General features: G+C 38.0%; 1 protein-coding gene across 2 annotated transcripts; it reads right to left on the bottom strand.

Annotated features, from left to right (window-relative positions):
• Window positions 1–26,162: 26,162 nt before the first annotated feature.
• On the bottom strand, window positions 26,163–37,775 carry LOC149154220 (P-loop NTPase domain-containing protein LPA1 homolog 2-like). 2 transcript variants are annotated; one of them, XM_089439227.1, is made up of 8 exons: window positions 37,396–37,775; window positions 36,456–36,649; window positions 33,795–34,129; window positions 32,235–32,316; window positions 29,922–30,404; window positions 29,060–29,791; window positions 26,931–27,041; window positions 26,163–26,733 (listed from the first exon to the last, which is right to left on the bottom strand). In XM_089439227.1, exons 2-8 carry the CDS (start codon window positions 36,612–36,614, stop codon window positions 26,320–26,322), a joined length of 2,316 nt encoding a protein of 771 aa, XP_089295353.1. In that variant the 5' UTR covers window positions 36,615–36,649; window positions 37,396–37,775; the 3' UTR covers window positions 26,163–26,319. The 2 variants fall into 2 exon arrangements, with proteins under 2 accessions (XP_089295353.1, XP_089295352.1); XM_089439226.1 differs by having other exon boundaries at window positions 37,240–37,774.
• Window positions 37,776–56,036: the final 18,261 nt, after the last annotated feature.

The raw sequence follows: 56,036 nt of genomic DNA, 5'->3' as shown, positions 1-56,036 counted from the left end.
TCATTAGGAGACAGATTTTCGCAATCCGAGACAGCAGTGACAGTTGCGGCGAAAAACCCAACTGAGAGGTAGAACTACGCAATTTATGGGAGGAAGGCCAAGCAGGGTGTCGAGGAGTTGTTGGGCCAATCTGCGAAATTTTCCAAGGGAGCACTAGGCAGGTCATCCAGCTAGAATCTGCGCAATTTCTATGGGGAAGACAGTGCGGACCGCAGGAAGCACTGGCAGAAAAATTTGTGCAGTTTTCTAGAGGAGCACAAGGTCGGGTTGCGAGAGATGCTAATCAAAACTGCACAATCCTTAGAGATAGTCCATGCCCGGACAGTTCTGCATAGCTTCTGCGTTGTTTGCAGAGCGAGGAAGAAGGGCTAGGTAGGACAACTCTGCGCAATTCTTGCGCTGGTTGCAAAGCGGGGAAGAAGGGCTGGTAGGACAAGACAGCTCTGCGCAATTCTTGGGATGGTTGCAAAGCGGGAAAGGAGGGCTGGTAGGACAGCTCTGCACAATTTCTGAGCTGGTTACAGAGCGGGGAAGAAGGGCTGGCAGGGCAAGACAGCTCTGCGCAATTCCTAGGCAGCTTGCAGAGTGGGCAAGAAGGGCAGGACAAGACAGCTCTACGCAATTATTGCACTCGTTGCAAAGCAGGGAAGAAGGGCTAGTAGGACATCTCTATGCAATTTTGGAGATCAGTGTAGCCCTGGGTCACAGCGCAAGTCATTTCTTTCGATTGACCAGCGGGAGGCTTGATGGGAGGTCTTGCAGGATGCTCAGACTGGATCACTTACTGGGACAACTTCTGTGCAATTTTGGGAGTCAGTCAGCTGGCTCATTTCCAGAATTGCACAGAGCAGGTTGCTTGGAGGACAGCCTCAACCTCTACGCAGTTCTGGGAAGCAGTGCAAGGTCACTGAGATCAGTTCCTGTTGACGGATGGTTGTCCAATCGACAGATTTTCAAGAAAATTGACTAAGTGCAAAAGCAAGTGTACTCGTGCAGACATGGCAATGTGATCACACACTTAGCACGACTCGATGACAAGACACCTTAAACCAACAAGACAACATGTACTCAATGACACTAACTCAAAGGTTGAGAGCAACAAGTGCGACAGTTGAAATATGTCTTCGAACGACCGTGACGACACTTGTGTGACCGTGTTACAACTTTGTGTGTGAGTGTGACCAATGTTGACAGAGTGAAAACAAGCTCATACACACAAAGACAAACCTTCAAAATTGCCAAAAAAAACTTGCAAGCATGACATAGCGATCAACATGCCAAAAGACGACCAGTGATCAATCAAGCGAAGAGGGTGTGAAAACTCGACAAGAGCTCATGGGATAAGCTCGAGTGTTTGTGACCATCAAGGGGGAAAAAACCAAGGAAGGCTTCGAAATTTGGATGCAAGCCAAAATTTTGGAGAGTGTTGCAGCCGCTACAACAAGCCATTAACACTTCACAATGTTTTTCCTTTGTTGTCAAGGAACTAAATCCCAAGTGTGATTCTTCAAAAGAGAATCCATCTCAACCTACATAGCATGTTCACATTCAAGTTGTCCTTGTGCATCAGTATAAGAATCTAGATCACGAGTCTCACGAACAAGAGCCATCAAGGTAATACTAGCACGTTGCTTTTGACTGGGAGATTATTAGCCTGAGGAAACATCACCAACAACAAGGCTAGTAGCTTCAATTGTTTTAGCAACCCAGAGAAGCAAAGAAGTCAATGAACAAATATTTACTTCAAAAATTCAATTAGGAGAAGTTATGGTTTCAATCAAAGTTATTCAACATTCAGTTGACTCAGGAACAACATTCTACTGAGCAATCGAAATACTGAAAAAAAGAGGACATTCGGTTCATTGTTTGCAACAATATCAAAGGGACCACTATTCAATAAGCTAAAAGAAGAATTTAATATTCACCACATCACATCAAAAATTTCATTTCTCCTAGTAATGATTTGTTTTTTGATTGGATCAAACAATCAATACGCCTTCAACTCTTCCGAGTAGCCCAAGACTCTTTGCATCCAATTTCTTTCTGCAAACATTGGAAATATGCACTCAGACAATAGATTTGAAAATTCTAAGGTGGCCAATCAAGGGATTCTTACCACACCATCTCTTGGTTGAAGTCACAAAACTAACAGCTCTGGTTGGAACAAAATTTGGGAGATAGTTGGCAGAGTAGACAACTTCAACCCAAAAAGTAGTTAGCAAACCTTTGGCTTGTAACAAACATCAAGCAATCTCAACTAGGATTCAATTCTCATGTTTTGCCACACCATTCCGTTGAGGAGTATGAGGGAAAAACCTTTGCCAAGAGATCCTCAATTGAACAAGGTATATCTTCAAACTATCGATTTACATACAGTCCATTATCATATCTCAAGTATTTAATAGGTTGACTGCATTGCTTTTGACCCAACGCCCTAAATTCCTTAAAATCTTTCAAAGATGACTCTTATTTTTCTAGAAATAAACCTAAGTAAATCATGATAAATCATCAATAAAGGTTAAAATATACTTGGCACCCACCAATGAAGGATTATTAATGCAACAACAATCATTGTGAACAAGTTCCAATGGTTTATGTGCACGTTATTCTTTGTGAGAGTCAAAAGGTGTCAGACGATGGTTGCCTAGTGTTACCACAAAATCTAGCAAGCCTAGTGCAAAGCCTCATTGGGCAACCTATGTCTTATGGCAAGAAAGAGATCAACCACCACTATCAACTCAACAACCTTTCTCCTATTGTTCACTGGTTGGATGTTAGATGATTAATGTTCCATGCCAAATGGCTCTCTAAGGAGCTTGCAAAGAAATCACCTAAAAAGGTCTTCAATAAAGGAAGGTTCAAAGGTGATAAGAGTCTAATGGTTATGGGAGATAATACCCTTGAAGGCCACGATACGAGTTACAAATGTTCAAGTACAATTTCCACCAACCCCAATAAACTAGAGGAAAGATGTTATAAGCTAGGATTTCTATGATATGTAGATTTACAACATGCAAAAGCATATAACAACAAAAAAATAGCATGTAAATGATTAGATCAATAAATGAGCAAAGGCTATCAAAGAGGTAAGCAAGGTATAGGTCAACTTTAGATTTTTAGTGGTAATGCATAGAACAAAACATAAACCATAAATGTCAACCTTAAATTTGGGGTGAAAACGTACGATAAATGCTAGATTTTGCTTTTCAAATATGACTAAATGCACTTTATTCCTAAAGGAAAATAACATATAAGAACACATGCTATAAAATGCAAATTTAAACAGAACCCTAACCTTAGTTACCAAGAAATAAAGAAAAGAGAGAAATTTAAAAGGTGATCCCACAACTAAACTCGTGTCTCTATTCAATTGGCCTATGGTGTCAAAGAGGGTTAGGTTAATAATAGGACCTGGATGAAGAGGGTGGAAGACTAAATAGCTTTTCTTCAAAACCTTATCAACTTATTTTAGTAAGAGATTTAAGGTCAACGGAGGTCAAAGGATGCATGCAACAAGTTCCTTTGATGGATTCTTAAATAACAAATCTTGCATAACATGTAGAAACAATATTACATGAAAGATTTTGCACTTCTTAATATGGCACAATAGAAACACTTATTTCAAAAAACAACATGAAAACTGGAAGAAAAATGGCACTAAACTGACACCATTCAATCAAGAATCACTTCATCAATCCAAAGATAGTAGTCTCTCCACACAAAAATATCACTCCCAAGACAATTCGTTCCATTCATCCATACCATCGAAAGAAAAAGACAAAAATGTGCTAATGCACACTCACTCAAGCGAGAAGAGATGAGTGTGTGTGATGATGAATAAGTGAAAATGATTTCCCATTATTTATATGAGGGAAACCAAATGATTTTTCACTTATTTCCTAAGTTGCACTGAAACAGATACAGATACGGGGTTTGAAACAGATACAACAAATTTTCAAAAAATATGGATACGATATGGCAAGGAAATGACACATATATATATGTAAAATATATATATATATATATATATATATATATATATATATATTTCATATTACCATTCATCTTTTAGAATCTAGATTCTATATCTAAAAATACATAATCAATTATCATCTATCATCATCATCAATTCAGCATAAACATTGTCATCATCATTAATGATTATTATAACATTCATGATTCAACATATCATCAAGTTTTTGTTTCAAATTTCAATCATCAACATGACAAGTTACAACATCATCACCAAAATTAATAATGCACACTACATAGTACAAAGTACAAAATGAATTATGATTGGCAGTCTACTATCATTATTCATAATTCATATGGCATATTATGGTATTCAATATTCATTGTTCAAAAGTTTAAAACACCATCATAAATTACATTTACATATCGCCAAATATCTCTGCATTCATGTCACTAAGAACCACATCCTCTTCAGAAGTGGGAGCATTGTTGCCATGTCCACTTGAAGATCCAACTATTAATGCCTCCTCATCAAACAAAGTCATATGAGACCTGGCATTCAACGTCATATCCAAGTCATGCAACTCTGGTTCCACATCCCATAGTTTGGTGGGCCCAAATTTGTATTCGTCTCTCTAGTGTGACAGAAGGCGAAGGTTTGAATGAACGTACATTAGTTTCTCAAACCTTCTTAGAGCCCAATCCATTTGACTTCACTGAATGGATGAAACCATATGTACTCTAGTTCATTTATGTTGAAGAGGAACTAGCAACCTGTGACAAGATTTTGATGGCCAATTTTTTTATATGTGGAAGTTCCCCACCATAGTAGTTCCACCAATCAATTGGACTTAAGCTGTTCTTGTCCCACATACAATCAACATTAGCGCCCCAATCTTCTGATCCCACAAAATGAGCAAACTTTGAACAAATCTGAATCCCAATTTCAGGATCTACAAAAAGCTTTCTAAAAGCTATTTTAAATCCTTGTGAGACTTCTGGGTCTTTGTTTAGTGTGGTTCTTTCTGGATCACTTAGCAACTCTGCGGCATAATATTTTGAATTCACTGCATAAGCCAAAATGTGCAATGGGGCAGTCATCTTATTCCACCTTTTGGTCAATATATATTTTACTTCTCTGTAAAAGAATTCACCTGGGTCTTTCCCCTTGGCATTTATAATTGCCCTTGTCTTCTATATCATGGAATCAATGCCCTCGTACGCTTCTCCTAAATTAGGCATATCTATGTCAAACAAGCGGAGAAAATACACAGTTGGCTTAGAAATTCCAAGAGGTACTCCACCCTATCCCACCATTCATCATCAACAACCAACATTTTACTGCTTGTGCTCTATCAGATTGGGATTGCCATTAATTGTAATGCCCCTTTCACCTACATAAGCCTTGTTAAGACTAGAAGCAGAACGAGTCTTGGCAACCTGCAACACTCTTGAGGTTGCTCAACATGAGGTTCAATGAATGTACAACACAAGGGGTCCAAAAGATGTGATGATATTTGCCTTCAATAATTAGGCATGCTACTCCACATTGTTGCATTGTCAGTTATTACCTGGACAACATTTTCTGGCCCCACCAATTCAATTGCTTCAATCAAGATGTCAGCAATGAATTGGGAATCTTTCATCTACCCCTCACAATCCATTGCCTTCAAAAACAATGCCCCTTTGGGCTCTGAGCAATCACATTGATCAAAGGCCTATTCCTTTGATCTTTCCATCCACCAGAAATGATGGACACCCCTAAAATGCGCCATGAATTACGAATGGGGCTTAATTTATCCTCCAAATCTAACTTCTCAGCTCTCAACATTATAGTGTGGGTCTTCTCATATCCACGACTCTTGTACCCTCTTGGGGTTTCATTCATTGCTTTTATCATCTTGACGCAGTAAGGAGATCGCACAAGGTTGAAGGGAAGGCCATTTTCATAAATGCATTGACCTATAGTTGCATTTGTCGTCTCTCGAGCATCATTATTAAAGATCATTTCAAGCAATCCCAAATTAGACCGCTTTGAACCAAGGTTGACAATTCCATGAGAAGGAAGTGGAGGCTTTGATGAAGATGCTCCCAACCTTGTTGGTTTTTTGAATTGAGACAGGATTTACCTCATTTGCTTTACCATCTGTCCCGTCTTGTTCTTTCTGATATTTTGCAAGTTTTGCCTTGCTTAAACCATTTCCATCTGTCCCATTCTCTTACGGTGGGCCAGTGCATATCCCAAACCCATTTCCTTTTAACCCAAGTAAATGTACTTTAACCCCAAAGTATGATCCCTTATAAGCCTTTTTACACTCACTGCAAACCCATGACAATGATCCCCCTCCTTGAATCTTCCCAACGACAATTACATGTTCCACTTCCTCCGCCTCACAAATGACTGAACTTGAAGTTGCCATGATGATGATGTAAATGAAACTGCAAAATACAATTGACAAACATGTATTTCAAAACAAGTTACAAGCCTTGAAAAAAAACAATCATTATCAAAACACATCAAAGAAAGCATTAAACAAACTTATAATATATAATATAAAGTAGTTGGATAATCAATCTACATAGAAGATTCAAATTTAGCACACAATAATTGTTGAGGAATTTGTGTCAAATTTAAATGGAGAATTTCAATCCACTGAGAAATAATACTCACATTGATCCCAAATTCTAATTTCTCACTTTGAAATATTGATCATATACGCTTATTTGAATGCATCTAAGGTTAACTTCAAAGTTCATATTACATACTACTCAACAACAAATCCACGACAAAGCAATGGTCTTCCAGCATTGCCCTAAGTCTTAAATGAGCAATTACTCTTCAACACATTACAATTTTACAATTTTACAAACTATAACTTAGTAACAAGACCAAAATACCACGAAAAACAATAATAATCAACAATGAAACAAAGACATATTTAAGGCTTAAGCCTTACTGTGACCTTTTACTGCACGTTAAATGATTAAAGTTAAACTCTAACTCAATGCCCACTACCATTCCAGAGTCCAAACCCCCAACAAAGACAAACCCTATTTCCCATTCTCTGCCCCACCTAATTCAAATACTCAAAACACAGTATTACGAAAATAACCACAAAGAATTACTAATACCAATGCAATGTATTAAAAAATAACATAAACATAAGCAAGAACTAATGGACAGTCTCAATAACATTAAAAGGGCTGATGGGCCAATTTGTGGAAAATAAGATAAGCATACTTCCCCATTTTGCCTGAATTAATGGACAATCTCAATAACATTAGAAGGGCTAGTGGGCCAATTAAATCCTGGCAAGATAAAATCTGAAATAAAGCTATGGTTGTAATTTGCATCTTGTTTCCACTATAGGTTATTTTTCTCTTCACGTTATCAGGTTTGAAATCTTGTATGGATTTATCTGCTCAGGTTTTAGCTTATATTGGTTCTCATGTATATCTTGGCCTCACGAGAAGTGATAAGCCTCCTTTGTAACTAAGGTCTCACACATTTACTTGCAAGTATTGCTTGAAAAGGTATTTTTTTAAATTAGTTAGGTTTATAGGTTGTAAATACATCTAGCCGCTAGTGTCAGTCTCCTCTCGATGCCCGAAGGGCCAACAATCCAACTCCAAGCGGTGAATCATGAACTAATGAACACAAATGCCCGACAGCAAAGTCTCCTCGAATTAGGATAGTAGACGGCCTCATCAGCTCCAATCTTCAGCTCTAGAGTAAACGTCGAACGATGGTGACACCAACAGCAGAGCTCATGTGGTGCTGACGGGTCCGACGAACAGTCGCTCGAGCCTCAAGCAATGGCACACTACGCAGTTGGCGGATCCTCCCAGTTAAAATTATAAAAGGTAAAAGGTAAGGTTAAAAGGTTAAGAACAATCAACGGCTTCCCATAAAATAATTAAGTGAAACCAAAAATTAAAATATGTTGCCGGCGGCCATTTCCAAGGAACCTGATTTCAAAAATCATGAAACGTATTTGTTTTTACCGGATCCGTATCATGAAATCATGGAACGTATTTTTTTCCCGGATCTGTTTCCCGAAATCGTGGTACGTATTTTCCAAAGGAAACGAATCATTTTTACCAAAAACTTCGTTGAAACGTTTCAAAATTTTGACCAGCCGTTTCCGAAAATTTGAAACAAGAATGATACGTATCAAATCCATTTTAACTCCATTTCATACCCATTTCAAGATCTGAAACATCGAGCGGCGTTTTTGGGAGATTGGCTACGTGCTTCCGGTAACTTATGTAATTTACAACAAAAAGCCCTAAAAGTTTGCTAGGAGTATTCAACTATACCTAAAGGTCACAAGACAAGATCAAGATAGCTTTACAAAATGATAAAGCATAAGAAATATGTCATAAATCCTCCACAAGTGTGGTAGGAAAGTCTCTCCAACATGATTTCATCCTCCAAAAGTATGTCATAAATCCTCCACAAGTGTGGTAGGAAAGTCTCTCCAACATGATTTCATCCTCCAAAAGTGGACATCTCCATCCAGCAAGCAACAAGTGGGTCCAAAAGTATTGCTCACTACATGAGACATCATCAAATACACAAGTACATCTCCAATTAACATCTCCTCCACTAAGACATAATCATCAAAATGGTTCACATCACCCTCTTAAAGCATGCATGGGTGACATGCAGTTGCCCTAGGATCAATTGTTGGCATCAAAATAGGGTGTCTCAACCCTTCCAAACCATCTCAAGTGGTGTTCGTCGTCATTTGGACTTTGGAGCAACGCAACTTCCATCAAACAAATACAAGGCCATCCTAGGGGCGTGGGCATATCATCAATTAAGCCAACACCTTGGCTTATTGACTTAACGTTTCAACAACTGGATGTGTAGCAAGGGCATACAACCATTTGGAGGCTCCTAAAAGCCCAACGCTCATCTCAGGAGGGAAACGTTGGGGTTGCATTGTTGTATGTGCTCTCAAACCTAGGCTAGACATCCTCTTCACTATCAAGCCATCCCTTGCGGAATCTCTACAACAAGTGTGATGAACCAAATAAAACAATCTCGATATCAAGTAATATCAACATCATTCGGAACAAACACCATTAAAGTATGTTAGGGACGATTATCCAATTATCCCTATTAGGTGCTCCCAACCCCTAAGGGAGAGGACAGTGGACCCATCAATCCATAGATGCATGTGACAACTATGGTCATGGAATGGGAAAGACTTCAAGGAAGATTGCCATAACCATGGCACCAATTGAAAGAGGTCCAACATCTTTGAGTATAATGATGAGAAGTGGGAGCAATCATGGAGGCATGGGTTACCACTTTCCTTGGTCTAATATTTCCACCTCTATGATGTGCCTTTTAATTTAATGATTTGTCTTTCTTTCTTGCTTACCTTAGTTGACCCAACTTGATTTACACTTTTTCAATACCCCTAAAAGATGTAGCAATTTATCACTCATCAGAGATGGGACATTTATAAGTTTCTTTATTTAGATAGAGCATGAAATGCATAAAGAACTAGGTGATGGCTAATGAGGGGGGTAAATCCCATGCTAGGCTTTTACCCACATGCTTATTACATGTCCTAACCATTTTTTGCATTTTTTATATTCTTTCATATGTGGCTTCGTATTCTTTCATCTTTCTTTCGATTGCATGAAACTTAGGAAAAATTTCCAGGCCCTAACTTAGAGCTAAGGATATAGGATGCCACTCTCATTACCAATGACAATCAACCCAAAGAATGGAAGTGAATATAAGGAAAACATGGAAGGTGGAAAGTATGGATTACCTTGGGCACGTTATATCAATCTATAACTGTTAGGTTTAGGTATGTTCTATGCTTAGAGCAATTTAATTCAATTTTCACAGTTAGCTCAATATCTTTTCTAGATTAGCAATCACATCAGCATTAAAGTAAATTGCAGATAGAACATAAACATAAATCACAAAAGACAAGCCAAGACAAGAGGACACAAGATGTGGCGGTAGCCAGGGACAAACCCCAATGTGGGGAAACCCTTGATCAATTATTCTTATATGTTCTTCAATAGTTCAGCCGAGAGAGAGAGAGAGGGATAGTACATTTACAACAGAAGTCAACACCTTGACTTATCTAGATAAAAGCATAAATCATCTCTAAGAAGATGATACATGAGATCACATAAAAGACAAGTTTCTTCAACTGAGTCTCCAAGGTGACTCCTTCACCTATCATCGTGCTGCATCTCGTCATCACGCTGCACCCATCATCACAGTGTTGGACCTAATGACCATGTTGTGCACTTCATGTTGCTGCCCCTGTCATTGTGCTGCTCCAATCTCTGAGCTTCTCTGTTAATTTTAGGTATGTTCTATGCTTAGAGCAAGTTATTTCCATTCTCACAGTTAGCTCAAAATCTTTTCCAGATTAGCAATCGCATCAACATTAAAGTAAATTGCAGATAGAACATAAACATAAATCGCAAAAGATGGACACCCATGTTCATTTACAACAGAAGTCAACACTTTGACTTATCTAGATAAGAGCAGAGATCATCTCTAGGAAGATGGTACACGAGATCAATTGAAGACATGTTGCTTCAATTGATTCTCCAAGGTGACTCCTTCACCTATCATCGTGTTGCATCTCGTCGTCATGCTGCATCTCACCGCGCTACACCATGTTGCACCCATCATCACAATGTTGGACCTCATGACTGCTGCACCTTATGCTGCACTGTTGTCCCATGTGCCATGGTTGAACCATGTATTCATACTGCATGTCTCATGTGCTTGCAGCACCATGCTTGCCACTGCTATCCATGTTGTCCATGCTCGTTGTTGTACCATGTGCCTTCTGCCATGTCACAGCTGTTGTCCCACTTTGCCTTGCCATACCTTGCAATTGTCCCATATGTCTTAGCATACTTGGCTGCTATCCATGTGTCTTAGCAGCACCATGTCACCTTGTTGTCCCATGCATGTTAGCAGCACTATGTCACCTTGTTGTCCCATGCATGTTAGCAACACTATGTCCTTGTTGTCCCATGCATGTTGGCAACACTATGTCACCTTGTTGTCCCATGCATGTTAGCAACACTATGTCCTTGTTGTCACATGCATGTTAGCAGCACTATGTCACCTTGTTGTCCTATTAGTACTGTTGTCCCAACATAGTTGTTATACCTTGCTACTGTCCTATGTGACTTTGCAACACTATGTAGCCTGTTGTCCATGCATCTTGCCAACACCATGTAGCTCAACTGTATATTTACTTTGCTGCACTAGTTTGCAGCACCATGTAACCTTGCTGCCATGTGTTGTTTCACCACGTTGCACTACTACACTGCATCACTGGATAGGGCATCACCCTACAACCCTTATCTTCCATACAAATCAACAAGGCAGCGTTCTAAAGACTGCAGTTCTCCAAGGGGATAACCCTCCATACCTACGCTATTTCTTTAGGCCTTGTTTGACTGCGGTTAAGGCCACGCTATCCCTTCAGCTCCTTCATATTGCGGCTAAGGTCACGCTATCCCTTCAGCCCCTTTACATTGTCTAGGGCAGCCTCCACGTTGTTCCTTTGACCCCTTATATTGCGGCTATGACTCTGCTGTCCACGTTGTTCCTTTAGCAGCACTATGTCACCTTGTTGTCCCATGCATGTTAGCAACACTATGTCCTTGTTGTGACATGCATGTTAGCAGCACTATGTCACCTTGTTGTCCTATTAGTACTGTTGTCCCAACATAGTTGTTAGACCTTGCTACTGCCCTATGTGACTTTGCAACACTATGTAGCCTGTTGTCCATGCATCTTGCCAACACCATGTAGCTCAACTGTATATTTACTTTGCTGCGCTAGTTTGCAGCACCATGTAACCTTGCTTCCATGTGTTGTTTCACCACGCTGCACTACTACACTACATCACTGGATAGGGCATCACCCTACAACCCTTATCTTTCATACAAATCAACAAGGCAACGTTCTAAAGACTGCAGTTCTCCAAGGGGATAACCCTCCATACCTATGCTATTTCTTTAGGCCTTGTTTGACTGCAGTTAAGGCCACGCTATCCCTTCAGCTCCTTCATATTGCGGCTAAGGTCACGCTATCCCTTCAGCCCCTTTACATTGTCTAGGGCAGCCTCCACGTTGTTCCTTTAACTCCTTACCTTGGGCACGTTATATCAATCTATAACTGTTAGGTTTAGGTATGTTCTATGCTTAGAGCAATTTAATTCAATTTTCACAGTTAGCTCAATATCTTTTCTAGATTAGCAATCACATCAGCATTAAAGTAAATTGCAGATAGAACATAAACATAAATCACAAAAGACAAGCCAAGACAAGAGGACACAAGATGTGGCGGTAGCCAGGGACAAACCCCAATGTGGGGAAACCCTTGATCAATTATTCTTATATGTTCTTCAATAGTTCAGCCGAGAGAGAGAGAGAGGGATAGTACATTTACAACAGAAGTCAACACCTTGACTTATCTAGATAAAAGCATAAATCATCTCTAAGAAGATGATACATGAGATCACATAAAAGACAAGTTGCTTCAACTGATTCTCCAAGGTGACTCCTTCACCTATCATCGTGCTGCATCTTGTCATCACGCTGCACCCATCATCACAGTGTTGGACCTAATGACCATGTTGTGCACTTCATGTTGCTGCCCCTGTCATTGTGTTGCTCCAATCTCTGAGCTTCTCTGTTAATTTTAGGTATGTTCTATGCTTAGAGCAAGTTATTTCCATTCTCACAGTTAGCTCAAAATCTTTTCCAGATTAGCAATCGCATCAACATTAAAGTAAATTGCAGATAGAACATAAACATAAATCGCAAAAGATGGACACCCATGTTCATTTACAACAGAAGTCAACACTTTGACTTATCTAGATAAGAGGAGAGATCATCTCTAGGAAGATGATACACGAGATCAATTGAAGACATGTTGCTTCAATTGATTCTCCAAGGTGACTCCTTCACCTATCATCGTGCTGCATCTCGTCGTCATGCTGCATCTCACCGCGCTACACCATGTTGCACCCATCATCACAATGTTGGACCTCATGACTGCTGCACCTTATGCTGCACTATTGTCCCATGTGCCATGGTTGAACCATGTTTTCATACTGCATGTCTCATGTGCTTGCAGCACCATGCTTGCCACTGCTATCCATGTTGTCCATGCTTGTTGTTGTACCATGTGCCTTCTGCCATGTCACAGCTGTTGTCCCACTTTGCCTTGCCATACCTTGCAATTGTCCCATATGTCTTAGCATACTTGGTTGTTGTCCATGTGTCTTAGCAGCACCATGTCACCTTGTTGTCCCATGCATGTTAGCAGCACTATGTCACCTTGTTGTCCCATGCATGTTAGCAGCACTATGTCCTTGTTGTCCCATGCATGTTGGCAACACTATGTCACCTTGTTGTCCCATGCATGTTAGCAACACTATGTCCTTGTTGTCCCATGCATGTTAGCAGCACTATGTCACCTTGTTGTCCTATTAGTACTGTTGTCCCAACATAGTTGTTATACCTTGCTACTGTCCTATGTGACTTTGCAACACTATGTAGCCTGTTGTCCATGCATCTTGCCAACACCATGTAGCTCAACTGTATATTTACTTTGCTGCGTTAGTTTGCAGCACCATGTAACCTTGCTTCCATGTGTTGTTTCACCACGCTGCACTACTACACTACATCACTGGATAGGGCATCACCCTACAACCCTTATCTTTCATACAAATCAACAAGGCAGCGTTCTAAAGACTGCAGTTCTCCAAGGGGATAACCCTCCATACCTACGCTATTTCTTTAGGCCTTGTTTGACTGCAGTTAAGGCCACGCTATCCCTTCAGCTCCTTCATATTGCGGCTAAGGTCACGCTATCCCTTCAGCCCCTTTACATTGTCTAGGGCAGCCTCCACGTTGTTCCTTTAACTCCTTATATTGCGGCTATGACTCTGCTGTCCACGTTGTTCCTTTAGCAGCACTATGTCACCTTGTTGTCCCATGCATGTTAGCAACACTATGTCCTTGTTGTGACATGCATGTTAGCAGCACTATGTCACCTTGTTGTCCTATTAGTACTGTTGTCCCAACATAGTTGTTAGACCTTGCTACTGCCCTATGTGACTTTGCAACACTATGTAGCCTGTTGTCCATGCATCTTGCCAACACCATGTAGCTCAACTGTATATTTACTTTGCTGCGCTAGTTTGCAGCACCATGTAACCTTGCTTCCATGTGTTGTTTCACCACGCTGCACTACTACACTACATCACTGGATAGGGCATCACCCTACAACCCTTATCTTTCATACAAATCAACAAGGCAACGTTCTAAAGACTGCAGTTCTCCAAGGGGATAACCCTCCATACCTATGCTATTTCTTTAGGCCTTGTTTGACTGCAGTTAAGGCCACGCTATCCCTTCAGCTCCTTCATATTGCGGCTAAGGTCACGCTATCCCTTCAGCCCCTTTACATTGTCTAGGGCAGCCTCCACTTTGTTCCTTTAACTCCTTACCTTGGGCACGTTATATCAATCTATAACTGTTAGGTTTAGGTATGTTCTATGCTTAGAGCAATTTAATTCAATTTTCACAGTTAGCTCAATATCTTTTCTAGATTAGCAATCACATCAGCATTAAAGTAAATTGCAGATAGAACATAAACATAAATCACAAAAGACAAGCCAAGACAAGAGGACACAAGATGTGGCGGTAGCCAGGGACAAACCCCAATGTGGGGAAACCCTTGATCAATTATTCTTATATGTTCTTCAATAGTTCAGCCGAGAGAGAGAGAGAGGGATAGTACATTTACAACAGAAGTCAACACCTTGACTTATCTAGATAAAAGCATAAATCATCTCTAAGAAGATGATACATGAGATCACATAAAAGACAAGTTGCTTCAACTGATTCTCCAAGGTGACTCCTTCACCTATCATCGTGCTGCATCTTGTCATCACGCTGCACCCATCATCACAGTGTTGGACCTAATGACCATGTTGTGCACTTCATGTTGCTGCCCCTGTCATTGTGTTGCTCCAATCTCTGAGCTTCTCTGTTAATTTTAGGTATGTTCTATGCTTAGAGCAAGTTATTTCCATTCTCACAGTTAGCTCAAAATCTTTTCCAGATTAACAATCGCATCAACATTAAAGTAAATTGCAGATAGAACATAAACATAAATCGCAAAAGATGGACACCCATGTTCATTTACAACAGAAGTCAACACTTTGACTTATCTAGATAAGAGCAGAGATCATCTCTAGGAAGATGATACACGAGATCAATTGAAGACATGTTGCTTCAATTGATTCTCCAAGGTGACTCCTTCACCTATCATCGTGCTGCATCTCGTCGTCATGCTGCATCTCACCGCGCTACACCATGTTGCACCCATCATCACAATGTTGGACCTCATGACTGTTGCACCTTATGCTGCACTATTGTCCCATGTGCCATGGTTGAACCATGTATTCATACTGCATGTCTCATGTGCTTGCAGCACCATGCTTGCCACTGCTATCCATGTTGTCCATGCTCGTTGTTGTACCATGTGCCTTCTGCCATGTCACAGCTGTTGTCCCACTTTGCCTTGCCATACCTTGCAATTGTCCCATATGTCTTAGCATACTTGGCTGCTATCCATGTGTCTTAGCAGCACCATGTCACCTTGTTGTCCCATGCATGTTAGCAGCACTATGTCACCTTGTTGTCCCATGCATGTTAGCAACACTATGTCCTTGTTGTCCCATGCATGTTGGCAACACTATGTCACCTTGTTGTCCCATGCATGTTAGCAACACTATGTCCTTGTTGTGACATGCATGTTAGCAGCACTATGTCACCTTGTTGTCCTATTAGTACTGTTGTCCCAACATAGTTGTTAGACCTTGCTACTGCCCTATGTGACTTTGCAACACTATGTAGCCTGTTGTCCATGCATCTTGCCAACACCATGTAGCTCAACTGTATATTTACTTTGCTGCGCTAGTTTGCAGCACCATGTAACCTTGCTGCCATGTGTTGTTTCACCACGCTGCACTACTACACTGCATCACTGGATAGGGCATCACCCTACAACCCTTATCTTCCATACAAATCAACAAGGCAGCCTTCTAAAGACTGCAGTTCTCCAAGGGGATAACCCTCCATACCTACGCTATTTCTTTAGGCCTTGTTTGACTGCAGTTAAGGCCACGCTATCCCTTCAGCTCCTTCATATTGCGGCTAAGGTCACGCTATCCCTTCAGCCCCTTTACATTGTCTAGGGCAGCCTCCACGTTGTTCCTTTAACCCCTTATATTGCGGCTATGACTCTGCTGTCCACACAGTTGTTCCTCGGCCTAATCTGCCCAACGTTATGCACTTGGAACAACCCTTACTTACCACACTGTCACCTACAACAAACCCTCACTATGGCCCATAAATTTGACTGCGTTAGGGATAAATTAGATCAGTGTTTAGGGCTGGATTAGACCAACGTTTAGGGCAGCCTTTAGGTCTGCTTTAGGGCACCCTTTAGTCTGCGTCTAGGGCTGCCTTCCATCTACGTCTAGGGTAGCGTCTTTTCGTCCATGTCTAGGGCTTCCACTTTTAGATTTCTCTTCCACTAAAACCCAAGACAAGTGGAGAGAGAAATCAAGATAGAAGTATGTGAGAGAAATGACTCTCAAGTCATCTCCTTTTATACTAAAACGTTGAACACATGTGGGGTTTATTTGGTTGTTGACCGACCTTGACAAATTATCTTATAACACAAATAAATTCATAACTCCATGAATACTTATCGGAATCGGATGATCTTTAGATCAATCCTACACCTCTCAATGAGAGGGATCCAACAAAAATATCAACTGCCATAAATAAGATGGCCCACATGGAGTTTGGCCCTAGTTGCCAATTTTAACATGCTCTCATCACGAATCTACGCCCAATGCTGCATTCATCACTGATCTGCACCCAATGCTACACTCATCATGTTGCATTCATTACTGCATCCAATATGTTGCTTTACACTCACTAGTCTTAGCTGCTTGTTATGGCTTACAGTCTAGCAGGGCAGATAGACTCCTCCAAAGTGCATTCAACTAACAGTCACAATGTCTGCCTTGATTTGTCTATGATTGTCCTCTAAGGGAAGGTTGTCACTACCTTCCACAAGACTGTCCTCCACTTACTACAACATGTATATATCTGACATGCCATACATCAGACTAAAGATGTCATTGTCATGTGTTCACTAGATAACATACAACCTAGAGAGAAAAATTCACTGTTTCTTCTTTATGACAGTGAATTTCCAGTCCTTAACTCATGCCTTGTAACCATTTTATCTACAGCACTATGTTGTCACCTACAACACACCTACAACACTTAGTCCATGCTGTCATCTCCAGCACACTTAGGCACCTATAGTACTTAGACATGTTGTCACCTACAGCATACATTAGGCCTCCTTGTGTTGTTGATAAGGGTTGCGTATTGTAGACAAAACAACAACTAGATATCCTTGATTAGACTGCGAATTAGGGCCTTTGTTTGATGTTCGTTAGGCCTCCTTAGATTGTGGCTAGGACACCTTATTGGACTGCGGATTATCCCCTCCTTAATGTTGCTAGAGCTCTCCTTTGACTGCAGTCAATTCTCTCCCTTGCCTGTGGCTAAGGCTAGAACATGTGGCTAGGGCTTAGGGCAGTGTGTGTGGAAGCTTCCTTAATGCTGTTAGGGTATCCCTTTTGCTGCTTCTAAGGGTTGTCCCAAACCCTTCCAGAACAGCGTATATATTAGGGCATGATAGGTTGCGTTAGAGTCTGTTGTTTAAGCTTCCTTCACCATGATAGATCTCCCTTCCTTCCTGCATCTAGGGCTTCTTCATTAGGGCAGCGTAGATCCTTTCTCCATTAGGGTAGCGTTATCCCTTAGGATCTCTCCTCCTACTAAAACCCAAAGACAAGTAGAGAGGAAGAGATCCCAGGTGTGTAGAAATTACTTGAAGGCCACCTCTATTTATACTAAAACGTTGAGCACATGTGGAGTTTATTTGGTTGCTGGCCGACCTTGACGAATTGTCCCATAACACAAATAAATGCATATCTCCATGAATACTTATCGAAATAGGATGATCTTTAGATCAATCCTACACATCTCGATGGGAGGGATCCAAGAAAAATATCAGCTGCCATTAATAAGATGACCCACATGCAGTTTGGCCCTAATTGCCAATTTTAACACTCCCTCTCAACTAGGGAGAACTCCATCCGCTAATCCATATGTCCGACTATACTATCTCTACCATCAATGCCCTACACTGCTCTGCTCTACTCTGCTCTGCTGAACCATGAAGAGAAGAATTGATTGAGAATGTCTCATACCATTCTCTACTGACCTGAAGTCAGTTTCATCTGAAGAGAGTGTGTCATATCACTCTTACTAACCCAAAGTCAGTTTTATTGATTCCATATCAATATCACAAGAAAGTGTCTCGAACCACTCATACTGATCTCAGATCAATGGAGGTCATCCTAGCATAGGGAGTACGGTAGATACAACAATGCGTCCATCGATAGTACTACTATGGTCCCTAACCCCATTTCCCTGCTCATTGATCAGATGAGAGGTACTTCCCATGAGTCCCAGACTGCATGGGTAGGATGCCTTAACAAGAGAACTAATCATCCTGTCCCAAAGTCGCCTCGGGGTATCACAGGGGAAGGCTGAGCCATTCACCTTGTACATAGTGCACCATTAGGGGAGGGTGAGTCGCCCTATGGTCATGTGTTGCTCCAGTAAGTACCCCAAGCCCCACAAAGCTCCCAGAGCTCAATACATGCAACATGCAGGACCCTTATAAGAAGGTCTCTCAACGACTCCAAGTCGCTCGGGAAAGTCACAGATTTGACCTTTCCCCGTGGCTTTAACAAAATGTCTGTGACCTGTACATCAATCTCAATGCGATGGAGCCTCCTCGCTCATCGACTTACCATATCCTAGATAAGGTAGTATCTAATGTCTATCTGCTGGAGCAATCATCGAATACGGGATTCCTCAACAATCGAATCCCCCCTAGTTGTCACAGAGGATCACAGTGGTATTCATCATGTATACAAACAGCTCACTGAAGAGCTTCCACAACAAGGCAGCTTCATACGAGATCATACTCGTAGCTATGTATTCGGTCTCGGTGGTGTTTATAGCAACCGACTTTTGCTTCTTGCTCATCCATGATATCGAAGCAAAACACAAAGAGAACCAACAATGAGAAGTGCTTTAGTGATCCTCCACACTGCCTGCCCAGTCAATATTCGAATAATCATGCAGCTTCATATTTCCAGTAGTGTATCTCAATCCATGAGAGAATGTGCCCCGAAGATATCTCAGGAGATTCTAGGCACCAATCCAGTGAGGCTCAACCAAATATGAGCTCACCATGCTAACTACAAAACATATATCTGGACAGAAGTTCACCAAGAACATCACTGCAAATGGGTTTATGAAACTTAGAGGCATTTCCCAAATCTGGTCCGGCATCTCCACCATATAACTTCTGAAAGTTAAGATCCTCGAGGTAGTCACAGGCTTGCAGTTCACCATTCCACATCCGGAATCCAACTCCCTCTTACTTCTGCAAATGAGAGGGTCTACACCTGTCAAAAATTGATCATCCTCAGAAGGTGCCAGTATGAGAGGTCTATCATCCACAACCTTTGAGCAATGGTTTGGATTGGTTTCACTCCTAGTGAATCTCAGCTTCATCAGACAGCTTATCAATCCTCTCATACTAAGCGCGAGGTGTTTTGCTTTAAGCCATAGAGGGCTTTCTTCCACCTGCACACATGAGATTCCCTATCATGAATCTCAAACCTCCTCGAGTTGTTCCAAACCTGTGGACTTGCTACATGAGGGGAATGGTCCCCTTCTAAGATTTTCCTTCGGTACATCTCAGACATGTACCTTCATGCTCCTTTTGAATTCAGGCATCCCAGTCACCATCTGACTCGCATCGGGTAGGGCCTCATAAGTAAACCTCTGGTGTTATAGATGAGATATGGCAATTGACATGATCCTCAATGAGATTTGTATCAATTGACTTGATACAAATTGCCAACTCTGAACCCATGAGAAAAAGCATCTTTGAAAATTCTATTTACGTACCTTTCCATTGATGAATGCCACCTTGAAACCTTTGACTTCCATTGCCAAAATGGACACCAAGTTCTTCTTGCAATTAGGTATATAAAAGAGATTCTTGTAAATGAATAGGGTTACCCTCATTCAATTGAGGGGTAACATTCCCTACACCCTTTTCAGGATAGGTGGCCTTGGCTCCAAGTATAATCCCACGATTGTTTCCATCTCTACCAAATTAAAGAGAGCACCCTTCTATCCGATGAAGTACCTTGAAGCACTACATCAATAAGCCAGATTCCCAAAGAATCTGAAGGAGAGGGCCAATACAAGATAACGCTTCTTTATCTTATCAAAAAACAACATTTGATTCTTCATACCTGGGGTTCCTTGCTTTCTTGGTCATTTCCTTGATGACCTACATTACCTGTCATTCCTCTGATCATTGAAGATGTCCCAGGGATGATTGTTATCATCATAAAGTAATGTGTCCCTGCCATTCGGAAACTCCTTCGCATAATGGCCGAACTAATTATCTGCCTTTCCTTCCACCCTGAGATCCAGTCTTCCCAATGGAATGATCTTTAGGTAGGCCATCAGAAAGCTTCCGTTGTGCCATTATGATAATATTCTCTGCTTCGATTTCACCCTCAGTGAGTTTGAAGAGGGATGAGGAATCCATTGATCCTTTTGTCCTTTCCCAATTGTCTTAGGTGATTGTTCTTTCACTCTTGCTTGCGCATTGTCTTCACCTTAGCTCTGATACCATGTTAGGTTTAGGTATGTTCTATGCTTAGAGAAATTTAATTCAATTTTCACAGCTAGCTCAATATATTTTCCAGATTAGCAATCACATCAGCATTAAAGTAAACTGCAAATAGAACATAAACATAAATCGCAGAAGACAAGAGGACACAAGATGTGGTGCTAGCCAGAGACAAACCCCAATGTGGGGAAACCCTCGATCAATTCTTCTTATATGTTCTTCAATAGTTCAAAAAGAGAGAGAGAGAGAGATAGTACATTTACAACAGAAGTCAACACTTTGACTTATCTAGATAAGAGTATAGATCATCTCTAAGAAGATGATACATGAAATCAATTGAAGACAAGCTACTTCAACTGATTCTCCAAGGTGACTCCTTCACCTATCATCATGTTGCATCTCATCATCATGCTACACCTCACCGTGTTGCACCATGCTACACCCATCATCACAGTGTTGGACCTAATGACCATGTTGTGGACTTCATGCTGCTGCCCCTGTCACTGTGTTGCTCCAATCAATGAGCTTCTCTCATCACGGATCTGCACCCAATGCTGCACTCATCATTGATTTTCACCCAATGCTGCACTCATCATGTTGCATTCATTACTGCATCCAATAAGTTGATTTACACTCACCAGTCTTTGCTGCTTACTATGGCTTACAGCCTAGCAAAGCAACTAGACTCCTCCTTTAACTAACAGTCACAATGTCTGCCTTGATTTGTCTGCAATTGTCTTTTAAGGGAAGGTTGTCACTGCCTTCCACAAGGTTGTCCTCCATTTATTACAACATGTATATATCTGACATGCCATACATCAGATTGAACATGTCGTTGTGATGTGTTCACTAGATAACATACAACCTAGAGAGTAAACTTCATTGTTTCTTCTTTATGGCAATGAATTTCTAGTCCTTAACTCATGCCTTGTAACTGTTTTATCTACAACACTATGTTGTCACCTACAGCACACCTAGGCACCTACAACACTTAGTCCATGTTGTCCTCCAGCACACTTAGGCACCTACAGCACTTAGACATGTTGTCACCTACAGCATACATTAGGCCTCCTTGTGTTCTTGATAAGGGTTGCGTATTGTAGACAAAACAACAGCTAGATATCCTTGATTACACTATGGATTAGGGCCTGTGTTTATCGTTCGTTAGGCCTCCTTAGACTGCGGCTAGGGCACCTTATTGGACTGCGAATTATCTCCTCCTTAATGCTGCTAGAGCTCTCCTTTGACTACGGCTAAGGCTAGAACATGTGGCTAGGGTTGCGTATTAGGGCAGCGTGTATGGAAGCTTCCTTACTGCTGTTAGGGTATCCTTTTTGCTACTTTTAAGGGTTGTCCCAAACCCTTCCAGAACAGCATATATATTAGGGCATGATAGGTTGCGTCAGAGTCTGCTATTTAGGCTTCCTTCACCATGCTAGATCTCCCTTCCTTCCTGCGTCTAGGGCTTCTTCATTAGGGCAACGGAGATCCTTTCTCCATTAGGGCAGTGTTATCCCTTAGGATCTCTCCTCCTACTAAAACCCAAAGACAAGTAGAGAGGAAGAGATCCCAAGTGTGTAGAAATGACTTGAAGGCCACCTCTATTTATACTAAAACATTGAGCACATGTGGGGTTTATTTGGTTGTTGGTCGACCTTGACGAATTGTCCCATAACACAAATAAATTCATATCTCCATGAATACTTATCGGAATCAAATGATCTTTAGATCAATCCTACACCCCTCGATGAGAGGGATCCAAGAAAAATATCAATTGCCATTAATACGATGACCCACATGGAGTTTGGCCCTAGTTGTCAATTTTAACAATAACTCTTATTAGTGCCCCTCCTAATAGTGGAAGAAAAAAACCTCAATGGAGGTCACACTAAACTAGGGGCCAAAGATAATCTCTCGAGTGAAGTATAAGAACAAGGGTACAATCAAGAGCAGTCAATCATCCAGCTTGGTTGATGATCCATATTAGTATGCCCCAAACATTAAATTAAAATGGTTAGTGTACCTTTCGATAGATATCCTAGCATCCCTCAAGAAGTATGCCAAATGGGAGAGAGCACTGACTGAAGCATAGGTGTAAAGCTCTAAAATAAAGTTATTTGTGGACCATCATAGGGCTATTGGCCGACCAATGGGGAGAAAACTTTTCTCCTAGGGTTTACCCATTTTTGGTGGGTAACACCTAGCACACACCATCTACAAATTCCATTCGGTGAAAAGACTTTTGGTTAACCAACAACCTTGTTTTCTATTGCCATTATCTTCAAACTTCGAAAATTTGGATGTCCAAGTTGTTCATGCCAAAGTCTACTCATTGTCAATCTGTACAACGCGAGTATTCGATTCAACATTTGGTCGCAACAAGTCACAAAACCTATACAATCCATCCTTTGAGTTGAGAACACCTTTAGCGACAATCGACCTGTCTTTACTCAAATATTTAACATAGAACTGATCTGACCAAAAAGCGACTATTCAAGTCATCATGATCATCCAATTGATTCCTTCAACTACACATTTCACTGTTTCGCTAGTCGACAATTCCATTGACTATGTCGTGTTAGTTGATTCTTCAACCAATTGTCTACAAAAACTCTAGAAGTGTGATAAACCAACATAACCTTAGGTTCCAACAAATAGAGCTTATTCAAAGGTGTAGTTGGACATCCTAGTGAGAGTAACACCTAGGAGTGCCAAGAAAATGGAGTCAACAAGTGGGTGGAATGTAGTTAAAATGAATCTGAAAGTGGACAAATGGATAGAACGCATGGATAACTAACCCTCAAAAATTATGCAAGCTTTACCACCTCCTCAACTGCAACGACAAACATATATTATTTTTTTAATGTTGAATAGCCTCAACATGTGTGCCAAAGGGGAATGCTACCCTCAAGTGGTAAACCACATGAATTTTAAGTTGCATTTCCTAGTGCTTTTTTACCTGCCTTTCTTTTTTCACTTTCTTATTTCTTACCTTATTTTTTAACTAAGACACTCAAGGAATGAGGTCTCAATTAAGGTTTAGAACATGGTAATAAATAAGCCAATAATTCAGTGGTTAACCTTGTGTTTGGTTCCAGTGAATCAACAACGAAAATATTCCCACTTTTGTATGTTCACACGCAGAAAAGGTGAAAAAATGAAATATGTCAAATTAGAGGTTAGCGATGAAGGATAAAACTATATGAAAATGGATGAAATAAATCATACAACATCTAGGAATGAGTAAATTATGAAATATAGGTGTAATATGTAAAATGAAAAGGTGATGAAATAATGAAAGGTACCTCATAATGATAATGAAAGGGGAATGACATCGCAAACCACTAGAAAAGTACCCCACTAAGCTAGAAATCACAACTAAGAATAATAATTGTAACAATCAACCATAGAGTTGCACCTGTAACAAAACAGAGATAAACTAAAATGGTACAAACATTAACAATCAATCTGATAAGCCAAAATGAGTAAAAGGGCATGACAAACCATAGTTGATAGGATACTTTTTGTAGTGTTATTTTTACGTATATGCAGATTTGAGAGGTACTATTTACCTCCTACTAGATTTATTTTATTGTATTTGCAGTTTTGTATAATATTTTACACTAGGCTGACATATATTGACATCAACATTATGGATGAATAATACAATCTCTTCAATACTAAGTTGTATAATACACCTCACTTTTCTCAGTGCAACAAAGAGTTCCTTTGGATGCTATAGGACATATCCAAAAGAAGCTGCATACTCGATAAAATTCGACATTGTAATCAGTTAATGGTGTAAACAACATTGCAAGAAAGCATATTTGTAGTTGATGATGTAAACAACATAGCAAGAATGAACATTAGATTTATTTTACTATATTTTTAGTTTTGTATAATATTTTATACTGAGCTGACATATGTAATGTTACAATCTCTTCGATACTAAGTTGCAGAATACACCTCACTTCTTAAGTGCGACAGACTTCCTTTGGATGCTATAGGACATCTCCAAAAGCAAGCTGCATAAAAGATCATATTCAATATTGTAATCAGTAATGATATAATTTATAAACAACTCTGCACGAACGAATATTTGTAGTTAGTTAATGATGTAAACAACGTTGCAAGAATGAATATTTGGGATTTAGGAATAGGTCTATGGTTAGCCATTTAGTTGACACACCTTAGAAATTTTGTACTTTCTTGATCATTTCTTTTAATGTAACTCTCTTACAGCTGCAATCTTATCACCGACTAACGATATTCTTCTTCGAGATCTGCTGCCAACTGCCCAATTTAATTACATGAAGTCAAAATAATAGCCACCGGTTTAAAAAACTTGTGTAGGAGAAAATAACAACTTATAAATTTAAAACAAAAACTTTGGCAAAACAGAGAATCCATGCGGTAGTGCTTACCTCTAATCACAAAACGAAACATTGGTAAAAGAGAACCAACCTTGAATCCCCTACGTTTTGAAAGGCAAGTAGAATAAGCAACATACTTTCTTATCTTCCATAGGCATGACATGAGCTTCGGAGATATGGTGTGAGCTTTGAAGTTAAAGACTTACGGTTCTTCATTTGAAAAAAGAGGATATCAACACTTCTAGCTCAGCACCTCACAAATACATATAACATCTTCACCCAACGGTTCTGGCACCCATGTCTTCAATCTTTATGAGCTGCGCTTCAGTCCTGTAGTCTCCAAGAGACTAACCTTCAATGTAAAAGATTTAGTAGAGAATACATGACACACTCGAATCTCGTAAGAATGTGGGCTAAAGCTGCTCGGATGCAAGGATGCATCCAACAAACAAATGGAAATTTTATTATAATGTAAGCTTTGGATTCCTCTTATCCGGCAGATATCTTGATGGCATGCATGATAATTTGGATTAGCAGTGCGACTCATTTCTCTTCGATGAAAATCCAATTCCTTTCCAAATAAGACTGTTATTTTCTCAGTTGGAATGTTAAGCCAAAGATATAATAGTGAAAAGGGCATTGATGCTATCGAAAGAAGATAACTGATGCTCGGAGTAATGCTCGTCGGACCAATGTCTGGAGAATAGACAAGGCTATAAGGCCAAGTGATTAAAATAAAATAATAAGAAAATGAAAAATAAAACTTATGAACCATTGAAACCACATTGCTTTTCCAGTAACTGAAAATCAAAAGTAATGTTCCAATTTATGCAATCATCCAAGCTTCAACTCGGTTTCATAAAGGTGCATCAATTAACACCAAGTATTGCAAAACATTCCAGCCCTCATCTCAATTCCACTAGAGGTGCATTACTTACACCGTTGTTAAAATTTACAATCCGCAGGGGTGGAGAGTACGACATATTACTTGAAATATATCTATTTATACTAGACATCCTATTCTATCGTTGTGAACCGGGTCCGCGTGAAGCCCCAGACACAATCATTCCATTATACACAAACGTACTTTTCAAATGGAGGAACACTTTGAGATGGACTCTGTACCCTGTGAAGAAGTGAATCAAGGGAGCTTGGCTCTGAACTATTTGCAACAGCCTTACCCCTTAAATATTGTTCAGGTTTTACAGAATCATTAGGAATCTGTTTAGAACACACGTGGGAATTCAAATAAGATTCACATGTTAGACAATGACAAACTACATGCTGAGAACAATTCTGCTGCTTCTCTTTATAAGAAGATACTCCCAAACTTTGGTTTTCAATTCCACGCATCATAAAATCTTCTCCAGTGTTTTCCTTGCAAGAATTGTCGGACCAATAGCCTCCATCCTGCCCATCGCAAATGGCCAAATCTTCATACTCTTCATCGGACCTTGCAGAACCCTCTTCCACAGACCCTTCCATCTGATACAGAAAAAAAAACATTCAAAGTGAGCCCGAAATGCTTCAAAACACCTCATTTTGAAACCAAGAATGATTTTAAACAGATTTCATTTGTTTCGACAGAGGATTATTTACTTCAGGATGCTTTTATTTTCAGTTAATTGTCACCTTTCCCATTTTCATGTCTAGGTAAAATAATTTAGTTAATAAGGATGCACCTCGTCTTGAATATCTCTGTTTTCTGCATCACTAAGATCTTCATCAGTGTCAACCTCAGGAGCCTCATCTGGTTCTTCATCACTAGTAGGTACTGGCATGTCTTCCGTAAGCTGAAATGATATAATTTATCCGAAAATTAGAAAAACAAATTTACCCACCTTAAAATACCAAAACTAAACCTCTATAGCTATGCACAATAAATGTGCAACAGCCGTTAATTTTATCCATAGCCATGTGTAATTATTATTTGCACGCATTAAAAAGTACATTATAAAAAGATGACAAAGATCTGCAATATTCATTAAAATAAGTTAGTGCAAGAGAAAGTGCACAGGTTGCAAAACCCATGCAGTTGATAGCTGTTGGATGTAGGCTTTAACAATACAATTCTGAAATGTAAATCACATTCGTTGACATTCTGACAAAATCTTGTTAGCTACTTCTGACCTCCGATCCCCATTTGAAGATGGGCTGTAACTACAGTGTAAGAATAAAATTAATTGTTTTGAAAAGAGAAATATATGCCACTGCAAAATATACCGATACATTAAATAGAGAAAAAAAAATGTTGACTCTTTCAAAAAGACAGAATTTTATGGGACATTCAAAGGAAAACTCACTTAATTTTAAATATTACCCTTGCATAACAATCTTAGAACAAAACCTAGGACTTCTAATATTTGTCAAGAGATTTGACTAGACATCTTATTTTAAACAATGGAGAAAACACATTGAAGGCAGATTGGTAACTAAAAAATAATGGTGAACCATGAAACACTATTGCTTCTCATCCGAGAAAAGTTGGTCATCACCCCATGGGCCTTCTGCCTTCACACAACATTGCTCCATCAGGCTTTCACCCATTGCAAAAAATTCCCCACCAGTGCCTCTCGTAGGAGTCTAGGCCGTGTCTCAGTCCCAATGGGGCTGATCATCCTCTTGGACCAACTACTGAGCATTGCCTTGGTAAGCAATTGCCTCACCAACTCACTAATCAGACTTGGCTCCCCCCTTTGCTCCTCAGCCTATGGGGTATTAACAGCCATTTCGAGCTGGCATTCCCGTCCCAAGGGGAGGTTCTTACGTGTTACTAATATCACTGGAGGGCCAATACCTAAACCTAACACTGATCCAGAATCTTTCTGGTTGCTCATTTAAGAATTACAATCTTTAGCTCTAGAATCAAATCATTCTATTATATCTGAAAAAGACTTTCAGATAAATACAAGTTTGATTAGAATTTCCCTCTAAAATTCCGCACAACTCTCTTTCACAGGCACATAATCAATTAAAAAGTATGCAATCTCATAAGAATGCAGACAGATTTTCCTTATTTTAAAGAAATTGTATGCAATCCTAAATGAGCATTAATAATGGGAGGCCAGAAGAGATGACTAGATAGTCTTAGGTCTGAAGCTTGAAAGAACATAAAAAGGAGACAATTATCAATGTGTTATTCACTGAGGCATTGCAGTCAAAAGCAGAAAGATGGCATCCATAATCGCTCCAATCCTAAATGAGCATTAATAATGGGAGGCCAGAAGAGATGACTAGATAGTCTTAGGTCTGAAGCTTGAAAGAACATAATAAGGAGACAATTATCAATGTGTTATTCACTGAGGCATTGCGGTCAAAAGCAGAAAGATGGCATCCATAATCGCTCCATGTCATCATCATTAAAGAAACAATTTCTCACACCAAAAATCTAAACTGCAGCTTATTTTGGACAAAAAGATTTTGATTTCTAACAAAGTTGAGGCTGCTTTGGTGAAAGTTGAAAACTGTAAAAAGAAAATAGTATTCATCCCAATTAGAAAATTCATCCTAGATATTATGAAATGGTATTCATAATACCTTCTCATCAGTATGACTAGATCTGTATAATATTCCATCATTTTGTAATCAATTTATCAGACAGTTCTGTGGGGAAACACAATTTACTTCCCATCATAGATGAGTCTTGCATTGGGAAAACATTTAAAATCATAAAAGAAAAACAGTCTAAACAACATAAACAGGAACAATCAAAAGCATAGAACTAGGAAAATAATATACAGCCAAAAGTTCTAGAAAGCATGTGTTTTTCTAGTTTGTAAAGCGAAGCAGCGCAGAAGATAAATATGAGTACCTCCTTTGCAGGCCGTCCTTCAGAATGCCTGGGTGAGCTTGAACATGAAGAATAGTAACGACTACCAGTTTCAGTACCATCTGCCCTTGAACCATCTATGCTACTAGCATGGCTAGTGCCTCCAGTGTCATTAGGCCAAGCACTAATACCAAAATTGCCAAATTGAAGATTTACAGGCTCTGCCTTCCCAACTTGAAGAGGTCCATACAAAGGATTTCCAACACCACTTTCAGTTCCATTGTGGTCATTATTATCAATTGATTCAAATGGCCAAGCCTTTGCAACAGATCCATCTGTATTAACAAGTGCCATAAGGTGGCGCTGGGACCCTTGCCTCTGAATAAGTTGAAACATCCCCTTTGAACTAACTGAATTAGCAGCACACTGATTTCTATATTCTTCTTCTACTACACTAACTGTATTTGTAGTGTGGTCATAGAGTTGCTCACCTGCACTACGCCTACGTAAACAGCTAAAAACTGTCGCATGTATAGCAGCAACGCTCCTATCCACATTAGTATTGTTGACCTTTGGAATTAAATGTTTATCAGCTCGTTTGCACAAGTAATCTTGGATTGTCCGTATATTGCGGATATATTTCACATATTTGTTCCTTGCAGGATCTAGGGTCATATATTTTGCACGGACTGCAAAACGTTCTAAGTGTTTATCTTCACTTGCAATATAAATCACAAATGGTATTATTGAAGGATGTTTTTTCATAAGCCCCATCTGTCAGATTCCAGAAAGGAACTATCAGTTCAAATAGTATTTCAAAAGAACACATATGACAACTTTATGTGCACACGCCCAGTAATAAAAAGAGTACTTCGAAATGCATATAGCACAGACAGAAGCTTACCATAAAATTAAGGCTTAAATGCACACCTTCAACCACTACAGATTCCTTCCTCTCTTCCCATGCAGTTATTAACCTGTCCAGGCTGTCCATTACCATCTCACTTTGGGCTTTATATCCTTCAACTGCCAGACATCTAGGCCCTATTGCTTCGATCCCAATAGTAGCTTCAGATCCCTTTGCATTATCAAAAGGTTCGAATCTGCTTGCCTTTTTGGTCAAAGTTAAATCTTGCATGCCCAGTTCATCTTTGTTGGATAATAAACTAGACCCCTGAGTGACAGGCTGCCCATTTACAGACATGCCTGCAAGCTTCTTTGCTTTCTTTTTTGCCTTGGATTCTGCTACAGCAACTGGATCTAGAAACTCTCCGGCATGGTATGTTGAAGCCCACAGCAAAGGATTTTCCTTCTCATCTGAAAAACTCCTCATCATGTGCCGTATTGAATCAGTAGATACAACTGTCGTGATTCCGAGTCTACTAGCCTGTAGAAACAGTGTCACTTTTCAAAGCAGTTAGCAATAAGAATCACATGTAGGCATGCATCAGTAATAAAACTAGGAAGTAGGGTTAAGGTGCTACACCACATGGCACAAACTACATAGTACGAATATGTAGGAGGAGATAGGTTCTATAGAAAACTGAAATATACAAAGTGTACTAGCTATACAAAGCATTAATTCTTGTAAAAGGAACCAAAGGAGAATTATGTTGGGTAATTTGATGAAGCCATCCCATAAATTATAGTAATAACAACTTTTAATTTTAAACCATGCATTAAAACTATATACATCTGTTGAATTGTACGTTATCTCAATCAGAGATAGCTACATTAGTTGGACTAGTAATCCTTTCTTGCAATAAAATATAAAAATGGTTTCTTGCTCAATTATTAAATATAACATGTAGATATGCACACCTATGTTCCTATTTTACTGAAAATAGTAATACAATCTCTACATTAAATGGTTCAATATGTAGATCACAACATAAGATCCATCATCTATTACCAGTGAATTTCTGCATCACCAAAATATCACTTTCTTTCTTTTAATCACTAGCTCTACACTAAATGATTCAACATGTGAATCACAACATAAGATCCATATCTGTTACCAGTGAATTTCTGCATTACTAAACTATCACTTTCTTAAATTAATTATGCACCCCTGTACCCAAAGGGACCAAAAGACAATTTATGAAGCACATAACAGAACTTTCTGTCTTGCCTTAAGGGAAGAAGATTGTTAAAAAGCAATGATGTATGTAGTAGTCTATTAAAGCTCTAACATGTCAGGTGGCTGCATTCAAGTAAACATAATTGCAAGAAGCAAAAATCTCCAACAATTCAGGGATTGAAAGTTGAAACTTCACAGATATAGCAGGTAGTGGCAATTGAAGATGAATGTGCCTCAAAAAATTTCTAAAGTAAACATGCAACAAAAGTAATTGTGCTGCACCACTTTCTTCCTTGCCCAGACAAATTGGAAAACATGAGCTCAGACTCATTGTTGCTTACAGCAGGAGCCACATAAAATAATACATTGAAAACATATGTTGCAAGCTAGAGCTCAGCTACATAGCACTAAAATCACAGAGCAATAGTAAATCTGAATGTAGTGTTAAAAGCAGTGCTGTAGCATTCATAGCTTGCTCATTAACCTCTCTTCACAGGCTTAAACTCAATGCAACTTTTTTTCCCTGGGACAATTTCAGGATCTAAAATCTAGAAACTTTAACCTTGTATAATTTGGGTTGCTATATAAGAACCAAACATAATAACCTCCAGTGTGTGTTCCCAACGTTTAGTCCTATATTACATACCATCAGAACAATGCTAACATTCATACTCATAATAAGGGCCCCAGCAACTTGCTGACATGGTATGAAGCATTCATGATTCACACAATTGATCAATGGCCCCCTTTTTGATGAACTTCCAATTTTGCACACATTCACATCAAAATGCAAGTGAGTGTAGAATTAACTACCATCCACATGTGTTTGATGTTTTACAGATCATGCATTATCATCTTTTAGATAGCATGACATTTAAAAAATTACTTTCTTAAACTGCAAAGACTTCAAATGAAAGGGTTTAATGTGTCTCGGTAAAGTTTTTCATGCCATGAAGACCAATGACATCTTAATAGAAATCTACAAATGTGCTCTCAAACCCATTTTTTGGCTCCATTGACTTGTTACATATGGCTAAAACCACATCCACATATGTTATGACTCAACAACCATATTTTTAATAGATTAATTGCAAGTTTTTCTTCAATCTAAAACGCAAGATTGTTCTGAGAAAATACCAGTAAAGCAGACAAAGTCGACTTGCCACAACCACTTGTACCACAAAGTAAAATTGTCATTGATTCCTTCCGTTCACGTATCCTGGAGAGAGATAAAAGCATATTTCAAATAAGAATAAAACTTGTAGAACTTCGTACCTTTCAAAACTTATGTCAGAAGTGATACAAATAGAAAATCACAATGCAGACTGATATTTATAATCTAGAGACATGCCATTGCATAATCAGGAATGACAATTATATTTTGAAATAATGGTCAAACATATTTTCTCATTCAGTTCAAATAATTTTTAATTACCAAAGTAAAGAATATATTCTTCAAAACCCCACTTCATTGTCATTTCCCCTCTATAAAACTTCACTGCAAACTCCATAGAAAAAACCTTCTTATTACCCTGAATGGCTCATCAAACTCAATCAAGCCTAAGCAGCCTTGCTCTAAGCATCAGAATCGATATAGTATATTATGTACCAATAGTCACGGACCACGGTAGCTTTAATAATCTACAATATCTAATGACAATGGAGGAACAACTTATAAAGTCATAATGCATAAGTATCAATTCAGCCACTTGGGGAAAATGTTAAACACGTATAGGCTAAACACAACCAACTAAACACATCAACAATAAAAAATGGTGATAGATCACATATAGGCTATGGCTGAGTCACTAACCCTTTCTCAACTAAAATATGGAAACAATATAACAGTGTATTTTCCTAAACAGGTATGGATATCAGAAACACCCTTTCAAAATTCTATGAATTGAAAAAATGGCATAATATATATATATATATATATATGAATCAAATTCTGTTGTTCCTTGTTTTCTTTTTTCTTTCGATTTTTAAATTGTAGGCAGGCCTCATGCCACTTGGCAAACATAACAATAAAAAAAAATGTTTTGGAGGGGCTTGTCAAGTTGGTGAAAGTGGAGTGCTGATAATGCTCCCACCAGGTTTCAGGGTTCCCCGGCAACATGTTTGCCCCCTATGGGTCGCTTGTGCTTGTGCTGCTACTGCTAAGCAAAATGGATACTCTTACAGCTTGTCCAAAAAATTACTTTGATGTATTGAAACAACCAGGACGCACTACAAAGGCACTTCACAAGAGATGGCCAGGAAACATTTCGAGGGCATTTCCAGTCATCCCATACATATTTCCCTACAAGCAGGGTTCCCATGGATGGAAAGAGTGGAAAACTCATTTCAGTGACCTTTTCCTCCAACAAATAAGTTCTGTCTATTGGACATTTTTAATAATAGATTATTGATACCTTAGTTATATAAACTATCCTCTCTAATTAATTAATCATTAAAACAGACAAAATAAAACTGCTCGCAAGTAGCATAAGAATTTCAGAAGCACTGATAACATAGAAAATAAACGAATGATTCAGCAGGAAAGGAATTGTTTGTATCTAAATCTAGCAGCTTCTATACATTTTAAAATGGTTTCCCAAAATCCAATGGAGGCCCATGAAATGAATTAAATGAGAAAATACATTACATGTGGAAAAGCAGAGAGACAATATCCAAAAAAAAATTATGATACAGCACCTGCATGCTAGAACCAAGTCAGCTCTTTTGTTAGGTCCAACATATTTGTACTCAGCAAGGGCATCACAAACAACATCCAAAAACTTGTCTCTTTTAACAATCACTGTAGTCCGCCTTTTGTACAACTGGAATGGTTTATTGTCATTTTCATTATCCTTCTCATTATTGGATTCTTTGTCACCTTGTCCTTCCATCAAGTAGCCATCGATAAGGCCATCGTTTTCACTCTCTGAAGATTTCTGAGAAAGGTTAGAGAATGGATGCTTATTCTTTGCCAAATATATTCCATTGCTTGAACTTTCATCTCTCATAACCTCGAAGACCCTTTTACTAATCTGTAGATTAGAACAAAGAAGTATGCAGTCAGCAAAACAGAGAATGCCTTACCCACCGGCCTAAGGAAAACAGTAAAATGTAGTTAAATGTTAGGGTATACGGAAAATGGAAAAGAATACTTTTAGAAATGATTTAGTATACAGTTCCCTACTTATAACCAAAAATAACATGCTTATAAGGATAAAATCAAGAACTAGACAACGCAAAGTAAATAAAAGAAGGTTTGAGGGTAGCATTTTTGGACCTCTTGTCTCATGGGGATTCACATCAACATGATAAAACTAAACACAGGAAAATGTGCTCAATATAGGGTGTGAGGCCCTAGTTAGGTCTTTTTCCTTTCCAGGAAAGAGTGAGCATGTGAATCAGCCACTGCCTTCAGTCACAAAGCCTTAAAAGTAGTCACAGATAGATGACGAAGTTAGAAAAGCAATCTCCACACAAAGACCAACAACCTCCAATCCAAAAGGTTGAACAAAATCTAGAAGTGCAAATAAAGAAACAAGAACTGTAGGGCAATCAAAATAATCAAGAACAGCCACCATGAATCTAAGAGTCTCCACGCTGAGCAATTTAACATAGCAACAAAAAAGGAGAGGCAAACATCTAAAAAATAATATCAATGTAACATGAATTCTAAACAGGAATGGAAGAGAAATCCCTTGTTCCCAAGAGATAACAAAAATTATCCTATGATTTTCTCCTCTCTTCATGATAATGTAGCTATAGAAAACAACTTTGGAGTATAGACTTTCATTCAGAAGCAATCTGAAGGCAGAACAAATGACGACAGCTTAATTCAGGAAAAAAAACAACAATCTTGAACAAACAAACTCAAACAAATTTGTAGCAGAGATAAATACAACTATGTCCAAACCCCAATGGCACCGGACATGGCAAATGAGGATGTAGCTGGTAGAGAGGCAACGAAAAAGAATTACAACATCATGCATACGAATAATTCATATTCAAGCACCAACAACGGCAGAGAAACACAAATAAAGATGTGGTTGACATAGCAAAATAATCGTAGTGGAGAAATGCAAGGAGGATGTAACACAAATAACGATGCATGTGACCTGAAGGTGTAGTAAAACAATAGGGTGTGGAGAAGAGCATAATAGGAAAACAAAGGCAGAGGCAGAACATATACTAGCACAATTGAAGAAAGAGATAGAAGGGGAAAATTAAAGAGCAACCAATAAAATAGTGAAATTGAGATAACAGCAGGATCATTCCCAAGTAGTCCCTTGCATCAGTATAAGCCCACATAATGATATAATATACATGAAGTATAAATATAAGACAAATGCCAAGAAAAATAACTTTAATCGAAAAGACAATCACAGAAAAACCGCTAACGATCAGGAACATTGCCAATATTGCTAAATTGCTGACTGAGAATAGACCTTTAAGAATTTCGATAAGAAATGATCGATAGCTCATTATGGAAAGAATTTTCATTTGCATTATAAGCATTACAGAAACTAAACCCCGGGATAAAAAAGGCACTGGTCACAATCTCTGTAAAGATAAGAAAAAGCCAACGACCTGTAAACAAGTAATTAAATAGTAATATACCAGCTAAAGAGAGGAGACGAATCACACTTCCTGCAAAGCAAGCTTGTTATTATTATCAATTAACCAGAGGCTACAAGATATCTATGTCAAACAGAAACTATCTACAGAGTAGTATCACAAATCATAAAGAAAATCAGTTTAAAAAAAAAAAGTTATCAAACAGAACCTTCTAAAAAACAGATATGCAAATGAAACAAGAATCTCTGTAAAGATAAGAAAAAGCCAAAGACATATGCAAATACTTAGTACGTAAATACCAGCAAAAGAGAGGAAACGAATCACACTTCCTCCAAAGCAAACTTGTTATTGGTAACAATGAAAAAGAGGCTACAAAGAAGATATATATGCCAAACAGAAGCTATTTGCAGAGTAGGATCAGAAATCAGCTGAATATAAAAGATACCAAAGAAAACCTTCTAAAAACAGATATTCACATGAAACGAGAGAAACCCTTGTTGAACATGCGAAATAACATATAGATTTGGTGAGCGGACATCCACAAGACCTAAAACCTACAACAGCGAGATTTTCAACAAGTCTTAGGCAACCCAAAAGGGTGATTCTCAGGGATATTTATAACATAAAATCCGAATTTAAAGCCCCAAAACTGAGAAGGTAACTGGAACAAAGAGACTTAAAACACAAGTCTATACAAGAAATAGAGAATCGACAGTCCTTTCATGACACCTGCACACGAACATTCAGAAAATAAATACTAACAAAACAAAGCAGAAAGCAAATCACCTTGAAAGAGTGACGTGGCTTGCATCCCATAAGTTGTAAGGTACACTGTAAGACAGAACGAGTATACCGAAATGACAAATTCGCATGTTCAGCTCCCTGGCTCGTTGCGCTATCTTCATCACTTACAATAATATAAAGAAGTTTTGGAGCTTCCGCCATTTGTTAAGAATAACAACCGCTACAGTCACTTATACCTGTTAAATAGCACAGCAACCGAGCCGAAATCAAGCTTCCTCCACAAATAGCTATAGCATCCATCAAATTTATAGAGGAAAAGAGAGAAATGTCTTAAGAAAATTCCCTATATTTAAATAGATCACAATATATGCCAGGAGCCTTTATACGCATAAAACATTTTCAATCGATGCACGGCTATTGAAGGCATGAAAAAGCCTCTTGTTTAAGTAGCCAACAGTCACTCTACAAACCGGATCAATGTTAAAATCCTTCGGTTAAAGGCCAATAGTGTGTGCATTATCACTCACCTTTAAGATGATTGCACTCTAAACCAGCCGAAATTGTTTTTTAAAAACGGCTTGTAAATAACAGTATAACGCATTTCAGAATTTTCTTTTTTCATAAAGCAAACACGCACAGATATCTAGAGAACTGGCTGGCGCGAGGCAGACTTTTAAAGAAACTTGAATTTTCTCCAAATAACACACAAAGTTTGACAGAGCACCAGCCAGGCTTTAAAGAAAACTGAGTTTTTCGATAAAACATAAAAACCTGGCAAATTTAGCACAAAGCTGGCAAAATCCTATCAAGAACTCTGCGAACTTACCAGAACACGGGGGGGTATAATTGCTGACATAGCAATGCAGGTTCTGCAAAGCTCGAATTAATGTGACAGTGATCCTTCAGAGGCTCGGACACCCGATTCGATGAAGACAAAAACTGATAGCATTCAGAAGCTTTTGCCTTAAGTTTGAAAACTTACTAGTTCTAATGCAGCTTCTGTTGTTGCCGCCTTGTATGGCTACGTCTCGGGTTCGAAGCTCGTCGCCTTTAAATGAGAAAAAGATCCTGAAATCTGAGGCGATTCGCGGTAAGGTTTCGAGGGTGCAATGGAGATCCATCGATGCAAATTCGTGGTGTTAATAATAATGGCTCCTCTTGCACCACCATTAGTACACCTCCTCCTCCTCTCCTCCACGCTCCCCAACGCAGGACCCTCCACCCGTCTCGCTGTTGCGGTTCCGATTCCCTGCTAATTCATCTTGACTAATTAAATTTCAGCTCTATTAATTAAATTTATCGAGCTCTTTGTCGCTCCTGAGGTTAAAAGCCCGATTTGAAGGGAGACTTTAAATGTGTTAAGCGGAGTCAATGTTGGAGAGTCGTCACTTCAAATGCCATTACCTGACGGTAGTCGTCCGGTTGAATTCGACCGTGATTGACGGGGCAGGAGGTAAACCTCGATAGTCTTAAAGTTTTAAATTATGTTTTGATATTGCCGACGTTGAGTTTCGAACCCCTGACCCCCTGTGGGCCATAAACATGGGGGAGCGATCAAGCTTGAAACCTTCCAAAAGCTCCTTTCCTCATACATATGTTCTTTTAATTTTATTTTAGCCAAAAACAACTTTGGAAGCCTTCGAAAAGTCATTTATTTTTCATTTAAATATGTTTTTTTTTCTTTATTTTATGTTAGGAATGTTACTTATTTTAAATTCAGGGGAGGGAAATTATGGCAATTGATATCAACGTTGAAGCCTTATCTCCATTTGATAACTTTATCATGGGGATTGGGGATTAAGATGCTTTGGGTGTCAAATTGCAGTGGGTACATACATGAAATCTCTATTATATTGTTGGTTGGATGTTACTTGCATAGCATTTTGATTTGATGTTTGAGTTAAAAAGTTATATTCATAAAAAAATATTTACTAATGTTAAAGGGTTAGTTAGTGTTAAATTGTGTTTTATTGCAGGAATGTTATTTATTTAAAATTTAAGGGAGGGAAATTATGGTAATGGATATAGACTTTGAAGTCTTATTTCTATTGATCACTTTATCATAGGGATTAAGATGTTTTGGGTGTCAAATTGGAGTGGGTACATACATTAAATTTTTATTATATTTTGAAATCTTTATTATATTTTATTTGGGGATAGGGATTTATATTTTATTTGGGGAGGGAGAGTACTTGCACAATATTTTGATTTGGTGTTTTCAGCTAAAATGTTTTATTTATAAAAGTATTTAATAATGTTAAATGGTTAGTTAGTTGAGTAGATATTAATTTAAATTGATAAATATTTTGGAATCAAATGTTATTAAGATTTTTAAAGTTATTAATGATTGTAGAGTTAATAGTCAATGTACAGCTTTACAAAGTTAGCATAATTTTTTGCTTAAGTGTATAAAAGTAGGCTGAAATTATTTCCAAAAAAATAAAAATAAAAATCGTGAAAATATTAAAGATTTTGTGTATACACATGCATCTACTAAAAAATGAGGAGATAAATTGTTTCAAAAAATGCAAATTGTGTTATTTGAATGTTGCCAAAACAACAAGGATGGTGCTTTTAACTTGCATTGATGTTGTTGATCGAACTCGTGCTTGCAATGTGGTATTTATAGTTTCTACCACTCCGCTATAGAGCATAGATCTTGGATTGATGTTAAGAATAAGATGATGTCCATGACTTTGTCTATCATCGACTTATGTTTGTTTTCATATTATACCTCGAGATTTCTCTTTGGGTTCTCATTTTTTGCTCCAACTTTAAAAGGTTTTCTATTGTAGATAAGGGTGGATACTTCTTTGAAATTGCAATACTTCTAGCTTGAAAGTGGTAATCATTATATTGTGTTCATCTATTAAAATTGTGTTGATTTCTTCCACATCTCAAAAGGGGGATATTCTTCACCTAATACTCCGAAATGGTTTATATTTCCATGGGATTTAAAAAGCCATTGAAGGATGTTCCAATCCCTTCGGTGTTACAAAAGCAAAAGCATCGTGTCTCATTAGATGTTTCATCATTGATAACATTGTGTTAATTTCTCTCATTTTTCTTAGCCAAGAGGCCATATGTCAAGATTTTTTTTCCTAAATCATGGTCCAACGTAGGTTTAATTGGTTAGTGACAACTCTTAAATTGACATAACTGAATTCGACAAGTCTAAAAACCCCTACTTTGAGAGGAAGTTTTCTATTATTCTTATGCTTGTTATTTCTTTATAATGGAATTTAATTTTGTTGAGCATTGTGAGCACATCTTTCAGTATGAGTCTTGGTTTATAGGATGTGTTGGTGATGCATGAAACCTTGGTTTCCTACCTTTGCTTTCCTCTCAAATTTTTGACTTTCGACTATAATGTCAATTAAACTCTAAAATTTGCCTATGTGTTTTTAGAGACCTCTCATTTTAACTTTCATTAAAAATACCTTATGGAACTTTCATTTTCAACCTCTTGAAACCCTTAAAAGACATATAACAACACATGTTAGTTTTGTGTTGAAGTGGCATTTGCAAATGGTTTCCTTAAAGAAATTAGGATTAAGGTGGCAAAAAGTATACAATTGAAAAATGGACAACATTGGACCATAAACAAGTTGCCTTTAAATGCATAATGTGTTTTGATTATGCACTCTCCATCACATCTTTGCCTCAAGCAAGGCTTCCCCATAAACCCTCTAGAAGACAACTAGAAGAGAAGCATAAGAAGGAAAATTGCAATGCTACCTAGTGGCAAGGTATTAAGGAGTGTCATCATCTTAAAAGGAAAAGGAAATTCCCAATAGTAAATACTTTGTAAAGTAATATATTAACATAACTTCATTAAAGCATAATATATTGGTTTCTCCACCGTATATAATTGAAGATATTATATCATAACCCAAGATAAAATAGGAAAATCATAACATGATATTGAAAAGGGTGTCCTCTAGATAGATTCATATGTAAATCATCAATGAATTCCTAGTTATTAGAAGTGTGACGAGAACACCATTTTAATTTAGTTGTTAGGATTAAATTAATATAGTTGTTGGAAACTATTCCCTCTTAGTGATGTGTGATGTATAATATATGATTTCAATGACCACATATTTGAGCTTAATTAACATAATGTGAACATTCCTTTAAATTAAAGTTGGATATAAAGAAGATAATTGTAAACAATTATGTATTTATGTAGACGATTGTGAAATTTACATCCCAAGATTCTTCTTAATATTTAGTTGGGAAAGATGTGATACAAAATAATTTGGCCAAATAAACATTACAATAATCCCTCCTCATTGTTTAATTAGACAAGGAATAAAAATAATGATCGATGTTAACAAAGTGTCAATTGTGACAAGATGTAGACAAGCTCTCAATTGATAATCATTCATAGAGCTATAACCTCCAAGGCCTTAAATTAAATGTTTACATGAACATATTTACAATCAATGAAGGAATAAATATTCACGAAAACAAATAGAAGATGGAAAATAACATGTTAACACTATTTGAATATAACCAAAATGTCATTAAGGCAAGAGTGTTGGAAATGATCAAGAAAGCTCCAAACAAACATAGTGAGAACTTGACCATGTGCTTTGGTGGGGTAAATTCTCTAAACACCACATGCAATGAGACGATCTTCCCATCAAACAAAAATGCACATTAAAAAGAAAGTTGATGTTAAATCATTATCCAACAAAGGTTGATACTATAATCAATCAATCATAGAGAGCTACGAAGATTGTATGATTGTGCAATGGACCACTTGAGTCTTGTGAAGTTCCCCATCATGACTAATCATCACAATTCATACTCACTTCAATGGTTATAAGGCTCAATTATGTAAACCTAATCCTAACAACCATTTTGGACAATTGATGAGCCAAATGACTAATAAATATTAAGGGATTAAAATGCTCAACTTAACCACTATAACACCAAATTCCTCCTTAAACTTAGCCGGGGATAAAAAGGATAGATTAAATAATTATGTATATGAACAAAGTATATATTACATCACATATCTCCTTAAAAAGTGGTAAAATATGTGGTTGAGGTTCACAGGTGTTTGGGGATCATTCCTACTATTAAGAGAAATCAAGAAGTAAGTTTTGAATGGGGTCTAAGTGGAGCTACCAATAATCAGGTTGAGGTGTTTTTCTATATATCGAGGGTCAAAGGTTCCTTATCCAAGGCAAATAAGAAAGTTCATTGTCATAAGAGATTCAATAATAATTATTAGACTCTTGTGCTGTGCTTCTTCACCCAATGGCAGAAGGTTTATTCAACAAATTTGAAAAGAGGCCAACCACTTTGAATTTATATATTTTTTCATGTTTGAACATAATGGAATCAATAGGTTGATCATTTGGCAATGGAGCCTTACGCCTAGAAAGTCGAACCTTTAAGTTGAAAGCGTGAGTATCCTTCTTTAAATTTCTTTAATTATATGTTTATGATTAACCCAAATCAATTTATGTCGCCATCCAACAAATCCAAATGCCATATAGAATTTAAGATGGAAAGACAAAATTCAAAGGTTATTACATCCATTGTACCATTTCACACTTCAAAAATTGTGGAGGAGCAACTCTATCAACTTGGTTTTATTGCACCCCGAGGGGTAGGTGGGATAATGGAGCTATTTTAGACCTAGGTGGTTGGCTTCTAAGAGGCTTCCCTTAGTGTAGTGGCTACCATCAACTCATTTTTTGTATGTCCTTAAAGTATAACTAAGAAACATCTCTCCTTATCCCATGTTCAGTGAATACTTGGAGTTGTTTCATAACCCTGCCAACAAATAAGGTGAGTAGCTCTATTAATTACCCAATGTTATTATGTCCCCCCACATTTTGTGGTTTCAAATTAGTGGTGAAAATGTGGTTCTTGGTGTTGGCAGAGGATTTTAAAAGAGGGTTTGGAATTGGTATATTTTAGGTAGTTTTCTTTGGAGCTTGGAATGTACAACGAATCATAATGATCTAGAGTGACATGCTCTCTGTGAGATTACATACATTTGTCACGTTGTTCGAAGGAAATATGCTCTTATTGTAGGACTTCTTTCTTTTCTATTGTAAGAAGAATTCTCAGTCATATCATAACAAACATTGGAAACTTAGATGTTGAGTGCAGTGTCATTTTCAAATTTGACTAGGAGCCCTTGGTAACTACCTCCAATTTAAAATGTCCAATGGCTCAAATGTTGAAGGAAACAACGAGCATAAGATTAGTCAGATAAATGGACATAGATGGCATGGATTAGGACCACAAACTTCTTCTATGGAACAAGAAGAAACTTATAACAAGAATGCATTTAAATAATTTCCAGTTTTTTCATGTTTTACAAAGTTGATGTAATTTTGAGTACCTTTTTCAAACTTGACACTAGCATAATTATCATCACATACCCATAATGAATTTATCCTAACCACACTTTCAAAAACTTGATTTTAATCTCTCATACATTTTGTCAAACACTTTACATGTAAACCTTTTGTAAACACTTTACATGTAAACTTTGTATACAACCATTTAAGTGGTTTTTTTCTTGTAGACATTTTTTCAAACATTTTGTATGAAATTAAATAAAAAAAATTGTTATGATTCCACTTGTAACATACTAATTAAAATATATCACTCAATCATGCAACTTTTGATTTCTGTCTTTGAGGTATTTTATCAAATAGTTTGTATGCAAATTGTAATAAAACACCTTTAACACATTTCTTCAAATGCTTTGCATGCAAATAGGCATAGATCAACTACAACAATACTATCATACAACAATGCTAACATACAACAATATTATCCCCATCCACAAAACAACATTTTCATTAGGGCATTTCATCAAATAGTTTGTATGTAATGAATCATTAAACCATTTAGGCATTTCTTCAAACACTTTGCATGCAAACTAATATAGCAACTTCCTCAAGGCATATCTCCTAAATTATAGTAGTCCAAGTTCTAAAAACTGAACTAGATGATTAGTGGGAGTTCCCTCACTATGGTCCAAGTTTCAACCTCTATAACCTCCCAAATGAAAAGTTATAGCAAAAATGCCAACATGACATGTTTGATGCATGATTTTAGGAGCATCTAGGAATTTTGACTTCCTCTAATCATATCTCCTAAAATATCACAAAGCAAAAAATGAAATTGGACAAGATGATTAGTGAGATTTCCCCTCACTATGGTCCAATTTTTAGCTTCTGGAACCTCCCTGAAGAAAAGTTATAACAAAAATGTCAACATGACCTATTTGATGCATGATTTAGGAGCATCCAGGAAGCTCAACTTCCTCTTATCATATCTCCTAAAATATCGTGACCCAAGATCTAAAAGTTGGACCAAATGATTAACAGGATTTCCCCTCACTATGGTCCAAGTTTCAGCTTTTGGAACCTCCCAAAAGAAAAGTTATAGCAAAAATGTCAACATGACCTATTTAAAGATGCATTTAGGAAGCCCAACTTCATCTGATCATATTTCCTAAAATTTTGCGACCCAAGATATGAAAATTGGACTAGAGGATCAACAAGATTCCCCTCATTATGGTCCAAGTTTCAACTTTTGGAACCTCCCATAAGAAAATTTATAGCAAAAATGCCAACATGACTTGTTTAAAGAAGAATTTAGGAAGTTTATCTTCCTTAACCAGTATTGTTACAAAATTTAATACATATAAAAAGCTACAACCAAATAGTATAACAACTACAACCATGATAAATTTGTTGAAGGGTAAATGAATGTACATATAAAATTGTTGAAAAGAGCAATTAAATAATCATGCATGAGAGATACTTATCTTGAGTCAAATATTTTACAATCTGGATACAAAGAAGGGTGAGTCACTCTTCACAGTTATGCTATAATTTTTTCTCATAGTTGGCCACCCCAGAGTTAGAACTTGATGCCTTGAGGGGAAAACTAAACTTAGGGATTTAGCACACAATTTTCAGACTAAATTTAACACAAAAAGTGAAGGCCAATCTCCTCCACACATGAGAAATAATCTCAGTGTTCAAGCTTTCCATTCCTTGTCTAGGCCCATAGACATTCAGAAATGACAATGCAGGTCTACACAATACTAGAGAGACCTTCTTTGATCTCTGTAGTCATCTGGTCCTCCCTTCTTCAATGCTCTATGTGCCACACAACAACAAGACAACTCTTGGCCTCAAGAGCCTTCCAGTGCGTGGAAAAGCACTACAAGACATTCAATTCTTGTTACACAAGTTGTCACCAATTCTCATGCCAATTCGAAATTATGAGTGAGAGTGAGAGGGGGAAAATGAGTGTATGAGAAGAATAATGGAGTAATGGTGAGAACAAAAAGGAAAAAAGAAAAAGCTCTTCAATATTTTTCTCTATCATTTTTATAAACACACCCTGGCTCTTCATCTTCCCAACTATCACATAAAGAGAATTATTAATTCAAAGTATGTTTTTTCTTCTCAAGGTGCCATAATGTGATGGTTGTGCCCCTTATTCAATTCTAACATATTTTATTAATAAAATAAGACATTACATCTCATAATTTTTTTTTACAAACAAAATAATTTTATACACTAATTTATTGTTTGACTTGACTATAACCTCAAAAATAAATTATTTATTATTATTATTATTTTAAAAATTATTTATAATTTTTATAATTAATTTACAAATCTTTCAACCATTCTTAAATTTAATAATCTTTTCTTTGGTCAATGAAGTTGCAACAACCATGCAATATAAAAATGAATTTAATTATCATTATTAAAAATTCTTTAAAATAGTAATGTTAACGAAGACCCAAAAAAATCTTTCATTCCAAGGAACCAATGGAAATCTTTAACTTCCCTTAGAATAAGGTATTTAGTCTTTTCAAAGATATAATGAAAGCCACTTAAATAACGGAATAAAATAACTTCCCCTTAGAATAAGGTATTTAGTCTTGTCAAAGATATAATAAAAGCCACTTAAATAACGGAACGAAATTTATACGGGAAAGACGCCCACAATAGTCAAATGATTTTACAAAACCAACAAAATTGACTTGAACATTACAATTTGAAAGTACATTCACATATTACATGCACAATAGTCAAATGATTTTTCAAAACCAACAAAATTGAATTGAACATTGCAATTTGAAATATTAAATTAAAATAATTAACGATTTTCACAATATTTTTGAACTTACATAACATGCATGTTAGTTTTTTAAACTATATTTTGTAAAACAAATATTCTACAATGGCGTGCGTGTTAAGTTTTCCATCATAATATTTGACGGCCAAAATTTTCAATAACAATTTTACCGTCAACGTTCCCCATTTATTAAAAAGACTTGAAATCGAGCGAGCGCCAACCTTACGCAAAACCGGTCTTCTGTAGATCTTTTTCAACTATTAAATTAAATCCAGTAAACGTAACGATTGAACATGTTGCTCCATCGGGCCCCACACGTATGTAAATCTCTGTAGCATCCAAATTGAAATTGTCTCCGAGGCTGAGTCACGAAAAGTCCACGTGGACAACACATGCTCGTCGACACGAGTCAAAGTAAATATCTTCGTGGACAGGTATTTTGTATGCCCACCACACTCACCTCACATAATAATATCACTAACCGCCTCAAAATAAAATTCGAAAACCGAACACAAAATCTTATCCAACCGCGACACGGTTTGGACGTGTAATGGATTGTGCACAAAAAGACGTGGATGGTGGGAACACCCACGCTCTTCCTCGAAACCGGAAACCCACGAAGACTCACTTCCCGAATCACCACTCACACAGGCGACAAATTCCCTTACATGCCACCAACTATAGTGCTCACACAATTCGAAAATAAAATTTTAAAGAATGTTATTAACAATACATTAAGGAAATATATTTGATTTGGTCCAGCCATGACTTTATCCATTATTCAAGCTCGTGCAGAGAATCCCAATACTAATGTTGTATACTTAATTTAATTTAAATGTCAGACCTTTAATCATGCACATCTCTTGATTTTATTTATTCAAAGTTAAGGCTGGGATTCAACTTTACGGTTATCAGGCAGCATCTAATTTTTTTATTAATTAAGAAATATATGTTAGTGATAGTCTAAATGACCCGAGGCACACGCCAAAAAACAAAGTATCGTAAGGATGTTGAGAGCACGGGATACGGTTTTCATTGAACTTTAGAATATTGGATCCTCACTGATGTGACTAGTCAATCTTCTTGCTACCGTGTAGAGACAATGAAAGTGACTCGTGTAATAATTTAATTTGTGCCGAATATATTCTCGTCGTATTTCAAGGATTTCTATGGAAAGGCCGCGAATCGCGATACAGGGTATTACGATTATCTGCATGTGAAGTAAACGAGGAAAGTCTATTGGTACACATTTGGAGGAATGAATCAATTTTTTTTTAATGCCACTAAATTATAACACTAACTCCTTTCACTTCTGTGCTCCGCATATAATATTCTCGCCTTACATTCTCAGAATACCACTTAGTTGTTTTCACGTCTATTCTCCACATATAATAGTTGTCAGGATACTTTCTTTTTTAGCCGTTGATTTCTCTTGGAGATCCTCGACTCCTCCTCCACCGTCGTTTCCTTTCACCCTCGACCGTCAGTTCAACGTGCCCGCCCTCTCGCTCCTCCATCGGGGCAAGGATGGATCTCTTAGGCTTTCTTTTTGACAATACATAAAGGTCATCTTTTCGAATTTCGACACGGAACCTAGTCCAACCTGATTGTGTTTGCATAAGAACATATATCAAACCTTTAAGAAACATAGTAACTAGCTATTTCCGTTTCAAACTCCATCAACTTTACACCCCTCAACAAATATTAGTAAGTGACTTTGAAAGATCTCTCGTTTAGGAGTTACCTTTGGTTAAATTCAAAGCAATAATTTTTTCTCCATTTTTAATTTAGGTTTATAATAATAATAATATCTTATTGGTATATGAGACCCCCTTGTGTGTGGGACAAGGGGATCATAGCCAAGCCAGACACCAAATTGGTATATGAGACCTCCTTGTTTGTGGGACAAGGGACCCACCTTCACGCAAGGATTTGATTGCTAAGTCTAGCAAGGCATACATACTCTACCCCCCTCTGGTTTTGAACCTGTGACCTCTTAGGAGGAAACACGTGCTCTTAACCACTAGGCCCACTCAAGCTGTGTAAATTAAATTTAATAGTATAAATTACTACTATTAAATTACTAGTTTAATAGTATAAATTAAATTTACATCGAAACACTTACTTTTTAATATATCTTGTCTTGGCCATGAGACCTCCTTGTTTGTGGGACAAGGGACCCACCTTCACGCAATGATTTGACTGCTAAGTCTACAAAGGCATAAATACTCTACCCTCCTCTGGTTTTGAACCTGTGACCTCTTAGGAGGAAACACATGCTCTTAACCATTAGGCCCACTCAAGCTGTATAAATTAAATGTAATAGTTTAATAGTATAAATTACTACTATTAAATTACTAGTTTAATAGTATAAATTAAATTTACATCAAAACACTTACTTTTTAATATATCTTGTCTTAACCATGAATTACATTGGATGGTTCGTGACAAAATTTTGATGATGTGATTTTTACTTAAAGTTTTCTCACTTTACATCTCATGATTAAAAAAATCATAAAAATGAACTAAATTATAATTTTGTTTTAAATTATTATTAATAATTATAAATGAATCATATATGAGTTAAACATATATACATTTAAAAAACCAAGTGACAAGATTCATAACCATGGAGATTCTTAATTTGTAAATAGGTTTTGTTACAATATCATGGGTCAATACCATGGCTTACTAATACCACATGCTCAAAAAACCATAACTCCTATTCATATGGCATTTTTTATAATTAATCAATTAACTAGTGCAACTTATGAAATAAATGGGTGGTAAATGGCCATAGACATCAATCCATGATAAGCATCAAAACACTTACCCATGATCATAAAAGTTAACTACGTTATAACTTTATTTTAAATTATTAATATTATTACCTCAATGGGGGTGAAAAACCGCGGGATTTCAGAGAACGTGGCAAGGACTCACCACCTTATGACCTTCTCTTGACCTGGGATGAGGTGTCTCTTGGCAAGTGGGACGCATGCAGACACATATGCAAAGTCAATCTATTAAGGAGAGCCAATTAATGGCATTCACAATAGATGTAATGTTCGTGTACCGTATGTGTGGCTAGTGCTTTAGATCACAACGATTAAGTACTCGGTGGAATTTATGTGCAAGAATGTTGGTTGGGATTGTTCTTGTATCATTCACGAGGGTTTACTCCAAGAAGAAGAGTCCTTGTTTGAGATCAGGGGAGGAGAGGGGACTCTAGGGCAATAATGATATTATAAACTAGAGTACGTTGAAGGCTCAAAGCAGTGAGGCATTGAGCATTGTGTGGAGATATGGGAGACTTATTGTGAATTTACCACGTTATCCTGTTATTTTAGCTATGCAGGGTTCGTTTTCAGAGCTTCTTTGGTTGATTCATACCAGGTATAAGAATTATTGTTCTGTTTCTTTCTTAGTGAAATTTTTTGTGTGTTTATAAGTCTTTGGAATGTTGGGTGTGGCGTTTTAGTGGTCCAGTTTGAAGAAGGGTGTATCAGTGTACCCTCTCTAGAGAATATGGGGAATTGGGGTTATCTTGTGTTTTTATAGTGGGTGGTTAAACCCTCCCCCCCCCTTGGGTGGTCGACCAGTAAAGGTGGCCAAAATTTTACTTTTATTGGGGAATGTTTCTCCCTATTTTGTAGGGGGTCTATTTTATCTTTCAATTGTGAAGTCTCGCTCGCCTTGTCATCTTGCTTTCTTGGGCTTGAAGTTGCTTAGTTTAGTGTGGAGTGGGGGGTGGGGGTGGGATTTATATCTCTAGGGTTGATTTGGAGAGCAGGGATTAGGTTGTTGTTATGTTACCTGCCTTGTAATCCAACGACAGTCTGTGGTAATTTGTGTGGTTTGTCTCATGTGCATTAGGGATCGTGGGTAATTGTGTCATTCTACAAGTCGAGGGTTTACCCTCATCCACCTTGCTGGGTTAATGAGTGTTTTGGCAAGGGTTTTTCTGGAGTCAAGAAAACCCAAATAAAAAGAAGAACATAAATTCTCTAAGAGGAAGGGCACACTATGGAATAGAGATGAGAAGTGTCCAGTGTCGACAACAGTAACAGGAACAAGGACAAGGGGAAACAATGGATCCTTCATTTCCCGACTTCTTCCCTCCGGTTGGAAATGCTCCCTAAATGGATGACAACATTAAACAAGGTCTCCAAAAAAGTTTTTAACCTAATAAAAACCACTAAGATACAAGACAACAAAAATCTCATAGTTAACAATCCTTACACACCAAGGATCTATGGAGCCCCAAAAATTCACAAGGAAAACATTCCCCTCAAACCAATAGTAAATACGATTAATGGACCTACATACCATCTAGCAAAATACCTAGCCAAGAAACTAAAACCGCTAGTAGGAAACACAAACTCTTTTGTCAAAGACTCAACCCAATTCATTGAAGAAATCAAGAACATCAAACTTGATCAAAATGACATTTTGGTTAGTTTTGATGTCATCTCACTATATACCAATATCCCCATCAATGATGCCATGGAGGTCATCTGCAAACTGACTGATCCAGAAACATCAAACTCATAGAAATTTGCCTAAGATCAATTCTTCAGCTTCATGGAAGATATCTATGAACAGACATGTGGAGTGGCTATGGGGTCACCTCTGTCCCCTATCATTGCCAACTTATTTATGGAAGACTTTGAGAACAAAGCCCTTATGAGCGCACCCCTAAAACCTAAATTATGGAAAAGATATGTGGATGACACATTCATCATATGGCCTCATGGAAGAGAAACCCTAGAAACCTTCAAACAACACCTAAATAGCTTATCCCCATCCATAAAATTCACTATGGAAGTTGAGGCCAACAAAAGCCTCCCTTTCCTTGATATCCTCATCACTAGGAATGATGATGGCTCTATATCCCACCAAGTTTATAGAAAAAAGACTCACACAGAACATATTTACATGCCTCCTCACACCATCACCCTACCCACAAACTAGGAGTCCTCAACACATTAGCTACCAGAGCCCTTAGAATCTCTGACAAGGAACACCTGGAAAAAGAAATAGAACACCTTATTAAAGTTTTCCTAAAAAATGGATACAACATACATCAGGCCATCAAAGCCATAAATAAAGCAAACACTCAACCAAACAAAAATAAAAACTTTGATAACATATTAGGTAAGGTCAACCTCCCTTACATACTAGGAACTACAGACAAGATCTCCCGCATCCTGAAAAATAATGGAATTCTAACAACATTCAAACCCTTAAACACTATCCGTAACTGCCTAAATCCAGTCAAAGACAAAATTGATCCAAAATGCCATAAAGGGGTCTACTTAATTCCCTGCTCATGCGGCAAACCCTATGTAGGTGAGACTGGGAGATCCTTCAACACAAGAATCCAAGAACACTCAGCTGACATTAAACACAATCGATCCAAATCCTCAGCTCTAGCTGAACATTCTGATAAAACTAAGCACCAAATCTGTATAGAAGATACCCGTATCTTAGCCAGAAGTGATAATTACTTCATAAGGAAATTCAGAGAAGCCATAGAAATTACCAAACACCCCAATAACCTCAATAGAGACGACGGATGGACCATAAGCGAAAACTGGATTCCAATCCTATCATCTAAGTCTACACCTAACCATAATCCCCCAATTAACCTAGAACACACATAAAACATCCATTATATTTAAATTACACACTTCCTTAAGTAAATAGAATGTAGCATAAATCTTAAGATAGATTGAGATCTATAATAACTCTACAACCTAGAAAAATAGGCATTAAACCTTAACAAATAATTAAAACATATAATTAAAAAACTAATATAACTAAAATTAATACAAATCCAAAATAAAAGCAATTACAATAAAACATAAATAACCCTAATAAAATAATAGTAATAATTCATTAAACAAAAATAATAAATTAAAAAAAAATAAATAATAAATAAATTGTAATAAATATAATTATAACAATTAATATTTAATTAATTAAAATCAATATAACAAGTATAACAATCAAAATTAATAACAATTAAAATTAAAATTAATAACTAATAATGAACCTTAACAAATAATCGACATTTAATTAAATAAAAATGAATATTGAAATAAATTTAATTGTAAATTAAAAATCAATAAATTATTAAAACCAACATAACAATTATAACAATCAAAATTGATAACAATTGAAATAAAAATAAATAAATAAAATAATAATAATAATAATAATAATATAATTAATTAAAATAAATATAATTGTAATAATTATAGAATTAATTAAAAATTAATACAAACATAATGGATATAACCCTAATGAAACTAATATGACAGTAACCCTAATTAAGATAATAATAGTTATATAATGAATTTAAAATCCCTATATGTCACAAAATGTAATTAAATTAGCATAATATCATAAAACTATTAAAATTATAATTAAAACATAATAGAAGAAATTAAGAATTAAAAATTTTAAAATCTAATATCTGTCGGCTTAGCATCTCATCTCTATTTATTTAGAAAAATGAGAATAGTCTTTCTATAATATTTCACATCCTGAAGATGAACCACCATTGCTGGTTCGAAACGTCGATCAGAAAGAAACCTAATGCGATGTATCCGGAAGATCTACATAATAATATTAATATACTTCAACAATTGCACATTTAGTTGATCCAGCTAAATCAGGCTCGACAAGATGACCATAATGATACCCTCAACGTCATGAACCACCTGCAACACAATATGTGGGAGATACATGACAAAATGGTGAGTCTTTGGAGAGGATACAGGCACATCCAGAAGTAGTTGGACTAGTTGGAAACCAGGTTGGCACACATGGAGGGTCCAGACAATTTTTTTTTTTTTTTTTTAAAACAAGGTCGATTACTGATGTATTATAAAAACTTCAAAAGGGGAGCAAGTCCTGTTACATATGGTGGAAGGAGCGAAGAAAGAGAGGATCCAAAATGGGTGCGCAGACCCTTGATCCGAGTCAGAAGACTTGAAGTTTGAGAATTGAAAGAGATAACGACTATATTGTCGTATAAACTGGCCTACAAGAAAGCAGAATTTACAAAACATAGGAAGAGTTACATATGCTGGTTTACTGAATCGTCGATCTGAGGCTCCTTTTTTTCACTGATCTTTGTCGAGGTCTCTCCTTGCATACTTTGGGTCATTGTTTTTATGTGATTTATAGCTTCTTCCAGGTGGTTGCACTTTTCTTTGAGACCTTCAATCTCTGCTCTCTGTTTCTCCAACTTTTTTCTCTTGGATTTGCTGTCTGCCTGGAATTCTTCCTTGAGATCGTTGAAATGTTTGACAAATCGAGCGATCATGAAACAATGGGCTTTGCACAGAGTGCAGGTGCTGTTGGTTATAACGCGTTCCAGAGGATTCTCAGCCATTTCTGACGGGCTTAGATAATACTTGTGAATCTTGGGACAGAGGGAGAGATGAAGGTTAGCGCAGAGGGGTGAAGGGATGAGAGGGAGTGTGAAGAAAGAAGGCTGGCAGTTCGGGAAATGGTGAAAAGAGTGGAACTGGAAGAGGAGCGAGGATCGACAGAAAGAGTGACCTCTGTCACAAAGAAGAATGGGAGGGAGGAGACAGGTAAAGGAAGAGGCGGAGATCTGGGAAGCGGGAAGCGGCGAAGATGGGAAGAACTGCTTCAAAAAAATAGAGAAACTGTTAGAGATATAAATTAGAGATGCACGAAAATCATTGACTTTACCCCGCCTGGCAGAGATTGCGAGCCTTCTTCGGTTGCTGAGCACTGAGCACGATCTAGACTGACTGTGGGTCGAACTGAAAACCACCTGAGACGTTCTGAGGGGAGCGCGACTGGGGTGCGAACCTTTTCTCTTATGGCAGCTGAAGACTGGAGCTCTGGGTTGGAGGATAAGAGTGATTTCCTGATGAATATATAATAGCTCAGGGGGCTGAGCATCAGATTCCGGATCGGGCGGCTCAGAGATTTTCCTGCCCGGGATGTCGTTTCTTGGATTGCTTGTGCAGCCTATTTGAGTCTTGAGAGGACTGTTGCCTAACTTGTCACGAGACCTCTGCCTTTCCATAGTCCCATACCGGTTCCTGATATCTCTGTAGATTTCATTGGCAGCTACCATGATGAGGATGGATATATTGTCAGGGAGGAAGGAGTCGGCAGACTGATTGACAGCTTTGTGAGGAGAGGCTGAAGGGATGTTGCGATGACTGATGTAATCATGATTCCCACACTTTACTGAAGGGCGGATCGAATTATGGGATTGGCTTATCATAGATTTGGTCATTCTCACGAACCTGGCCAGTTGATCTGTTTACAGCCCTGTTGGCTAAAGAGTCCGCCTCCACGTTGTTGTTCCTCAGGACATGCTTGAAGATGATGTCTCCAAGCTGGTTTAAGTTGTCCATGATCCTGTGCTTAATGTTGCTGAGAGCCTGTTTTTTGAATTCTCCCCCTGAAGCCATTGCAGCAATCACTATTGCCGAGTCTCCGATTATAATTGGGTTTTTGACTTGCAATTTTTTCATAATGCTGGTGCCTAGAAGCAGACTATAGGCCTCCGCCATATTATTCGTCATATTTCCAAGGCCCATTCATAGGTTAGAAGAGTTTGGCCATTCTGATCTTTAATTAGTCCCCCTGCCCCTACTTTCCCCGGATTATTTTTAGATGCACTGTCGAATTGTAGGGTGAATTTCTTTTGTTCTTGCATCCATTGATCTATGGCTTCTTGAGAACCCCTGAGTTTCCAATTGTCCCCCCTCTTGCCTGTAGTGGGAGGTGGTTGGCTATTCTTGGCATAGATTAAGCAGAATTTGTTAAACCACTCTTCCTCTTCCTTCTGCCAGCTGGAGCGGTCAGGCTGAGAGACAGAGTTGGCACTTATCATTTCAGCGATAAGGCCCATGGTTTTTGCCAGGGTGCGGGTTGGATTAGGCTTCTGGTTGTTGAAGATGCAATTGTTCCTGGTAAGCCAAATTTGCCAGCTGAGAGTTGAGGGAATGCATTTCCACAAGCGGGTGATGATTGCCTTGCCTTTTCTTGTGTGGGGGTAGCATTTCTCCCAGTTTCTGTTGAGGGTGGGGAGCTGATCGAAGGTGTCTCTTATTCTCAGCGGACTGATAATTTGCTTCCAACAGTTTGAGCATGGATGGCATTCTAAGAAGAGGTGTTGACTACTCTCCTCCTCAGCGCAGCAGAGGCAGCAAATTGAGGGACCATGTATTCCTCTTTTTTTGAGGTTCTCGGCCGTGAGAATCTTTCCTTTGAGAAGGGTCCAGGCGAAGAATTTTATCTTTGGAAGGCATTCAGTGTTCCACACAGCTGATCGAAGATTCCAGTTGCCAAGGGTGGGGTTTGACTGTAGAAGTTTGTACCCATCTTTTACAGTGAAATTTCCTCCGCTAGGATCCCAGATGAAACTGTCACAAGCATCTTTGTTTAGGGGAGCTGATCCCGTCAGAGAGATCTTGAGGTCTGCCCATTGTTTTCTAAGATTATTTGGAAGATGGAGATCCTTCCAAGTTAACCAAGTGTTGTGCTCCCAAATTGAAATGTCAAATAAAGATTGCAAATTTTTGGCCTCCATCCATAATTTCAAAGTGCTGAACTGCTGTAGAAGATTTCTTGGCTCCGATCCCATGATTCTGTCCGTCCATATGTTTATTTCTTTGCCATTCCCAGGCGACTTAGAGATGTGATTTTTGATTTGAGGGAGGACTTTTTTAATAAGTTTCCAAACTGGAGTGCAAGGCCTTTCCACAATTACTTCAGTGAGGACATTGGAGTTCAGCCCATTGAGGTATTTCCTTTTAATGGCCTCGACCACCAAGAGCCTTTTCCCGTTAGCATTCTCCACACCAACTTGAATCCCATCGCTTTGTTGGAAAGACTTGGGATTTTGATTGCTAGGCCCCCTTTTTCGAAAGGGAGGGTAACTTGGTCCCATCTGACAAGGCTGAATTTTTTTGAGTCTTGCTTCCCTCCCTGCCATAGGAAACTTCTCATGATTAACTCCATGTGCTTGTGGATGCTGGCAGGGGCCAGAGTGACAACATATTGATATATGGGAAGGGCTGAGAGGAGAGCCTTTATGAGGGTGGTTCTACCCGCCAGATTTAGCCAGGACAGCCCCCAACTTTGTAGGAGCCCTTCTTTTTTTTCGATTTGCTTAATCCATATCTCAGACTTGACTGTTACTTTTGCCAGGGGCAGACCCAGATATGAGAAGTGGCTCCAGTTCCTTTGAATTGAAATATCCATGATCAAGGAGATTCTTTACATGATGTGGAGGGGGACATTCCACGTGTAGATTTTGCATTTCCTGTTGTTTAGCAATCCCCTGAGACTGCCAGGAAGGTGTCCAAAGTTCTTTTAAATCTTCTTGCCATTAAGCTTGAAGCTCCCCCTATTAAAAGGGTGTCATCTGCGAAGAGCGAATGATTGATTTTTTTACTCGCTATGCTGATCCCTGTGATCTCC

Source organism: Pinus tabuliformis, chromosome 9 (assembly GCF_031772625.1).
Source record: "Pinus tabuliformis cultivar Carrire ecotype Pingquan chromosome 9, CPIR1, whole genome shotgun sequence".
NCBI lineage: Eukaryota > Viridiplantae > Streptophyta > Pinopsida > Pinales > Pinaceae > Pinus > Pinus tabuliformis.
This window is presented reverse-complemented; position numbering and strand designations above follow the sequence as displayed.

Excerpts from the sequence above, each read along its gene's own strand:
- LOC149154220 (XM_089439227.1), bottom strand. The coding sequence starts at position 36,614 with ATGGCGGAAGCTCCAAAACTTCTTTATATTATTGTAAGTGATGAAGAT. Across the intron at positions 32,317-33,794 it reads GACTTGGTTCTAGCATGCAG|GATACGTGAACGGAAGGAAT; the intron begins GTGCTGTATCAT and ends ATCTCTCTCCAG. Across the intron at positions 30,405-32,234 it reads CGACTTTGTCTGCTTTACTG|GCTAGTAGACTCGGAATCAC; the intron begins GTATTTTCTCAG and ends CTGTTTCTACAG.